The sequence below is a fragment of the Muntiacus reevesi genome, unplaced genomic scaffold (assembly GCF_963930625.1).
Source record: "Muntiacus reevesi unplaced genomic scaffold, mMunRee1.1 SCAFFOLD_49, whole genome shotgun sequence".
NCBI lineage: Eukaryota > Metazoa > Chordata > Mammalia > Artiodactyla > Cervidae > Muntiacus > Muntiacus reevesi.
Window position 1 is genome coordinate 102,786 of NW_027077883.1, and position 71,932 is coordinate 174,717.

The 71,932-nt window shown below is 47.6% G+C and overlaps 1 long non-coding RNA gene and 1 pseudogene across 1 annotated transcript; both read right to left on the minus strand.

Annotated features, from left to right (window-relative positions):
- Nucleotides 1–25,836: 25,836 nt before the first annotated feature.
- On the minus strand, nt 25,837–29,432 carry LOC136155211 (uncharacterized; annotated as a pseudogene).
- A 16,425-nt stretch (nt 29,433–45,857) lies between these two features.
- On the minus strand, nt 45,858–57,142 carry LOC136155209 (uncharacterized). Its single transcript, XR_010660723.1, has 4 exons — nt 56,861–57,142; nt 54,887–55,017; nt 47,902–48,000; nt 45,858–45,953 (listed from the first exon to the last, which is right to left on the minus strand). It is a non-coding gene; the product is annotated as an uncharacterized lncRNA (long non-coding RNA).
- Between the last annotated feature and the right edge of the window lie 14,790 nt (nt 57,143–71,932).

Below are 71,932 nucleotides of genomic sequence, written 5' to 3' on the forward strand. Positions count from 1 at the left end.
CTGGGCTTGCCCAGGAGCTGCCTAACAGACTGTGCCTCACTCGAGCTCTCTGACGGTGCAGAGGGCCGGAAGAGACGTGTGCATGTGGTTCTGCATTGGCCTGGGTGTGTGGATACCCTAGTTGTCTCCCAGGCTCAGGGGCAAACGCCTGAGAGAGGAACACCCCGAACTGCTATTCTCCTTGGCTTGGAAGCAGAGTGCGCGGCTTGCGGGAAACGCGGGCCTCCCTCAGTGAGGGAGAAGAGGCCAGGTGGCGAGAGTGCTTGCAAACCGGCATTTGGAATCTGCGGGTGAGGTTCTCCAACGGCACAATGCTGGTTCTGCTCAGAGCCCCAACAGGCCAGGGGCAGGTCCCAGCAAGGACCCTGCCCCAGGCCAGCCTTGACCAGACCTTCCTGTCCTCCGGGGGTACTGCCCCACGAAGGGGCAGGTGGCAGGGAGTGTGATCAGACATGCCCAGTCCTCTCCCCAGTCTCAATCCATTAGCGCCTTCCCATGATTCCTAGACCTCATTTGAGTCCTACTAGGAGGGGAGGTTTCTGGCAGGGCCTCTCTCCACACTGCAGGGGACTGGAGCCCGGACGGTCTGGTCAGAGGGAAGAGGCCAGCAAGGGGTTTGATCCCCAAGGCCTCTTTGGCCCAGCAGCCTCAGGGCAGCAGGAAGAGCAAGTGGCCACTGTGCCCCAAGGTTGGCCCTGCCCCTTCACACACAGGGGCTGCTGCTGGGTTTTTCCCATGAGCTGCCTGACATACTCTGGATCACCTGAGCTCTCTGACGGTGCAGAGGGCCGGAAGAGACGTGGGCATGTGGTTCTGCCTTGGTCTTGGTGTGTGGAGCCCCTAGCTGTCCCCCAGGCTCAGGGGCAAAGGCCTGAGAGAAGAACACTCAGAAGTGCTTTTCTCCCAGGCTTGGGAGCAGAGTGCGCGGCTTGCGGGATACGCCGGCCTCCCTCAGTGAATGCGAGGTGGCCAGCCGGCGAGAGTGCTTGCAAACAGGCCTTTGGAGACAGCCGGGGAGGTCTTCCAGCTGCAGAGTGTTGGTTCTACTCAGAGGACCCAAAGGCCAGGGGCAGGTCCCAGCCTGGACCCTGACCCAGGCCAGCCTTGACCAGACCTTCCTGGCCTCCGGGGGTACTGCCCCACGAAGGAGAACGCTGCGGGGAGTGTGTCCAGACATGCCCAGGCTCCTCCCCAGGCTCATTCCCTGAGCGCCTTTTCCCAGGTTCCTAGGCCTCGTTTGAGGCCTACTTGGAGGGGAGGTTTCTGGCAGGGGCTCTCTTCACAGTGCAAGGGACTGGATCCCGGACGGCCTGGTCAGAGGGAAGAGGCCTGCACGGGGGTCGTTGTCCATGGCCTCTTCGGCCCAGCAGCCTGAGGGCAGCAGGAAGAGCAAGTGGCCCACTTTGCCCCTAGGCCAGCCCTGCCCCTTCACACACAGGCGCTCCTGCTGGTCTTGCCCAGGAGCTGCCTGACAGACTCTGGCTCACCCGAGCTCTCTGACAGTTCAGGGGGCAGGAAGACTCGTGTGCATGTGGTTGTGCCTTGGCCTGGGTTTGTGTAGCCACTCGCTGTCCCCCAGGCTCAGGGGCAAGGCCCTGAGACGGGACCACCCAAGCGCTTTTCTCCTGGGCTTGTGAGTAGAGTGCGTGGCTTGCGGGAATCGCGGGCCTCCTTCGGTGAGGGAGAGGTGGCCAGCCGGCGAGAGTGCTTGCAAACCGGCCTTTGGAGGCTGCCGGCGAGGTCTTCCATTGGCACAGTGCTGGTTCTGCTCAGAGACCCCACAGGACCGTGGCAGGTCCCAGCTCGGACCCTGCCCCAGGCCAGCCTTGACCTGACCTTCCTGGACTCCGTGGGTACTGCCTCACGAAGGGGCAGGCGGCGGGGTGTGTGTCCAGGCATGCCCAGGCACCTCCCCAGGTTCAATCCCTGAGCGCCTTTCCCATGGTTCCCAGGCCTCATTTGAGGGTACTTGTAGGGGAGGTTTCTGGCAGGACCTCTCTCCACACTGCAAGGGTCTGGAGCACGGACGGCCTGGTCAGAGGGAAAAGGCCAGCAAGGGGGTCGATGCCCAAGAACTATTTTTCCCAGCAGTCTCAGGGCAGCAGGGTGAGCAAGCGGCCTTCAGTGCCCCTTGGTCAGCCCTGCCCCATCACACACAGGCGCTGCTGCTGGGCTTTCCCAGGAGCTGCCTGACATACTCTGGCTCACGCAAGCTCTCTGACGGAGCAGGGGGCAATATAATACGTGTGCATGTGGCTCCGCATTGGCCTGGGTGTGTGGAGCCCCTAGCTGTCTCCCAGGCTCAGGGGCAAAGGACTGAGAGAGGAACACCCCGAAGCACTTTTCTCCCAGGCTTGGGAGCAGAGTGCGCGGCTTGTGGGAAACGCGGGCTTCCCTCGGTGAGGGAGAGGCGGCCAGCCTGGGAGGTGCTTGCAAACCGGCCTTTGGGGGCTGCTGGTGAGGTCTTCCAACGGCACAGTGCTGGTTCTGCTCAGAGGCCCCACATGCCAGGGGCAGGTCCCAGCAAGGACCCTGCCCCAGGCCAGCCTTGAACAGACCTTCCTGGCCTCTTGGGTACTGCCCCACGAAGGGGCAGGTGGCAGGGAGTGTGTCCAGACTTGCCCAGGGGCCTCCCCATTCTCATTCACTTAGCGCCTTTCCCATGATTCCTAGGCCTCATTTGAGGCCTACTTGGAGGGGAGGTTTGGCCCACTGTGCCCCTAGGTCGCCCCTGCCCCTTCACACTCAGGCGCTGCTGCTGGGCTTGCCCAGGTGCTGCCTAACCGACTCTGGCTCACCTGAGCTCTCTGAAAATGCAGGGGGCAGGAAGACTCGTGTGCATGTGGCTCTGCCTTGGCCTGGGAGTTTGGAGCCCCTAGCTGTCCCCCAGGCTCAGGGGCAAGGCCCTTAGAATGGACAACCAAAGCGCTTTTCTCCTGGGCTTGGGAGCAAAGTGTGTGGCTTGCGTAAATCACGGGTGTTCCTAGGTGAGGGAGAGGTGCCTAGCCACCGAGAGTGCTTGCAAACCAGCCTTTGGAGGCTGCCAGTGAGGTCTTCCAGGGGCACACTGCTGGTTCTGCTCAGAAGCCCCACAGGCCAGGGGCAGATCCCAGCACCGACCCTGCCCCAGGCCAGCCTTGACCAGACCTTCCTGGCCTCCGGGGATACTGCTTCACGAAGGGGCAGGTGACGGGTAGTGTGTCCAGACATGCCCAGGGACCTCCCCAGGCTCATTCCCTGAGCGGCTTGCCCATGGTTCCTATGCCTCATTTGAGGCCTACTTGGAGGGGCGGATTCTGGCAGGGCCTCTCTGCACACTGAAAGGGACTGGAGCCGGACGGCCTGGTCAGAGGGAAGAGGCCAGCAAGGGGTTCGATGCCCAAGGCCTCTTTGTCCCAGCAGCTTCAGGGCAGCAGGGTGAGCAAGTGGCCTTCAGTGCCCCTAGGTCGGCCCTGCCACATCACACACAGGCGCTGCTTCTGGGCTTGCCCAGGAGCTGCCTGACAGACTCTGGCTCACCCGAGCTCTCTGACGGTGCAAAGGGCAGGAAAAGACGTGTGCATGTGGTTCTGCCTTGGCCTGGGAGTGTGGAGCCCCTAGCTGGCTCCCAGGCTCAGGGGCAAGGGCCCTGAGAGAGGACCACCCCGAAGCGCTTTTCTCCCGGGCTTGGGAGCAGTGTGCTCAGCTTGCGGGAATCGCGGGCCTCCCTCGGGGAGAGTGCTTGCAAACTGGCCTTTGGAGGCAGCCAGGGAGGTCTTCTAGCGGCAGAGTGCTGGATTTGCTCTGGGGCCCCACAGGACACGCGCAGGTTCCAGCATGGACCCTGCCCCAGGAGAGCCTTGCCCAGACCGTCCTGGCCTCCGAGGGTACTGCCCCACGAAGGAGCAGGCTGCGGAGGTGTGTCCAGTCATGCTCAGGCACCTTCCCAGGCTCATTCCATTAGCGTTTTTTCCCTGGTGCCTAGGCCTCATTTGAGGCCTACTTGGAGGGGAGGTTTCTGGCATGGGCTATCTCCACACTGCAAGGGCCTGGAGCCCGGAGGGCTTGGTCAGAGGAAAGAGGCCAGCAAGGGGGACGATGCCCAAGGCCTCTTTGGCCCAGCAGCGTCATGGCAGCAGGATGAGCAAGTGGCCCAATGTGCCCCTTGGTCGGCCCTGCCCCTTCACACACAGGCACTGCTGCTGGGCTTGCCCAGGAGCTGCCTAACAGACTGTGCCTCACTCGAGCTCTCTGACGGTGCAGAGGGCCGGAAGAGACGTGTGCATGTGGTTCTGCATTGGCCTGGGTGTGTGGATACCCTAGTTGTCTCCCAGGCTCAGGGGCAAACGCCTGAGAGAGGAACACCCCGAACTGCTATTCTCCTTGGCTTGGAAGCAGAGTGCGCGGCTTGCGGGAAACGCGGGCCTCCCTCGGTGAGGGAGAAGAGGCCAGGTGGCGAGAGTGCTTGCAAACCGGCATTTGGAATCTGCGGGTGAGGTTCTCCAACGGCACAATGCTGGTTCTGCTCAGAGCCCCAACAGGCCAGGGGCAGGTCCCAGCAAGGACCCTGCCCCAGGCCAGCCTTGACCAGACCTTCCTGTCCTCCGGGGGTACTGCCCCACGAAGGGGCAGGTGGCAGGGAGTGTGATCAGACATGCCCAGTCCTCTCCCCAGTCTCAATCCATTAGCGCCTTCCCATGATTCCTAGACCTCATTTGAGTCCTACTAGGAGGGGAGGTTTCTGGCAGGGCCTCTCTCCACACTGCAGGGGACTGGAGCCCGGACGGTCTGGTCAGAGGGAAGAGGCCAGCAAGGGGTTTGATCCCCAAGGCCTCTTTGGCCCAGCAGCCTCAGGGCAGCAGGAAGAGCAAGTGGCCACTGTGCCCCAAGGTTGGCCCTGCCCCTTCACACACAGGGGCTGCTGCTGGGTTTTTCCCATGAGCTGCCTGACATACTCTGGATCACCTGAGCTCTCTGACGGTGCAGAGGGCCGGAAGAGACGTGGGCATGTGGTTCTGCCTTGGTCTTGGTGTGTGGAGCCCCTAGCTGTCCCCCAGGCTCAGGGGCAAAGGCCTGAGAGAAGAACACTCAGAAGTGCTTTTCTCCCAGGCTTGGGAGCAGAGTGCACGGCTTGCGGGATACGCCGGCCTCCCTCAGTGAATGCGAGGTGGCCAGCCGGCGAGAGTGCTTGCAAACAGGCCTTTGGAGACAGCCGGGGAGGTCTTCCAGCTGCAGAGTGTTGGTTCTACTCAGAGGACCCAAAGGCCAGGGGCAGGTCCCAGCCTGGACCCTGACCCAGGCCAGCCTTGACCAGACCTTCCTGGCCTCCGGGGGTACTGCCCCACGAAGGAGAACGCTGCGGGGAGTGTGTCCAGACATGCCCAGGCTCCTCCCCAGGCTCATTCCCTGAGCGCCTTTTCCCAGGTTCCTAGGCCTCGTTTGAGGCCTACTTGGAGGGGAGGTTTCTGGCAGGGGCTCTCTTCACAGTGCAAGGGACTGGATCCCAGACGGCCTGGTCAGAGGGAAGAGGCCTGCACGGGGGTCGTTGTCCATGGCCTCTTCGGCCCAGCAGCCTGAGGGCAGCAGGAAGAGCAAGTGGCCCACTTTGCCCCTAGGCCAGCCCTGCCCCTTCACACACAGGCGCTCCTGCTGGTCTTGCCCAGGAGCTGCCTGACAGACTCTGGCTCACCCGAGCTCTCTGACAGTTCAGGGGGCAGGAAGACTCGTGTGCATGTGGTTGTGCCTTGGCCTGGGTTTGTGTAGCCACTCGCTGTCCCCCAGGCTCAGGGGCAAGGCCCTGAGACGGGACCACCCAAGCGCTTTTCTCCTGGAGTTGTGAGTAGAGTGCGTGGCTTGCGGGAATCGCGGGCCTCCCTCGGTGAGGGAGAGGTGGCCAGCCGGCGAGAGTGCTTGCAAACCGGCCTTTGGAGGCTGCCGGCGAGGTCTTCCATTGGCACAGTGCTGGTTCTGCTCAGAGATCCCACAGGAACGTGGCAGGTCCCAGCTCGGACCCTGCCCCAGGCCAGCCTTGACCTGCCCTTCCTGGACTCCGTGGGTACTGCCTCACGAAGGGGCAGGCGGCGGGGTGTGTGTCCAGGCATGCCCAGGCACCTCCCCAGGTTCAATCCCTGAGCGCCTTTCCCATGGTTCCCAGGCCTCATTTGAGGGTACTTGTAGGGGAGGTTTCTGGCAGGACCTCTCTCCACACTGCAAGGGTCTGGAGCACGGACGGCCTGGTCAGAGGGAAAAGGCCAGCAAGGGGGTCGATGCCCAAGAACTATTTTTCCCAGCAGTCTCAGGGCAGCAGGGTGAGCAAGTGGCCTTCAGTGCCCCTAGGTCGGCCCTGCCACATCACACACAGGCGCTGCTTCTGGGCTTGCCCAGGAGCTGCCTGACAGACTCTGGCTCACCCGAGCTCTCTGACGGTGCAAAGGGCAGGAAAAGACGTGTGCATGTCGTTCTGCCTTGGCCTGGGAGTGTGGAGCCCCTAGCTGGCTCCCAGGCTCAGGGGCAAGGGCCCTGAGAGAGGACCACCCCGAAGCGCTTTTCTCCCGGGCTTGGGAGCAGTGTGCTCAGCTTGCGGGAATCGCGGGCCTCCCTCGGGGAGAGTGCTTGCAAACTGGCCTTTGGAGGCAGCCAGGGAGGTCTTCTAGCGGCAGAGTGCTGGATTTGCTCTGGGGCCCCACAGGACACGCGCAGGTTCCAGCATGGACCCTGCCCCAGGAGAGCCTTGCCCAGACCGTCCTGGCCTCCGAGGGTACTGCCCCACGAAGGAGCAGGCTGCGGAGGTGTGTCCAGTCATGCTCAGGCACCTTCCCAGGCTCATTCCATTAGCGTTTTTTCCCTGGTGCCTAGGCCTCATTTGAGGCCTACTTGGAGGGGAGGTTTCTGGCATGGGCTATCTCCACACTGCAAGGGCCTGGAGCCCAGAGGGCTTGGTCAGAGGAAAGAGGCCAGCAAGGGGGACGATGCCCAAGGCCTCTTTGGCCCAGCAGCGTCATGGCAGCAGGATGAGCAAGTGGCCCAATGTGCCCCTTGGTCGGCCCTGCCCCTTCACACACAGGCACTGCTGCTGGGCTTGCCCAGGAGCTGCCTAACAGACTGTGCCTCACTCGAGCTCTCTGACGGTGCAGAGGGCCGGAAGAGACGTGTGCATGTGGTTCTGCATTGGCCTGGGTGTGTGGATACCCTAGTTGTCTCCCAGGCTCAGGGGCAAACGCCTGAGAGAGGAACACCCCGAACTGCTATTCTCCTTGGCTTGGAAGCAGAGTGCGCGGCTTGCGGGAAACGTGGGCCTCCCTCAGTGAGGGAGAAGAGGCCAGGTGGCGAGAGTGCTTGCAAACCGGCATTTGGAATCTGCGGGTGAGGTTCTCCAACGGCACAATGCTGGTTCTGCTCAGAGCCCCAACAGGCCAGGGGCAGGTCCCAGCAAGGACCCTGCCCCAGGCCAGCCTTGACCAGACCTTCCTGTCCTCCGGGGGTACTGCCCCACGAAGGGGCAGGTGGCAGGGAGTGTGATCAGACATGCCCAGTCCTCTCCCCAGTCTCAATCCATTAGCGCCTTCCCATGATTCCTAGACCTCATTTGAGTCCTACTAGGAGGGGAGGTTTCTGGCAGGGCCTCTCTCCACACTGCAGGGGACTGGAGCCCGGACGGTCTGGTCAGAGGGAAGAGGCCAGCAAGGGGTTTGATCCCCAAGGCCTCTTTGGCCCAGCAGCCTCAGGGCAGCAGGAAGAGCAAGTGGCCACTGTGCCCCAAGGTTGGCCCTGCCCCTTCACACACAGGGGCTGCTGCTGGGTTTTTCCCATGAGCTGCCTGACATACTCTGGATCACCTGAGCTCTCTGACGGTGCAGAGGGCCGGAAGAGACGTGGGCATGTGGTTCTGCCTTGGTCTTGGTGTGTGGAGCCCCTAGCTGTCCCCCAGGCTCAGGGGCAAAGGCCTGAGAGAAGAACACTCAGAAGTGCTTTTCTCCCAGGCTTGGGAGCAGAGTGCACGGCTTGCGGGATACGCCGGCCTCCCTCAGTGAATGCGAGGTGGCCAGCCGGCGAGAGTGCTTGCAAACAGGCCTTTGGAGACAGCCGGGGAGGTCTTCCAGCTGCAGAGTGTTGGTTCTACTCAGAGGACCCAAAGGCCAGGGGCAGGTCCCAGCCTGGACCCTGACCCAGGCCAGCCTTGACCAGACCTTCCTGGCCTCCGGGGGTACTGCCCCACGAAGGAGAACGCTGCGGGGAGTGTGTCCAGACATGCCCAGGCTCCTCCCCAGGCTCATTCCCTGAGCGCCTTTTCCCAGGTTCCTAGGCCTCGTTTGAGGCCTACTTGGAGGGGAGGTTTCTGGCAGGGGCTCTCTTCACAGTGCAAGGGACTGGATCCCGGACGGCCTGGTCAGAGGGAAGAGGCCTGCACGGGGGTCGTTGTCCATGGCCTCTTCGGCCCAGCAGCCTGAGGGCAGCAGGAAGAGCAAGTGGCCCACTTTGCCCCTAGGCCAGCCCTGCCCCTTCACACACAGGCGCTCCTGCTGGTCTTGCCCAGGAGCTGCCTGACAGACTCTGGCTCACCCGAGCTCTCTGACAGTTCAGGGGGCAGGAAGACTCGTGTGCATGTGGTTGTGCCTTGGCCTGGGTTTGTGTAGCCACTCGCTGTCCCCCAGGCTCAGGGGCAAGGCCCTGAGACGGGACCACCCAAGCGCTTTTCTCCTGGAGTTGTGAGTAGAGTGCGTGGCTTGCGGGAATCGCGGGCCTCCCTCGGTGAGGGAGAGGTGGCCAGCCGGCGAGAGTGCTTGCAAACCGGCCTTTGGAGGCTGCCGGCGAGGTCTTCCATTGGCACAGTGCTGGTTCTGCTCAGAGACCCCACAGGAACGTGGCAGGTCCCAGCTCGGACCCTGCCCCAGGCCAGCCTTGACCTGACCTTCCTGGACTCCGTGGGTACTGCCTCACGAAGGGGCAGGCGGCGGGGTGTGTGTCCAGGCATGCCCAGGCACCTCCCCAGGTTCAATCCCTGAGCGCCTTTCCCATGGTTCCCAGGCCTCATTTGAGGGTACTTGTAGGGGAGGTTTCTGGCAGGACCTCTCTCCACACTGCAAGGGTCTGGAGCACGGACGGCCTGGTCAGAGGGAAAAGGCCAGCAAGGGGGTCGATGCCCAAGAACTATTTTTCCCAGCAGTCTCAGGGCAGCAGGGTGAGCAAGTGGCCTTCAGTGCCCCTAGGTCGGCCCTGCCACATCACACACAGGCGCTGCTTCTGGGCTTGCCCAGGAGCTGCCTGACAGACTCTGGCTCACCCGAGCTCTCTGACGGTGCAAAGGGCAGGAAAAGACGTGTGCATGTGGTTCTGCCTTGGCCTGGGAGTGTGGAGCCCCTAGCTGGCTCCCAGGCTCAGGGGCAAGGGCCCTGAGAGAGGACCACCCCGAAGCGCTTTTCTCCCGGGCTTGGGAGCAGTGTGCTCAGCTTGCGGGAATCGCGGGCCTCCCTCGGGGAGAGTGCTTGCAAACTGGCCTTTGGAGGCAGCCAGGGAGGTCTTCTAGCGGCAGAGTGCTGGATTTGCTCTGGGGCCCCACAGGACACGCGCAGGTTCCAGCATGGACCCTGCCCCAGGAGAGCCTTGCCCAGACCGTCCTGGCCTCCGAGGGTACTGCCCCACGAAGGAGCAGGCTGCGGAGGTGTGTCCAGTCATGCTCAGGCACCTTCCCAGGCTCATTCCATTAGCGTTTTTTCCCTGGTGCCTAGGCCTCATTTGAGGCCTACTTGGAGGGGAGGTTTCTGGCATGGGCTATCTCCACACTGCAAGGGCCTGGAGCCCAGAGGGCTTGGTCAGAGGAAAGAGGCCAGCAAGGGGGACGATGCCCAAGGCCTCTTTGGCCCAGCAGCGTCATGGCAGCAGGATGAGCAAGTGGCCCAATGTGCCCCTTGGTCGGCCCTGCCCCTTCACACACAGGCACTGCTGCTGGGCTTGCCCAGGAGCTGCCTAACAGACTGTGCCTCACTCGAGCTCTCTGACGGTGCAGAGGGCCGGAAGAGACGTGTGCATGTGGTTCTGCATTGGCCTGGGTGTGTGGATACCCTAGTTGTCTCCCAGGCTCAGGGGCAAACGCCTGAGAGAGGAACACCCCGAACTGCTATTCTCCTTGGCTTGGAAGCAGAGTGCGCGGCTTGCGGGAAACGCGGGCCTCCCTCAGTGAGGGAGAAGAGGCCAGGTGGCGAGAGTGCTTGCAAACCGGCATTTGGAATCTGCGGGTGAGGTTCTCCAACGGCACAATGCTGGTTCTGCTCAGAGCCCCAACAGGCCAGGGGCAGGTCCCAGCAAGGACCCTGCCCCAGGCCAGCCTTGACCAGACCTTCCTGTCCTCCGGGGGTACTGCCCCACGAAGGGGCAGGTGGCAGGGAGTGTGATCAGACATGCCCAGTCCTCTCCCCAGTCTCAATCCATTAGCGCCTTCCCATGATTCCTAGACCTCATTTGAGTCCTACTAGGAGGGGAGGTTTCTGGCAGGGCCTCTCTCCACACTGCAGGGGACTGGAGCCCGGACGGTCTGGTCAGAGGGAAGAGGCCAGCAAGGGGTTTGATCCCCAAGGCCTCTTTGGCCCAGCAGCCTCAGGGCAGCAGGAAGAGCAAGTGGCCACTGTGCCCCAAGGTTGGCCCTGCCCCTTCACACACAGGGGCTGCTGCTGGGTTTTTCCCATGAGCTGCCTGACATACTCTGGATCACCTGAGCTCTCTGACGGTGCAGAGGGCCGGAAGAGACGTGGGCATGTGGTTCTGCCTTGGTCTTGGTGTGTGGAGCCCCTAGCTGTCCCCCAGGCTCAGGGGCAAAGGCCTGAGAGAAGAACACTCAGAAGTGCTTTTCTCCCAGGCTTGGGAGCAGAGTGCACGGCTTGCGGGATACGCCGGCCTCCCTCAGTGAATGCGAGGTGGCCAGCCGGCGAGAGTGCTTGCAAACAGGCCTTTGGAGACAGCCGGGGAGGTCTTCCAGCTGCAGAGTGTTGGTTCTACTCAGAGGACCCAAAGGCCAGGGGCAGGTCCCAGCCTGGACCCTGACCCAGGCCAGCCTTGACCAGACCTTCCTGGCCTCCGGGGGTACTGCCCCACGAAGGAGAACGCTGCGGGGAGTGTGTCCAGACATGCCCAGGCTCCTCCCCAGGCTCATTCCCTGAGCGCCTTTTCCCAGGTTCCTAGGCCTCGTTTGAGGCCTACTTGGAGGGGAGGTTTCTGGCAGGGGCTCTCTTCACAGTGCAAGGGACTGGATCCCGGACGGCCTGGTCAGAGGGAAGAGGCCTGCACGGGGGTCGTTGTCCATGGCCTCTTCGGCCCAGCAGCCTGAGGGCAGCAGGAAGAGCAAGTGGCCCACTTTGCCCCTAGGCCAGCCCTGCCCCTTCACACACAGGCGCTCCTGCTGGTCTTGCCCAGGAGCTGCCTGACAGACTCTGGCTCACCCGAGCTCTCTGACAGTTCAGGGGGCAGGAAGACTCGTGTGCATGTGGTTGTGCCTTGGCCTGGGTTTGTGTAGCCACTCGCTGTCCCCCAGGCTCAGGGGCAAGGCCCTGAGACGGGACCACCCAAGCGCTTTTCTCCTGGGCTTGTGAGTAGAGTGCGTGGCTTGCGGGAATCGCGGGCCTCCTTCGGTGAGGGAGAGGTGGCCAGCCGGCGAGAGTGCTTGCAAACCGGCCTTTGGAGGCTGCCGGCGAGGTCTTCCATTGGCACAGTGCTGGTTCTGCTCAGAGACCCCACAGGACCGTGGCAGGTCCCAGCTCGGACCCTGCCCCAGGCCAGCCTTGACCTGACCTTCCTGGACTCCGTGGGTACTGCCTCACGAAGGGGCAGGCGGCGGGGTGTGTGTCCAGGCATGCCCAGGCACCTCCCCAGGTTCAATCCCTGAGCGCCTTTCCCATGGTTCCCAGGCCTCATTTGAGGGTACTTGTAGGGGAGGTTTCTGGCAGGACCTCTCTCCACACTGCAAGGGTCTGGAGCACGGACGGCCTGGTCAGAGGGAAAAGGCCAGCAAGGGGGTCGATGCCCAAGAACTATTTTTCCCAGCAGTCTCAGGGCAGCAGGGTGAGCAAGCGGCCTTCAGTGCCCCTTGGTCAGCCCTGCCCCATCACACACAGGCGCTGCTGCTGGGCTTTCCCAGGAGCTGCCTGACATACTCTGGCTCACGCAAGCTCTCTGACGGAGCAGGGGGCAATATAATACGTGTGCATGTGGCTCCGCATTGGCCTGGGTGTGTGGAGCCCCTAGCTGTCTCCCAGGCTCAGGGGCAAAGGACTGAGAGAGGAACACCCCGAAGCACTTTTCTCCCAGGCTTGGGAGCAGAGTGCGCGGCTTGTGGGAAACGCGGGCTTCCCTCGGTGAGGGAGAGGCGGCCAGCCTGGGAGGTGCTTGCAAACCGGCCTTTGGGGGCTGCTGGTGAGGTCTTCCAACGGCACAGTGCTGGTTCTGCTCAGAGGCCCCACATGCCAGGGGCAGGTCCCAGCAAGGACCCTGCCCCAGGCCAGCCTTGAACAGACCTTCCTGGCCTCTTGGGTACTGCCCCACGAAGGGGCAGGTGGCAGGGAGTGTGTCCAGACTTGCCCAGGGGCCTCCCCATTCTCATTCACTTAGCGCCTTTCCCATGATTCCTAGGCCTCATTTGAGGCCTACTTGGAGGGGAGGTTTGGCCCACTGTGCCCCTAGGTCGCCCCTGCCCCTTCACACTCAGGCGCTGCTGCTGGGCTTGCCCAGGTGCTGCCTAACCGACTCTGGCTCACCTGAGCTCTCTGAAAATGCAGGGGGCAGGAAGACTCGTGTGCATGTGGCTCTGCCTTGGCCTGGGAGTTTGGAGCCCCTAGCTGTCCCCCAGGCTCAGGGGCAAGGCCCTTAGAATGGACAACCAAAGCGCTTTTCTCCTGGGCTTGGGAGCAAAGTGTGTGGCTTGCGTAAATCACGGGTGTTCCTAGGTGAGGGAGAGGTGCCTAGCCACCGAGAGTGCTTGCAAACCAGCCTTTGGAGGCTGCCAGTGAGGTCTTCCAGGGGCACACTGCTGGTTCTGCTCAGAAGCCCCACAGGCCAGGGGCAGATCCCAGCACCGACCCTGCCCCAGGCCAGCCTTGACCAGACCTTCCTGGCCTCCGGGGATACTGCTTCACGAAGGGGCAGGTGACGGGTAGTGTGTCCAGACATGCCCAGGGACCTCCCCAGGCTCATTCCCTGAGCGGCTTGCCCATGGTTCCTATGCCTCATTTGAGGCCTACTTGGAGGGGCGGATTCTGGCAGGGCCTCTCTGCACACTGAAAGGGACTGGAGCCGGACGGCCTGGTCAGAGGGAAGAGGCCAGCAAGGGGTTCGATGCCCAAGGCCTCTTTGTCCCAGCAGCTTCAGGGCAGCAGGGTGAGCAAGTGGCCTTCAGTGCCCCTAGGTCGGCCCTGCCACATCACACACAGGCGCTGCTTCTGGGCTTGCCCAGGAGCTGCCTGACAGACTCTGGCTCACCCGAGCTCTCTGATGGTGCAAAGGGCAGGAAAAGACGTGTGCATGTGGTTCTGCCTTGGCCTGGGAGTGTGGAGCCCCTAGCTGGCTCCCAGGCTCAGGGGCAAGGGCCCTGAGAGAGGACCACCCCGAAGCGCTTTTCTCCCGGGCTTGGGAGCAGTGTGCTCAGCTTGCGGGAATCGCGGGCCTCCCTCGGGGAGAGTGCTTGCAAACTGGCCTTTGGAGGCAGCCAGGGAGGTCTTCTAGCGGCAGAGTGCTGGATTTGCTCTGGGGCCCCACAGGACACGCGCAGGTTCCAGCATGGACCCTGCCCCAGGAGAGCCTTGCCCAGACCGTCCTGGCCTCCGAGGGTACTGCCCCACGAAGGAGCAGGCTGCGGAGGTGTGTCCAGTCATGCTCAGGCACCTTCCCAGGCTCATTCCATTAGCGTTTTTTCCCTGGTGCCTAGGCCTCATTTGAGGCCTACTTGGAGGGGAGGTTTCTGGCATGGGCTATCTCCACACTGCAAGGGCCTGGAGCCCAGAGGGCTTGGTCAGAGGAAAGAGGCCAGCAAGGGGGACGATGCCCAAGGCCTCTTTGGCCCAGCAGCGTCATGGCAGCAGGATGAGCAAGTGGCCCAATGTGCCCCTTGGTCGGCCCTGCCCCTTCACACACAGGCACTGCTGCTGGGCTTGCCCAGGAGCTGCCTAACAGACTGTGCCTCACTCGAGCTCTCTGACGGTGCAGAGGGCCGGAAGAGACGTGTGCATGTGGTTCTGCATTGGCCTGGGTGTGTGGATACCCTAGTTGTCTCCCAGGCTCAGGGGCAAACGCCTGAGAGAGGAACACCCCGAACTGCTATTCTCCTTGGCTTGGAAGCAGAGTGCGCGGCTTGCGGGAAACGTGGGCCTCCCTCAGTGAGGGAGAAGAGGCCAGGTGGCGAGAGTGCTTGCAAACCGGCATTTGGAATCTGCGGGTGAGGTTCTCCAACGGCACAATGCTGGTTCTGCTCAGAGCCCCAACAGGCCAGGGGCAGGTCCCAGCAAGGACCCTGCCCCAGGCCAGCCTTGACCAGACCTTCCTGTCCTCCGGGGGTACTGCCCCACGAAGGGGCAGGTGGCAGGGAGTGTGATCAGACATGCCCAGTCCTCTCCCCAGTCTCAATCCATTAGCGCCTTCCCATGATTCCTAGACCTCATTTGAGTCCTACTAGGAGGGGAGGTTTCTGGCAGGGCCTCTCTCCACACTGCAGGGGACTGGAGCCCGGACGGTCTGGTCAGAGGGAAGAGGCCAGCAAGGGGTTTGATCCCCAAGGCCTCTTTGGCCCAGCAGCCTCAGGGCAGCAGGAAGAGCAAGTGGCCACTGTGCCCCAAGGTTGGCCCTGCCCCTTCACACACAGGGGCTGCTGCTGGGTTTTTCCCATGAGCTGCCTGACATACTCTGGATCACCTGAGCTCTCTGACGGTGCAGAGGGCCGGAAGAGACGTGGGCATGTGGTTCTGCCTTGGTCTTGGTGTGTGGAGCCCCTAGCTGTCCCCCAGGCTCAGGGGCAAAGGCCTGAGAGAAGAACACTCAGAAGTGCTTTTCTCCCAGGCTTGGGAGCAGAGTGCACGGCTTGCGGGATACGCCGGCCTCCCTCAGTGAATGCGAGGTGGCCAGCCGGCGAGAGTGCTTGCAAACAGGCCTTTGGAGACAGCCGGGGAGGTCTTCCAGCTGCAGAGTGTTGGTTCTACTCAGAGGACCCAAAGGCCAGGGGCAGGTCCCAGCCTGGACCCTGACCCAGGCCAGCCTTGACCAGACCTTCCTGGCCTCCGGGGGTACTGCCCCACGAAGGAGAACGCTGCGGGGAGTGTGTCCAGACATGCCCAGGCTCCTCCCCAGGCTCATTCCCTGAGCGCCTTTTCCCAGGTTCCTAGGCCTCGTTTGAGGCCTACTTGGAGGGGAGGTTTCTGGCAGGGGCTCTCTTCACAGTGCAAGGGACTGGATCCCGGACGGCCTGGTCAGAGGGAAGAGGCCTGCACGGGGGTCGTTGTCCATGGCCTCTTCGGCCCAGCAGCCTGAGGGCAGCAGGAAGAGCAAGTGGCCCACTTTGCCCCTAGGCCAGCCCTGCCCCTTCACACACAGGCGCTCCTGCTGGTCTTGCCCAGGAGCTGCCTGACAGACTCTGGCTCACCCGAGCTCTCTGACAGTTCAGGGGGCAGGAAGACTCGTGTGCATGTGGTTGTGCCTTGGCCTGGGTTTGTGTAGCCACTCGCTGTCCCCCAGGCTCAGGGGCAAGGCCCTGAGACGGGACCACCCAAGCGCTTTTCTCCTGGGCTTGTGAGTAGAGTGCGTGGCTTGCGGGAATCGCGGGCCTCCTTCGGTGAGGGAGAGGTGGCCAGCCGGCGAGAGTGCTTGCAAACCGGCCTTTGGAGGCTGCCGGCGAGGTCTTCCATTGGCACAGTGCTGGTTCTGCTCAGAGACCCCACAGGACCGTGGCAGGTCCCAGCTCGGACCCTGCCCCAGGCCAGCCTTGACCTGACCTTCCTGGACTCCGTGGGTACTGCCTCACGAAGGGGCAGGCGGCGGGGTGTGTGTCCAGGCATGCCCAGGCACCTCCCCAGGTTCAATCCCTGAGCGCCTTTCCCATGGTTCCCAGGCCTCATTTGAGGGTACTTGTAGGGGAGGTTTCTGGCAGGACCTCTCTCCACACTGCAAGGGTCTGGAGCACGGACGGCCTGGTCAGAGGGAAAAGGCCAGCAAGGGGGTCGATGCCCAAGAACTATTTTTCCCAGCAGTCTCAGGGCAGCAGGGTGAGCAAGCGGCCTTCAGTGCCCCTTGGTCAGCCCTGCCCCATCACACACAGGCGCTGCTGCTGGGCTTTCCCAGGAGCTGCCTGACATACTCTGGCTCACGCAAGCTCTCTGACGGAGCAGGGGGCAATATAATACGTGTGCATGTGGCTCCGCATTGGCCTGGGTGTGTGGAGCCCCTAGCTGTCTCCCAGGCTCAGGGGCAAAGGACTGAGAGAGGAACACCCCGAAGCACTTTTCTCCCAGGCTTGGGAGCAGAGTGCGCGGCTTGTGGGAAACGCGGGCTTCCCTCGGTGAGGGAGAGGCGGCCAGCCTGGGAGGTGCTTGCAAACCGGCCTTTGGGGGCTGCTGGTGAGGTCTTCCAACGGCACAGTGCTGGTTCTGCTCAGAGGCCCCACATGCCAGGGGCAGGTCCCAGCAAGGACCCTGCCCCAGGCCAGCCTTGAACAGACCTTCCTGGCCTCTTGGGTACTGCCCCACGAAGGGGCAGGTGGCAGGGAGTGTGTCCAGACTTGCCCAGGGGCCTCCCCATTCTCATTCACTTAGCGCCTTTCCCATGATTCCTAGGCCTCATTTGAGGCCTACTTGGAGGGGAGGTTTGGCCCACTGTGCCCCTAGGTCGCCCCTGCCCCTTCACACTCAGGCGCTGCTGCTGGGCTTGCCCAGGTGCTGCCTAACCGACTCTGGCTCACCTGAGCTCTCTGAAAATGCAGGGGGCAGGAAGACTCGTGTGCATGTGGCTCTGCCTTGGCCTGGGAGTTTGGAGCCCTATCTGTCTCCCAGGCTCAGGGGCAAAGGACTGAGAGAGGAACACCCCGAAGCAGTTTTCTCCCAGGCTTGGGTGCAGAGTGCGCGGCTTGTGGGAAACGCGGGCTTCCCTCGGTGAGGGAGAGGCGGCCAGCCTGGGAGGTGCTTGCAAACCGGCCTTTGGGGGCTGCTGGTGAGGTCTTCCAACGGCACAGTGCTGGTTCTGCTCAGAGACCCCACATGCCAGGGGCAGGTCCCAGCAAGGACCCTGCCCCAGGCCAGCCTTGAACAGACCTTCCTGGCCTCTTGGGTACTGCCCCACGAAGGGGCAGGTGGCAGGGAGTGTGTCCAGACTTGCCCAGGGGCCTCCCCATTCTCATTCACTTAGCGCCTTTCCCATGATTCCTAGGCCTCATTTGAGGCCTACTTGGAGGGGAGGTTTGGCCCACTGTGCCCCTAGGTCGCCCCTGCCCCTTCACACTCAGGCGCTGCTGCTGGGCTTGCCCAGGTGCTGCCTAACCGACTCTGGCTCACCTGAGCTCTCTGAAAATGCAGGGGGCAGGAAGACTCGTGTGCATGTGGCTCTGCCTTGGCCTGGGAGTTTGGAGCCCCTAGCTGTCCCCCAGGCTCAGGGGCAAGGCCCTTAGAATGGACAACCAAAGCGCTTTTCTCCTGGGCTTGGGAGCAAAGTGTGTGGCTTGCGTAAATCACGGGTGTTCCTAGGTGAGGGAGAGGTGCCTAGCCACCGAGAGTGCTTGCAAACCAGCCTTTGGAGGCTGCCAGTGAGGTCTTCCAGGGGCACACTGCTGGTTCTGCTCAGAAGCCCCACAGGCCAGGGGCAGATCCCAGCACCGACCCTGCCCCAGGCCAGCCTTGACCAGACCTTCCTGGCCTCCGGGGATACTGCTTCACGAAGGGGCAGGCGACGGGTAGTGTGTCCAGACATGCCCAGGGACCTCCCCAGGCTCATTCCCTGAGCGGCTTGCCCATGGTTCCTATGCCTCATTTGAGGCCTACTTGGAGGGGCGGATTCTGGCAGGGCCTCTCTGCACACTGAAAGGGACTGGAGCCGGACGGCCTGGTCAGAGGGAAGAGGCCAGCAAGGGGTTCGATGCCCAAGGCCTCTTTGTCCCAGCAGCTTCAGGGCAGCAGGGTGAGCAAGTGGCCTTCAGTGCCCCTAGGTCGGCCCTGCCACATCACACACAGGCGCTGCTTCTGGGCTTGCCCAGGAGCTGCCTGACAGACTCTGGCTCACCCGAGCTCTCTGACGGTGCAAAGGGCAGGAAAAGACGTGTGCATGTGGTTCTGCCTTGGCCTGTGTGTGTGGAGGCCCTAGTTGTCCCCCAGGCTCAGGGGCAAAGGCCTGAGAGAAGAAAACCCCGAACTGCTATTCTCCTTGACTTGGGAGCAGAGTGCGCGGCTTGCAGGATATGCGGGTCTCCCTCAGTGAGGGCGAGGCGGCCAGCCGGTGAGAGTGCTTGCAAACAGGCCTTTGGAGGCAGCCGGGGAGGTTTTCCAGCTGCAGAGTGTTGGTTCTACTCAGAGGACCCAAAGGCCAGGGGCAGGTCCCAGCATGGACCCTGAACCAGGGTAGCCTTTCCCAGACCTTCCTGGCCTCCGGGGGTACTGCCCCACGAAGGGGCAGGTCGCGGGGAGTGTGTCCAGACATGCTCAGGTGCCTCCCCAGGCTCTTTCCATTAGCGTCTTTCCCCTGGTGCCTAGGCATCATTTGAGGCCTACTTGGCGGGGAGGTTTCTGGCAGGGGCTCTCTCCACACTGCAAGGGGCTGGAGCACGGATTGCCTGGTTAGCGGGAAGAGGCCAGCAAGGGGGTCTTTGCCCAGGGCCTTTTTGGCCCAACAACCTCAGTGCAGCAGTGAGAGAAAGTGGCCCACTGAGCCCCTAGGCCGGTCATGCCCCTTCACAGACAGGCGCTGCTGCTGGCCTTGCCCAGGAGCTGCCTGACAAACTCTAGCTCAGCCGACGGTGCAGAGGGCCGGAAAAGATGTGTGCATGTGGTTCTGCCTTGGCCTGTGTGTGTGGATCCCCTAGCTGTCCCCCAGGATCAGGGGCAAAGGCCTAAGGGAGGAACACCCCGAAATGCTTTTCTCCACGGCTTGGGTACAGAGTGCGTGGATTGCGGGAAACGTGGGCCTCCCTCAGTGAGGGAGAGGTGGCCAGCCGGCGAGAGTGCTTGCAACCGGCCTTTGGAGGCAGCCTGGGAGGTCTTCCAGCGGCAGAATGCTGGTTCTTCTCAGAGGCCCCAGAGGCTAGTGGCAGGTCCCAGCAAGGACTCTGCCCCAGGCCAGCCTTGCCCAGACCTTCCTGGCCTCCGGGGCTACTGCCCCATGAAGGAGCACACTGCAGGGAGTGTGTCCAGACATGCACAGGCGCCTCTCCAGGTGCAGCGCTCACTCCCTGAGCGCCTTTCCCCTGGTGCCTAGGCCCCATTTGAGGGCTTCGTGGAGGGGAGGTCTCTGGCAGGGGCTCTCTCCACACTGCAAGGGACTTGAGCCAGGAAGGCCTGGTCAGAGGGAAGAGGCCAGCAATGGGTGCGATGCCCAAGGCCTCTTTGGCCCAGCAGCCTCAGGGCAGCAGGGTGAGCACGTGGCCCACCATGCCGCTAGGTTGGCCCAGCCCAATCACACACAGGCGCTCCTGCTGTGCCTGCCCAGGAGCTGCCTGACAGACTCTGTCTCACCTAAGCTCTCTGACGGTGCAGGGGGCAGGAAGAGATGTGTGCATATGGTTCTGCCTTGACCTGGTGTGTGGAGGCCCTAGCTGTCCCCCAGGGTCTGTGGCAAGGGCCTGAGAGAGGACCACCCCGATGCGCTATTGTCTTGGACTTGGGTACAGAGTGCGTGGCTTGCCAGATATGTGGGTCTCCCTTGGGAAGAGATCTTGCAAACCGGCCTTTGGAGGCACCTGGGGAGGTCTTCCAGCGGCAGAGTGCTAGCTCTGCTCAGAGGTCCCACAGGCCAGGGTCAGGTTCCAGCTTTGACCCTGCCCCAGGCCAGCCTTGCCCAGACCTTCCTGGCCTCCGGGGGTACTGCCCCATGAAGGGGCAGGCTGTGGGGAGTGTGTCCAGGCATACCAAGGCATCTCCCCAGGCTCACTCCCTGAGCACCTTTCCCCTGGTGCCTAGGCCTCATTTGAGGCCTACTTGGAGGTGAGGTTTCTGGCAGGGTCTCTCTCCACACTGCAAGGGCCTGGAGCCCGGACGGCCTGGTCAGAGGGAAGAGGCCACAAAGGGGGTCGATGCCCAAGGCCTCTTTGGCCACAGCCTCAGGGCAGCAGGGAGAGCAAGTGGCCCAATATGCCCCTAGGTCGGCCCTGCCCCTTCACACATAGGTGCTGCTGTTGGGCTTGCCCAGGAGCTGCCTGACAGACTGTGGCTCACCCGAGCTCTCTGACGGTGCAGAGGGTCGCAAGAGACGTGGGCATGTGGTTCTGCCTTGGCCTGGGTGTTGGAGCCCCTAGCTGTTCCTCAGGCTCAGGGGCAAAGGCCTGAGAGAGGCACACTCTGAAGTGCTTTTCTCCCAGCCTTGGGAGCAGAGTGCGCGGCTTGCGGGAAACGCGGGCCTCCCTCAGTGACGGCGAGGCGGCCAGCCGGTGAGAGTGCTTGCAAACAGGCCTTTGGAGGCAGCCGGGGAGGTCTTCTAGCGGCAGAGTTTTGGTTTTGCTCAGATTACCCAAAGGACAGGGGCAGGTCCCAGCATGGACCCTGCCCCAGTCCAGCCTTGCCCAGACCTTCCTGGCCTCTGGGGGTACTGCCCCACGAAGGGGCAGGCTGCGGGGAGTGTTTCCAGACATACCCAAGCACCTCCCCAGGCTCATCCCCTGAGCGCCTTTTCCCTGGTGCCTAGGCCTCATTTGAGGCCTACTTGGAGGGGAGGTTTCTGGCAGGGGCTCTCTCCACAATTCAAGGGTCTGGAGCACGGATTGCCTGGTCAGCGGGACGAGGCCAGCAAGGGGGTCTATGCTCAAGGCATCTTTGGCCCAGCAGCCTCAGGGCAGCAGGGAGAGCAAGTGGCCCACTGTGCCCCTTGGTCAGCCCTGCCCCTTCACACACAGGTGCTGCTGCTGGGCTTGCCCAGGAGCTGTCTGACAGACTGTGGCTCACCAGAGCTCTATGATGGTGCAGAGTGCTGGAAGAGACGTGGGCATGTGGTTTTGCCTTGGCCTGGGTGTGTGGATCCCCTAGCTGTCCCCCAGGCTCAGGGGCAAAGGCCTGAGAGAGCAACACCCTGAAGTGCTTTTCTCCCAGGCTTGTTTGCAGAGTGCGCAGCTTGCTGGAAACACGGGCCTCCCTTGGTGAGGGAGAGGTGGCCAGCCAGCGAGAGTGCTTGCAACTGGCCTTTAGAATCAGCCTGGTAGGTCTTCCAGCGGCAGAATGCTGGTTCTTCTCAGAGTCCCCACAGGCTAGGGCCAGGTCCCAGCATGGACCCTGCCAGAGGCCAGCCTTGACCAGACCTTCCTGGACTCCGGGGGTACTGCCCCACGAAGGAGCATGCTGCAGCGAGTGTGTCCAGACATGCCCAGGCGCCTCCCCAGGCTCACTCCCTGAGTGCCTTTCCCCTGGTGCCTAGGCCTCATTTGAGGCCTACTTGGAAGGGAGGTCTCTGGCAGGGGCTCTCTCCACACTGCAAGGGACTGGAGCCCGGACGGCCTTGTCAGAGGGAAGAGGCCAGCAAGGGGGTCAATTCCCAAGGCCTCTTTGTTCCAGCAGTCTCAGGGCCGCAGGGTGAGCAAGTGGCCCACAGTGCCACTAGGTCGGCCCTGCCCCATCGCACACAGACGCTGATCCTGGGCTTGCCCAGGAGCTGCCTGACAGACTCTGGCTCACCCGAGCTCTCTGACGGTGCAGGGGGCAGGAAGAGATGTGTGCATGTGGTTCTGCCTTGACCTGGGTGTGTGGAGCCCCTAGCTGTCCCCCAGGGTCTGGGGTAAGCACCTGAGAGAGGACCACCCCTATGCGCTATTGTCCTGGGCTTGAGTGCAGAGTGCGTGGCTTGCCGGAAACACGGGTCTCCCTCGGGAAGAGATCTTGCAAACCGGCCTTCGGAGGCACCCGGGGAGGTCTTCCAGCGGCAGAATGCTGGTTCTGCTCGGAGGCCCCACAGGCCACGGGCAGGTCCCAGCATGGACCTTGCCCCAGGCCAGCCTTGCACCGACCTTCCTGGCCTCCGGGGGTACTGCCCCAAGAAGTGGCAGACTGCGGAGATGTGTCCAGACATGCCCAGGCACCTCCCCAGTCTCATTCCCTTAGCGCCTTTCCCATGGTTCCTATGCCTCATTTGAGGTCTACTTTGAGGGGTGTTTTCCGGCAGGGGCTCTCTCCACACTACAATTGTCTGGAGCCCGGACGGCCTGGTCAGATGAAGAGGATAGCAAGGGGGTCTATGCTCAAGGCATCTTTGGCTCAGCAGCCTCATGGCAGCAGGGAGAGCAAGTGGCCCACTGCACCCCTAGGTCGGCCCTGCCCGTTCACACACAGGCGCTGCTGCTGGGCTTGCCCAGTAGATGCCTGACAGACTCTGGCTCACCCGAGTTGTCTGATGGTTCAGAGGGCAGTAAGACTCGTGTGCATGTGGCTCTGACATGGCCTGGGAGTTTGGAGCCACTCGCTGACCCCCAGGCTCAGGAACAAGGCCCTGAGTGAGGACCACCCAAGCGCAGTTCTCCCGGGCTTGGGATCAGAATGCGCGGCTTGCGGAAAACACGGGCCTCCGTCGGGGAGGGAGCGGCGGCCAGCTGGCAAGAGTGCTTGCAAACTGGCCTTTGGATGCAGCCGGGGAGGTCGTCCAGCAGCAGAGTGTTGGTCCTGCTCAGAGGACCCACAGGCCACGGGTAGGTCCCAACATGGACCCTGACGCAGGCCAGCCTTGCCCAGTCCTTCCTGGCCTCCGGAGGTACTGCCCCACGAAGGAGCAGGTCGCAGGGAGTGTGTCCAGACATGCCCATGCACCTCCCCAGGCTCATTCCGTTAGCGCCTTTTCCCTGGTGCCTAGGCCTCATTTGAGGCCTACTTGGTGGGGAGGTTTCTGGCAGGGGCTTTCTCCACACTGCAAGGGTCTGGAGCACAGATCGCCTGGTCAGAGGGAAGAGGCCAGCAAGAGGGTCTATGCTCAAGGCCTCTTTGGCCCAGCAGCCTCAGGGCAGCAGGGGGAACAAGTGGCCCACTGTGCCCCTAGGTCGGCCCTGCCCCTTCACAGGCAGGCGCTGCTGCTGGGCTTGCCCAGGAGCTGCCTGACAGACTCTGGCTCACCCAAGCTCTCTGACGGTGCAGGGGGCAGGAAAAGACGTGTGCATGTGGTTCTGCCTTGGCCTGGGAGTGTGAAGCCCCTAGCTGGCCCCCGGCTCAGGGGCAAGGGCCCTGAGAGAGGACCACCACTAATCATATTTCTCCCGTGCTTGGAAGCAGAGTGCGCGGCTTGCGGGAAACGTGGGCTTTCCTCGGGTATAGTGCTTGCAAACATGCCCTCAGGTGTCGGCCGGGGACGTCTTCTAGCGGCAGAGTGCTGGATTTGCTCTGTGGCCCCACAGGCCAGGGGCAGGTCCCAGCATGGACCCTGCTCCAGGCCTGCCTTGTCCAGACCTTCCTGGCCTCCTGGGGTACTGCCCCACGATGGGTCAGGCTGCGGGGAGTGTGTCCCGACATGCCCAGGCGCCTCCCCAGGCTCATTCCCTTAGTGCCTTTACCCTGGTGCCTAGGCCTCATTTGAGGCCTACTTGCAGGGGAGGTTTCTGGCAGGGGCTCTCTCCACACTGTAAGGGCCTGGAGTCCAGACATCCTGGTTAGAGGGAAGAGGCCAGCAAGGGGGTCGATGTCCAAGGCTTCTTTGGCCCAGCAGCCTCAGGGCAGCAGGGAGAGCAAGAGGCCCACTGTGCCCCTAGGTCGGCCCTGCCCCTTCCCACACAGGTGCTGCTGCTGTGCTTGCCCAGGAGCTGCCTGACAGACTCTTGCTCACCCGAGTTCTCTGACGTTGCAGGGGGCAAGAACAGACGTGTCCATTTGATTCTGCCTTGGCCTGGGATTGTGGAGCCTATACCTCTCCCCCAGGCTCTGGGACAAGGGCCCTGAGAGAGGATCACCCCGAAGCGCTTTTCTCCCAGGCTTGGGAGCAGAGTTCGTGGCTTATGGGAAACGCGGGCCTCCCTCGGGGAGGGAGCGGCGGCCAGCCAGCGAGAGTGCTTGCAAACCGGCCTTTGGAGGCATCCGGGGAGGTCTTCCAGCGGCGAGGGCCGGTTCTGCTCAGAGGCCCCACAGGCCAGGGGCAGGTCCCAGCATGGACCCTGCCCCAGGCCAGCCTTGTCCAGACGTTCCTGGCCTCTGGGGGTACTGCCCCACAAGGAGGCAGGCTGCGGGAAGTGTGTCCAGGCATGCCCAGATGCCTCCCCAGGCTCATTCCCTTAGCGCCTTTCCCCTGTTGCCTAGGCCTCAGTTGAGGCCTAATTGAAGGGGAGGTTTCTGGCAGGGGCTCTCTCCACACTGCAGGGGCCTGGAGCCTGGACGGCCTGGTCAGAGGGAAGAGGCCAGGAAGGGGGTCGATGCCCAAGGCCTCTTTGGCCCAGCAGCCTCAGGGCAGCAGGGAGAGCAAGAGGCCCACTGTGCCCCTAGGTCGGCCCTGCCTCAGAGGCTGCCGGGGTCCAGCCTCGACATGATCCAGGTGGTACCTCAGGATGAACCGCGTTGGCGAGAGAGAAAGAGACGTGAGACTAGCCTTGATAGGCCCAAGTCTGTGTTTTACTTTCTGATAACTGGGTTTATACCCTTTCACAGAACGTTTTTAAGGTACAAGATGTTTACTCATGATTTCACAGGATTAGCATACATCATTTTGATTTTTAGGAAAAGCAGGATTTTTTTGCTTTCTAATTCTATAGTAGTTTTTAGCACATGATCTTCTGGCCTTGAGGCTATTAACATTTTATGCAGGTCAAGTGATTGTAAACCTATTTTCCGATTTTATGGTGACCTTAACTGAAAGGTAACAGGGTCATAGGGAAACAGTACAGAGTAGAATTATATTCTTGTTAATACAAAAATTAATCTTAGTGCAAAAGTTGTCAGTTGCGTTTATCTAAGAAGTTTACCCCATACAGACTCTGCGGCTTCAGTGAGGCAACTTCTGCCCTAGTACTCCTGACTGACAATTAACAACCGTCTCATTGGTACCACACTAGGGCTAAGTTCTTATTTGTCTAGATCTTTAACTATATTAACAATGGTTTTTATAACACAACCTTAGCACATTAAAGGCAAAAATACAGCAAGCAAAACACAGCAAGCAAATCACAACCCAATAACCACCTATAGAATAATTTTCTTATGTTTTCTAATAGGACTCCTTTACCCCTTAAAAGGGCTCTATGTCTATTAGGGCTTTTATATAATCAGGTTCTTCATGCTATTTTATGATTAGGATATTATAAGCAATCATGCATATTAGTACCAAGCGCATAAATGCATTTGGCTAACAAAACTACCAGCAGAGGTGTTTGAATTAAAACACTCCTTTCACCCTGAATAATCTCATAAAAAACTACCACCTGGGAAACTTATTGATTAAAGTTCTAAATTGATTCTTATTTGGGAAGAGATCGGGGAAGGCCTTCCTGTCTGTGTCAGAGAAATTAGGGAGTAGTCCATTGAGGCAGGCATCAGAAAGACAGATATCATCTTTAAGGTTAGAGCCGGGGGCAGCTTTTCAAAATCCCTGAAAACCTGATCTGCCTTGCCTGTCAGGCTTTCTCCTCGTGACCTTGTCATGGGTGGGATCTCGTGAGCTAGCCTTTTCAGAAACCCCTGAAAACCTGATTCGTCTTGCCCGTCAGGTTTTCTCTCTTACGGCCTTGTTAGGGGTAGGGTTTCATGAGCTGACTTTTTCGAAACCCCTGAAAACCTGATTCGCCTTGCCTGTCAGGTTATCTCCCTTACGGCCTTGTTAGGGGTAGGGTTTCGTGAGCTGACTTTTTCGAAACCCCTGAAAACCTGATTCGCCTTGCCCATCAGGTTTTCTCCCCTATGGCCTTTTTAGGGGTAGGGTCTCATGTGTTGGCTCCCGGCATCTCGCCCTTTTTTTACTTTTTAAGACAGCCAGATGGATCTGAGTCGCAAGCTTTTGAGTGCTCTGCCGGAGAGTTCTGATGATGCAAGGAAGGATTATAATGAATAGTAAAACTAGTGCTGCTACAGCTGCATAACTGAAAATAGTTGATAGGATATTTTTTTCAGTAATAAAGTTAGAAAAGTTATGAAAAATATCGTTAGCAGCTCCTGTAGTAATAAAGTCCAGGCGGGAATGTTCTAATGTTTTTATCTGACCGTGAAGCTCTCCAAGATCTAAAGTAATGCTGGAGCTATTCCATATACCCGAAATATGATTTTTAATCTTTTCTCCATTGTAATCCATATCATTTACTTTTGGGGGGCATTACACAGATCTACTGATAATCAGCGTGACAGGATAACGCTAACTTTACCCTTAAAGCCTGTAACTCAGTTCCAATATGCATGACTGCTTCTTCCAGGGCATCTATTTTTACTTCTAATTTCCTATCTATAATCTCTTGCATAGCTAGAGTTAAGGAAACATTTTTTGAAATATCATTGACATATTGAGTGGTATGTACTTGTTGAGTCAAGGATATCGCTGCCACAGTGACAGAGGTAATTGCTGTTATCAAAGCTGAAATCCCTAGAATAAGTAGTCCTACAAACCGTTGGGAACACATTAAATCTTGTAGGTGTTGCAGAACGGCTAAACCACAATTGTCATACCAATAGGCGTTCACTCTGACAGGCACCATAAGATAAGGTGGACGTTGCAGTACCACAAAAGAACAAATATTACATTGAGGGGTTAAACAGGATGAAAGCATGCATTGTTCACAGTAGACTATATTTGGTCCACCTGAATGATTCATTTGTATACGAAGTCTTTTTGAATCATTAGTAAACAAAAAAACCTAAGGGGAGGGTAAACAAGCCAGCACAGAATAGGTGGAATTGTTTTCTGGTCGAGTTAAAGTAACAATGGAGGTGGCAGCAAGGGCTCTCCAAATTTCTGGCTGTCAAAAAGTTTTACCCTTAGTTGTATAGGACAACATGGGGGGAACAAATTGATTATAATGCCATCTGCTGGGCACCAAAGGCCAAGGGAGGGAATCATTATTTTAATTGCTAAGCCTACTGACAGCTCCTAGATTCTGACTTGGATTTGGATTGCTCCAGTCTTGTACCGAATAATTTCCACCTCCCGGTATTCTATAATCTATGTTTGAATTATAAGTACAAGATTTCCATACTGGGTATCCCAGGCGGTTGTCTATAGTTTTCCATATGACATCTGATGGAGCAACATCAATACAATTTGGATATTTTGGTGGAGCATTAAGGAACAAAGATTTATAGGGGTCAAGGACCCCAGGCATATGAGCCTGTAATATCCAAACCAGCCGATCTCCTGTATTGTCTGAAAATTTTGATGCTGGAGAATCTGTCAGAATTGTTTTGGAGGCTCCAACACGTCCCTCCTTAGAGGGAGTGATGAGATCACTTGTATGACTATGGGGGAAGTTAAAGCAAAGGGGAAGGTCATCTGTTAATCCCCTAAAAGTATAGTTAAAATTGATGGGATAATGATCTTTATCATAAGAACTATAGGATCCTCCCAAGAGATGAGGCTGGTCTGTGTTGACCCGTATAGGGTCGCTGTTCCAAGTAACTACTTGGAAGGTCAGGGGACCAGGGAAATATGCCCAGTATTTTTCTGAAGTAGAGGAGGTAGCACTTGCCTGACAAGACAGTAAAGCAAGCATAGCAATAAAAACCCTTTCGGGAGAGGCTGAAGATCCCTGCAGGGAAGCTATTCCCTGTGCTTGATGACAGAGTGACTTAATTTGTCCCCATGTGGGTATGGAGGCTTGTTGAGTTGTCCACGCAGGACGTCCTGGTGGTCTTCTGCGACGTGAAGGAGTAGGAGGTTGGGCGCCATCTTTCATGCAAAGCCATGACATCTGTTTAGTGGGTGGATCCGCCATTGGTTCCTCCGGGATCTCTGTTGCCGGTCATTTCCAAGTCTGCTGGACTTCCCGGGTGAGTGACCGAGGCGAGGGCAGAGGAGTGCTCTTCCTCTTTTGTGGCTGAGGCTGCGAGGGAACCGGAGGTCTGGGGGACTTCGACATGGCAAATCAGTCTGTCTGGGATCTAAATTGGCGAGTCAGCACCCTGTGGGAAAATACAAGCATACCCTCGCCCACTGGTTAGCAAGGGATCAGGTCCCTTCCATAGTCCGGAAAGGAGGTCTTTCCACTTTACTAAAGGTTTCATATCTTTTTGTTCTGGGTTCCAGTGACGGAACATAGCTGTTAAACCGGCTTGATCAGCGTTAAGGTTATTGAGCACAAAGAGGGCGTGCTGCAAAACGTGGTGTGGAGAACTGTATTTGAACTGCCCTTCTTGTAATTTAGAAATTTGTGTTTTAAGTGTCTGATGTGCCCTTTCTACAATTGCTTGTCCCTGGGGATTGTAAGGAATTCCTGTAGAGTGGGATATACCGAATTGGGCACAGAAATTTTTAAGGGACTTAGATGTATAAACTGGAGCATTGTCTGTCTTAATTGATTTTGGCATTCCTAAATAGGAAAAACAGGCAAAAAGATGTTGAACTACATCTTTATAGGCTTCTCCCATTCTGGCAGTAGCCACAATGACATGGGAGAAGGTATCTACAGTAACATACACAAAGGATAGTTTTCCAAAAGAAGGAACATGTGTTACATCCATCTGCCAAAGCACATTAGGTAGTAAGCCACGGGGATTTACCCCAAAAAGCAAAGCGGGAACTGAAGTAGGGCAAAGTTGACATGTTCTAACAATCTCGAGTGCAGATTCCCTAGGAATGTGGAACTGGTATTGAAGGGCAGTTGCATTTTGATGATGCATAGCATGTGAGGCTTTAGCATCTTCAAAATCACTGGCCACTATGGTTCGGGTTAGCAAATCTGCCTCTTGGTTAAACGTATGGAGGGGTCCAGGTAAATTAGAATGAGCTCTTATATGTCCAACATAGAATTGTTTTGACCTTTTCCAAATTTGCTGTTGAAGGGTAGATAACAATATAAAAATTGTGGTTTTATTTTCTGGTAAAACAGCCGTTTCAATTTGAGGGAACAACCTAACTACATACTGTGAGTCAGAAAATAAATTAAAAGCCTGGTCTAAAAACTCTTTGAACGCCTCTATCACGGCTGTTAATTCTGCTTTCTGGGCTGATGTTTCCCCAGTATTTAAAACCCTTTTTGAAGTCTGGGTGACAATAGCAGCCTTTCCATTAGAAGACCCATCTGTAAACACCAACATTGCCCCCTCGATAGGGGAAACTTGACACCTTTCTTGAAATATCACCGGATGTCGTGAGAGGAAATTTAATAAAGGACTAGCAAGTAAATGGTGTAAAATTTGTCCTGGATAATTACCAATGACAATTGGCCAGTCTTCATTTAATGATAGAAGGGCATTTAGTTGCTCTTTATTATAAGGCACTATGATTTCAGATGGTTCTTTTCCAAACATTTCAATGCTTCTATGTCTCCCTTTAATTATTAAAGTAGCCACTAGTCCTGGATAACAGGCCACAACCTTTTTGGCCGTGACAGGTAAATGCAACCATTCTAGGGGACCCTCTTGCCAAAGCACCCCTGTAGGGGCCACAGCTGTGGGCAACACTATAAATTGCCATGCCATACTATAATCAAGTCTCTTAATATAATTTTTATCTAAAGCTTCTTCTACCTTCATTAAGGCTTCCCTGGCTGCAGGTGTCAGCATTCTAGCAGAGGTGGGGTCTGGATCCCCTTGAAGAATGTCAAAGAAAGGCTTAAGATCAGAAGTAGTCAACTTTAAAAAGGGCCGAATCCAATTTATATCCCCTAACAACTTTTGATAATCATCTAAAGTAACCAAATTATCTTTTCTAAGCTGCAAAGGTACATGAGTAACTGTTTCATTATTTAGGATTCTTCTCACATATGTTATAGGCATATTCACTTGGATTTTTTCAGGGGCCACCTTTAGGCCCCAGCGATTCAAAGTCTCTTGCAATTTAATCAAAACTTACTGTAAATAAACCCTATCCGGGTGTGCTAGCAATATATCATCCATATAGTGGACTAGATAGACATCCCGATGTTTCTCCCTGATACCTTGTAGGGCAGCGTCCACAAACTTTTGACACAATGTGGGACTATTTTTCATACCCTGGGGAAGAACCTTCCATTGAAATCTCTGATGAGGTTGTCTAAAATTTTCTGAGGGAAGACTAAAGGCAAATCTCTTTTTATCTTGAGGGTCTAAGGGAATAGTAAAGAAGCAATCTTGAAGATCAATCACTATAACATTGTAGCCTTGGGGAACAGCCACAGGGGAGGGAAGGCCAGGCTGTAAGGCTCCCATATCTTACATAGTGGCATTTATTGCTCTTAGATCTTGCAAGAGTCTCCATTTCCCCGATTTTTTTTTTTATTACAAAAACTGGCATGTTCCATGGACTATTTGAAGACTCTATATGTCCAGCCTTTAATTGTTCTCTCACTAACTGTCGTGCTGCTGAAAGTTTTTCTGAATTTAAAGGCCATTGTTCCACCCACACTGGATCAGGAGATTTCCAGACTATGGGGTCAGCGGCGAGAACAATGGCCTCTCTTATAAATTTGGATATCTTAAGCCTTGTCTCTCTCTTCTTATTTTTGGGACAACTGGCTCAATTTGTCTCTCTTGATCTTTACTCAGACCCATAAAAGGATTATAACTTATCTGCGACATCTGTGCAGCCACCTTTTCATCTGGGCAATACAGCAAAACTCCCATCTGAGCAAAAATATCTCTCCCAATGAAGGAATTACATAAGGTTGAAAATGTCCCTGGCAGTCTTTATCTACATACCAAAGTAAAATTTGTGAGCTCTTTGTCACTGAAGGTGCTCTACCAATGCCAACCAACTCATTAGCTGTGGTTTGAGTTGGCCAAGCACTGGGCCAGTCACTGCCCGCAATACAGGAAATGTCTGCTCCCGTGTCTAGCAGGCCAGTCACCTTTTTACCATTAACTAGAATTGTCTTCATAGGTCTTTTTTGAGTAACTTGTGTAACCCAAAAGGCATGATCACTTGAATCAGACCCCCTGTCCCAACACTTGGCAGCTGAAGCTGCTTTTCTTGTGTCAGCATGACAAGGTAGCATCAGCAACTGAGCTATTTTCTGTCCTTTATAGATTTGAATAGTCTTAGTGGGGGGAGACACCATTATTTGAATTTCACCAGTATAGTCTGAGTCTATGACTTCTGGAATCACTGTGATCCCATGTAAGGATGTGGGGCTCCTGCCTATTAATAGTCCCATCGTTTCTCTAGGCAAAGGGCCATGAACACCAGTGGGAACTTTCACAGCGGTGGAGTCAGGTGTTAGTATTGTTGTGACGGTGGAACAGAGGTCCAGTCCTGCACTGCTTGGGGTTGCTCTGATGAGTTCTGTGACGGGACGAAGGGTATGAATGGGTTTAATGTCGTTGCCCCAATATTCAAGCTTGAAAAGGTTTAGAAGTGTAAGCAGGGGCGTTGTCAGTTTTAAGACATTAAGATAGCACAAGTCTAACAGTGAGGGGTTATTTTTGGTAGAAGCAGAATGAGCTTTTATATGTACCATAATCTTAAATAACACTTATTTATTGAAAGATTCATTCTAAGAAAACTTTTTTCTCTTAACATAGAGAGTAGACTAAATTCCAGTCTGTTACCAATTTACTGGATAGCAAACAAACAAATTTTTTTTAGTTAATCTTAGAAAAGTCTTTTTATAAATCTCGAAGAACTAGCAGTATTTTTTTAAAAGGCATGAGAGTGAAACCATACAAGGCATGTTTAAAATCTAATTAAATTGTAGCCTGGTCATTGCTGTGACTTCTAACACTTTAACGTGATAGCTAAAATGATAACTGACAATATTTTACCAGGACATATCAGATTTTCATGAATTTCACATAATTTCTAGGATATCTATATAAGTAACATCAACCATACAATATAACCTGAAGATTTATCACTCCTCCAACAGTAATTCCCATGCAATTTAACAGGTCAAATGAACTCAGGTAGTTTAATAGCTCTTTGGGATGTCTCAGGGGCCCTCTGAAGCATCCCAAAGTCAGCTAGAAGTCAAGTTATTTAGGCAGTTTTGTCAATAAATATCAAAAGGGTTTATAGTACTCTGTCAGGTAGAATCATATAGATCACTGTGAAATAATATATTTACTTAGCCAAAGTAAAAAAGATTTTAAAGGTAAACATAGAACAGACCACTTTAGAGGTAAAGAAACTTAAAATCCATTATCAAAGGCAGTTCAACGTCTCAAGAAAACTTGTATTTATGCACAAAACTCTTCCCTTGGAGTGTACTTTCCATCAAGCCTTCTTAACACTTTTTGTACCCATTACTTTGTTCTCCCATCCTGAAACAGCCACCTGTAAGTCAGACTTACTTTCTTTTCCCTTCGTAAAATGTAACTTTATTTTTTATACCTTTTTTACTGAACACACACATCCTACTTTCTTTAAGCAACCAAGAATTTACCTTTATATTAGCACTCTATAGATTGGTGAACATAAATACCAGTGATAATTTCTAAAAAATTTCTAATGAACATCTCAGGATGGCATCAAACATTATTTATTAATAGTCTAAAATCTTTAGTTTCTCTGTAAGTTAGTATTCAGTAATGAATGTTTCAGAATCTTATTTTATTTGGAAATGACCAAGCTATTTAATAAACTTCTGCTATTAGTTTAGCACAACTTTAGAAATTTAGGTTACCAAAACCTAGAGAAACTGTTTTAGACAGATATTTTTAATCTTAATAAAGTTTAAAAGCTCATATCTCACTTACCTTCTTTTTTTTTAAGTTTCTTACTTGAGGTAATTTCCTTGCTGACAAACCTGTAACAGATATTACAGTATAACAACATTTAACTTATAATAAACCTAGGCATAATGAAAATATTTTACTAGATGTTAATTACTCTAAGACATGTCTATATTAGATAGGTCAACAAACAAACATTAATATCAGGTATTTAATATTGAATATTTTTTAGTTTACCTGAACCTGGAATTTATTGTTTAATTTAGAATTATTTGATTTGTAAGCACTTACCTTTTTTTTTTAAGCCAATTAAATAGAGCTCTTTTACAAATTAACCTAAAAAATACTACCCAAAGACAAAGATATACCAAGACATATTTAGACAGACACAGTGCGAGATCTAGCTTCATATTTTAAGTTTGGTGATGAATTAGATATTATAATATAAAATTTACTAGTTTATAAAAAAGTTGAAATAAATAAAAAATTTTAAAGGCTTTTCCCCTTTTTCTCTCAGTCTCAGGAGTTAGAGATGGTCTAGATAAGTGTTCCCTGGTCTCAAGGCACAGGGAAAGAAAATCAAGTTCTAACAAAAAGCAAAATAGCCATCAAAAATCACAACACAGAACACAGAGTTAAAACACACACATATAAACCTGGCAGTCCTCATCAGACACTCCCTTAAATACAAGAATACAGTCTCTCAGAAAACCTTCTAGATAGACACAGAACTTCAGATGTCTTCAAAGATTTTAAGGAGGAAAGGAAAAGGAGAAGGAGGAGGAGGCGGGAAAGGGGGGGGCAAAAAGGGTGGCCTTACAGACGTCTCCTGCCACCTGCAGGTACCCAGGCATCCAGAGAAGGGAGGACTGGAACTCGGCCCTACCAGAATTCGAGTTCTCTGCCAAGAGGAGGTGATCAGTCTCCAATCCTCAGCTCAAGCTGAGGCCCTTCGACCAAATTACTGGGGGATTAGAAAAACGGGAGGGATAGGAAGGGCTAAGGAGAGGACAGAGAGAGGGAAGGGGAAAGAGGTCAATAAAGTCTCTTGTTCCTTACTAGTCGGGGCACTCTGGCCAGTTGTCTGTGTCAGGAGGAGACCAGGGACAAAAGGGTCCCAGTTGCGGCCGCTGGGTCTGGTCCATTGGCAGGCAAGCTGGCCTCTGAGTACCCTGAGTGGTCAGGATGTCAGTCTCAGGGAAGAAGAGTTCCCACCAGTTGCAGGAAGGGGGACCCCTTCTAGGGCCCGTAACTGAGCTCTTATAAATGAATTGTCGGAGGAGACACATGTGCTGAGAAAGCAAGAGATCTCATTGGAAAGAGCACCGGGGTGGAGGGCAGGAGGGTAAGGGAACCCAGGAGAACTGCTGTCTTCTGGAAAACAAGGACATTGCTCTTGGACAAAGGGGGAAAAGGACTGAACACTGGTCTTTTTAACTTTAATTCCTCTGTAGTTAAGAAGTTGCATTATGATTCCAATAAAAAGTTGTCTTTCTTTTAACTCACTGTTACCCATTTTTGTTGCTAATTAGAAGAAGAAAAAAAGAGAAAAAAGGAAGAGGCTTAATTTAGAGAAGAAGGAAACTGAAACGTACCCACTTTTCTTACCCTACCTTTCTTATGTAGGGGGACCTGTAGCGCCCTAGTAGGGTTGTAAAGAAGAAACCTAAAGCCTACCCACTTTCCTCACCCTACCTATCTTATGCAGGGGGCCCTGCAGCACCCTAGTGGGGTCCTAGCCGTCCTGAAAACTGAACAATGGGGGGGGGGCTTACCTTCGGGTTCCCTGTTCGTGGTGCCACTTGCCGGGATCCAGCCTCGACATGATCCAGGGGGTACCCTCAGGATGAACGGCGTCGGCGAGAGAGAGAGAGAGAGACGTGAGACTAGCCTTGATAGGCCCAAGTCTGTGTTTTACTTTCTGACAACCAGTTTTATACCCTTTCACAGAATGTTTTTAAGGTACAAGATGTTTACTCATGATTTCACAGGATTAGCATTACATCATTTTGAATTTTAGGAAAAGCAGGATTTTTTTGCTTTCTAATTCTATAGTAATTTTTAGCACATGATCTTCTGGCCTTGAGGCTATTAACATTTTATGCAGGTCAAGTGATTGTAAACCTATTTTCCGATTTTATGGTGACCTTAACTGAAAGGTAACAGGGTCATAGGGAAACAGTACAGAGTAGAATTATATTCTTGTTAATACAAAAATTAATCTTACTGCAAAAGTTGTCAGTTGCATTTATCTAAGAAGTTTACCCCATACAGACTCTGCGGCTTCAGTGAGGCAACTTCTGCCTAGTATTCCTGGCTAACAATTAACAACCGTCTCATTGTTACCACACTAGGGCTAAGTTCTTATTTGTCTAGATCTTTAACTATATTAACAATGGTTTTTATAACACAACCTTAGCACATTAAAGGCAAAAATACAGCAAGCAAAACACAGCAAGCAAATCACAACCCAATAACCACCTATAGAATAATTTTCTTATGTTTTCTAATAGGACTCCTTTACCCCTTAAAAGGGCTCTATGTCTATTAGGGCTTTTATATAATCAGGTTCTTCATGCTATTTTATGATTAGGATATTATAAGCAATCATGCATATTAGTACCAAGCGCATAAATGCATTTGGCTAACAAAACTACCAGCAGAGGTGTTTGAATTAAAACACTCCTTTCACCCTGAATAATCTCATAAAAAACTACCACCTGGGAAACTTATTGATTAAAGTTCTAAATTGATTCTTATTTGGGAAGAGATCGGGGAAGGCCTTCCTGTCTGTGTCAGAGAAATTAGGGAGTAGTCCATTGAGGCAGGCATCAGAAAGACAGATATCATCTTTAAGGTTAGAGCCGGAGGCAGCTTTTCAAAATTCCTGAAAACCTGATCTGCCTTGCCTGTCAGGCTTTCTCCTCGTGACCTTGTCATGGGTGGGATCTTGTGAACTAGCCTTTTCGAAAACCCCTGAAAACCTGATTCGTCTTGCCCATCAGGTTTTCTCCCTCATGGCCTTGTTAGGGGTAGGGTTTCGTGAGCTGACTTTTTCGAAACCCCTGAAAACCTGATTCGCCTTGCCTGTCAGGATTTCTCCCCTATGGCCTTTTTAGGGGTAGGGTCTCATGTGTTGGCTCCCGGCAACAGGCGGTGCTGCTGGGCTTGCCCAGGAGCTGCCTGACAGACTCTGGCTCACCCGAGCTCTCTGACGGTGCAGGGGGCAGGAACAGACGTGTGCATGTGGTTCTGCCTTGGCCTGGGAGTGTGGAGCCCCTCGCTGGCCCCCAGGCTCAGGGGCAAGGACCCTGAGAGAGGACCACCCTGAGGCGTTTTTTCTTAATAGAAAAATACTGCAAAAATTGCTTAAAGTATCTAGAAATATAGGCAGGGCCAGTGTCTGTTTTAACAGAACTAGGAGTTTATGGTGGAGGTTTCTGTATCTAGGAATACAAAAACTCAATATTTAGAATCAGAGACTATATTAATGGGGTAAGGATATAGGCAAATAACTTGAATAAGAGCATATAATTTATTTCATTGAGCAGAATGAAATTTAGTGTAAAAGACTTGTATTTTTCAACAGACCAGAAAGAAGCTTCGGCGTTTTTTAGTCCCATTTATATAAAAAAACCTCAGCTTGTGGTATAGGCTGTGAGTTGATAATGCGAGAAATAATAAATCTAGTGTTTTTGAAGAAATTTCACAGCTTACCAGAAGGATCATGATATGAAATTTTTCTACAGTATTTTAGAAAAGTTATTTGGAAACCAGTATATGTTGGTAATGTGTTCTCAAATCGAGACTTATTCGTAATAAGGTTTTATTAAAGTATAAAGGAGATAGAGAAAGCCTCTGACATAGGCATCAGAAGGGGGCGGAAAGAGTGTCCCCCTGCTAGTCTTTGGCCAGATGTCATATAACTACCAGCAGTCTGTTAATTAGAGAAAGGAAATGTCTCAAAACTGAAGAGAATAGCACCAGGCCCCTCACCTACAACATGTACTCTGCGAAAACCTAAGCACCGGGTGAGTTGTCTCCGGCCACAAAATGATTGACATGAATCTTGAAGAAAGGCAGGTTTTCTAGCAAATACACTTTCATTCACATAACTTAAGAGAACATTTGCATGAGTAAACATACCAGTTTGTCAAGTCTGAATATGAGTCTTAGGCAGAACCAACTTGAAGACAGAGTCTGGGGTAAATGTATAGCACATTAACACAGTATTTTAAGAGAAACCTCTTTGCAAATTCATATAGAGAAGAAGAAAAATTATACATACATACATATATATATATATATATATACACTTACTACAACTGACTTCCAGTTAGCTGTGGTAGAACAGGAAAAAGAATATCCAACTCTGTATTCTTAACATTATGAAAATATTATTTGTTTTATTGTTTACAGTCATCCAATTCTAACTTTCTGAAGTAAGCATTCAGAAAAATAAAAAAACTGTCTAACTACTAGGCGGTCTCCCATCCAAGTACTAACCAGGCCCGAACCTGCTCAGCTTCCCAGATCAGAGGAGACAGGGCACGTTCAGGGTGGTATGTCCTTAGACCGAGGCAGCTGCCAGGCGCCCTAAGAGCTCTGCATTGCACCTCCCTTTTTGTTCTGACCTGCTGGTCGGGCCTTGAACCGCAGCTCTCCACGGGGGGCGCGCGCTGCACTTGAGCCAGCCGCACGACCCGTGACTGGACTCCGGCCGGCCAGGCCCTGCAGCTCGGAGAGCAGCCGACGCCGCCCCAGCCCCGCACACCGCCACCCCCAGCCAGCACCCGCCCGGCTCGGCCCGGGGCGCTTCTGGGAACCTGAGCGGCCTTGCGAGCCTGCGGGAGCTGGGTGGGGCAGCGAGCAGCGCCGCACCGCTCCCCCCCCACCGCCCCCCACCATCCCGTTTGCTACTCAGGGTTCACGTGGCTCCGGAGGTGTGTCGCTTTGGCCCGGGGCCGCGGTCCTCGGAGCCTCCTGCGGGACACCTTTTCGGGATGGGTAGAAGCATTTCCCACTACAGACAAAAGAGCCCACACAGTGGCCCAAATCCTCCTCACAGAAATTATCCCCAGGTTTGGCCTGCCTTCATCCCTACAGTCTGATAATGGCCCAGAATTTACATCCAAGGGCACCCAACAACTTCCTCAATTCTTACAGACACCCTGGAAATTTCACATTCCATACCCTCCCCGGTCCTCAGGAAAGGTAGAAAGGATGAGTAGAACAATCAAAAAAACCCTTACCAAACTAACCCTCGAGGTACATCTGAATTGGAGTAAACTTTTACCAATTGTTTTCCTCAGAATACAGGCTTTGCCCAGAAAGCCCCTGGGGCTGAGCCCCTTTGAGGTGATGTATGGAAGGCCCATGCTCCCTCCTGGACTCCCCCCTGAGCCTCCTCCCATACCAAGCTTCCTACACTCCCCCCTCTGCTGACGCAACTCCGCAATGCCCTCTGGAAATACATCAGTCACAATCTGCCTGCCCCTGACCCCCAAGCCTCCCTGCCCCCTTTACAAATTGGGGACATGGTCTATCTGTCTGATCATCCCCAGGGTGACCTAACCCCACAGTGGCAGGGACCATTCAAAGTCATCCTCCTTGCCCCAACTGCAGCTAAACTCAAAAAGGTCGCCTCCTGGGTACACCTCTCTCGTCTAAAATGGGTCACCTCCAATCCTGCGCTGCCCTCCTTAAATGACACCTATCAGGTCTCCCGCACAGCACCCACCTCCTTAAAATTCACCCAGCGACAACCCCTGCCAACTATCGGAGAGGACACTGAATGACCTGGACTCTCTTCAACCTACAACTGCTCCTGACCCAACTACTACAAGACCTCTGGATCAGCGCCCCAACAGGAACTTCCTTCAAAGACCTGACTGCACTGGTGTCTCAACTGTGGCTCCAGGGAACCTTCTACAACCTGACTCCAGACGAAATTGATTTCTTTACTCTCATTCTCTACATCATTCTACATCCTAATGAGCACTGTTCCTCCTCAGATTCAAATCACCACCAACTTGGGGCCTTCTGCCCCTCACCCTGACTGACCTCTCCCTGTCTCTCTAACTATAGCTGCACTCCTAATCTTAATCCTTGCTGTAGGCCTAGTAACTGTCTCCCCTCAGGACTGGCCACCTATTCTTCATCTTTCCGTGGGTATCGCCTACATTGCTAGCTGGGTTCTACTCCTAGGGTGCTATTTCCTCTGTACTGTCTAACTAACAGCCCCATGACTCCCCTGCTCCTTATCCTTGCTGCACTCCCCAGCCTCCTGGCTACTCCCTGCCCCTGCTCAGACATTTATTCCTACGTACATTCCTCATGTTACAATACAGCTCCAAAACCATGCACCATGACATGAACCTCGGGGGCGGGAAGTCCAAATCCCTACTCACTGTCAAAGTACAAAAGAGAGGGAGTTTCATGAGTACCTGCCATAAGCCAAATGGAAGAAACATATGTTTCTATCCCATTACCCACTGGGGGTACTCAGACGGGGGTAGGGTACTAGATCAAAATCGGGAAAAGAAACAAGAACAAGTTACAAAGAACATAATTTCCCGGTTACAGTTGACCCCTGAGCCTTACAAACACCTAGACCTCCTTTCCCAATTACGGCCTCTCCTAAAACCTACCTCTGGCAACCAACACCTTCCCCGCCTTCTCAACTCTTCCTTTCAATTCTTCCAGTACACACCACACACATCCCAGTGTTGGATATGCATGTCACTCTCTCCCTCACCACACAGAGCCATTCCCTTACCCTCAACCTGGCTGTCACAGGGCAACTGTACTTCCCCTTCCCAACAGAAAACTACACAACTCATTGGGCCAGTCTCTGACAATGTCCTTACTCTCAGCCTCTTCAAACCTAACCTGTATTGACTACTCTAGTCCCAACTGCACTGGTCTTACAAACTCCACTCCCTCCTTCTGTTCCACTTGGGTTCTCTGGAACAGCACAAATAATTGCACCAATCCAGGAATCTTCATTCTCTGTGGGACCTATGCATATTCATGCCTCTCCTTAGACCCCCGTGGACCCTGCATCTTGGTCTTCCTGACCCCAGGCCTAACATTCCTCGAAGAGGGAGAGCTAGAACAAAGAGTTTACCCCCCAAGGGGAACTTTCCCACAGAAAAAAATGAGCTGTCATCGCCCCCCCGCCCTCCTGGTTGGGACTGGCATAGATAGCAGCAGCCCTAAGGCACCGGGATGGGAGGCATCTCGACCTCTGCCCATTTCTATTACAAGCTGTCCCAAGAACTTAATGAAGACATGGAGCAGGTAGTAGAGTCCTTCGTTTCAATCCCAAAACAAATTAACTCATTAGCTTCTGTGGCCCTACAAAATAGGCGAGCCCTGGACCTTCTCACTGCAGAAAAGGGAGGGACCTGCCTTTTCCTAGGAGAGGACTGCTGCTATTTTGCTAATGAAACGGGGATAGTCCAGGGTCGAGTCAGAGAACTTAGAGACAGAATTGAATGCCGCAGAAAGAGTTAGAAAACCTTTACATTCCCCAAAACCTGTTCCCACAGATCCTCCCTTGGCTGCTCCCTTTCTGGGGCCATTAGTATTTATCATTCTATTCCTCTTATCTGGACCCTGTCTCTTTAATCTCTTTCAAAGGTTTCTCCAAGAACGGATTCGGGCCATCTCTTGAGATCAGGTCAAGACTGTTTTCTTCTTCTCGAGAGCCTCACCTCAAGCTCAGAAAAAAGGAGACTGTGGGCCCTAGGACGATCCTCCATTCCAGACCCAAAACCGTCGCACCATCCGGCAGGAAGTAGCCAGAGAGATAAGGCGCCCTTCTCCCCCCCCCCCACCCTTTTTTTTTTTATGATTTCAGGGTCTGGAATGAAGGAGTCTTTTGGGCCTAGAAAAGAGAGCAACAGTCTCAAAGGCCCCTTGCTGAATCATCTAACTTTGGAGAAAACAAAGCATAATTTTAGTTCCATCCTGATGCTCCAGGCCAGTTGCATCTATCTGGGACTTATCACCCCCTGTCCGGAAACCTACCACCCCCTACACCCGCCCAGAAGACTTATCACCCTCTGCCCAACTATAGAGTGTCATTTCAACAAAAGAATACTTAAAATATCCCGCCTGATTGACGTTTCCCTTATTGCTTCCACAAACCTCCCTATAAGTATGAAGCCTCCCTGATCCCTCTCGGTGCTCAGCCTTGTCGTTAGGCCGACTGTCGCCCCTCCTTGCCTGAACAAAGGCAACCTACTTCTGTTGAGGTCGGCTCTCCTTTTCTGCCTGGCCGGAACTATGCCTTACAGATGTCACTGAGGGTGGTGCTTTCTGGAGATCTTTAGCGCAGCCATGGCCTGTATTGGAACGTCTTCCTCTTAGGGCTTTTGTTGTTTCCATTTTGAATGTCGGGGGCCCCCTTGGGTCGAATTTTCCGAGGAAAAAGTTTGTTGGATCCACCTGGGGAAATACAAGCATATCCTTTTCCCTGTAAGATTAGTTTCCCAGATTTCCATTGTTTCATTAACCCGTCTTGGTACCAAATGGGCAGGGGAAGAGACGTGTCCTTCAGTTCCTCGAAATGCCTTTCTGCCCTGGTTAAAATATTTCCCTGTGGCAGGTTTAAAAACTTTAAAATGAATAAAGCTGTATTAACAATAGTGATGGGTTGAGAAAATATCTTATGTTGGAATCTAGTAAAGTCTGCTCTGGATAAGGAAGACAGCAGTGTTCCTGTGTATTCCCCTTTCTTTAAGTTCTTTTTATTTGTAACTTTAGTGTGTGAGGTGCTCGTTCGACTATGTCTCGTGTCTGTGGATTATAAGGAACACTTATAATATGTTTAATAGAAAAAGATTGTAAAAATTGTTTAAAGTATCTAGAAATATAGGCAGGGCCAGTGTCTGTTTTAATAGAACTAGGAGTTTATGGTGGAGGTTTCTGTATCTAGTAAAACAAAAACTGAATATTTAGCACCAGAGACTCTATTAATCGGGTAAGGATATAAGCAAATAACTTGAATAAGAGCATATAATTTATTTTGTTGAGCAGAATGAAATTTAGTGTAAAAGACTTTGTATTTTTTAAGAGGCCAGAAAGAAAGAAGCTTTGGCATTTTTAGTCCCATAAGAATCACCTGGGCCACTTACTGGATTTCATTTTGTTATCTAGTGCCTAGCACAGTTTCTAGGACAGAGTTGGAAATTAATAAATGTGTACATTCCTGGTATTATAGTCTAAAACTTGCAACACTAATAGTTGCAAACTTAAATGACCCTAATGGTTGTAGAATTTTCTTGCATCTACAAAAGACAGTCCTAGCTGACTGGGCTTAGGAATTTTTCTTCATCTACTTGGGACTTCTTTCCTCCTATCCCTCACTGTCAGATCCCTTGTGCTACCTGACTGCATCTATCCACAGTCTACACACCTAGTTTCTTCTTTGGCTCCAACGCAAAGTCAGAGGCTAGGAGTGAGAAGGTAATCCCCTGTGGCTACATCCCCACAGTAACACCCCCGTAGGCCCCATCCTGCTCCTCACCTGAAAGCCCCTGCCATAGCTCCTGGGATGAAATGCCCCGGGTAGCCTTCCTACCTGAAGAAGGAAGAGGAACAAATACTGAGTCTAGATTTCACTTGGAAATTCAGATGATTAATGTGGGTCAGTCCTAGTCTACAGTTCATTGGAACACAGGGACATTTAGAGAAAACATTTGTGGGAGCTTAAAACTGGATTAGTTTTCCTGTTTGTTCATTATTTTTCTCATTATTATGAGTGTTAAAAAAAACCAAAAAAACCACCCAAACTTGAAATTTCACCAATGCTGGATTGTATTGAGGAGGGGAGAACTCACAAGTGCATACTCAATTTCACAGGAACCTGGGGAGTAAGGGAAGAGAATCAAGTGGGCTAGGGCCTGTGGGGAGAAACGTGCAGCTGGGGGCCGGCGGAGACCAAATACACACAGCCTCACAAAATGACGGTCTCAAGGGGACAGCACTCATTCTCAGCTGTTCAGGTTCTCTGCGTCTTAAGAAACTCACAACTTTGTCACTTTTAAGATAAATGATGAATGAAAATGGTAAGGGTGGCAGAGATGCAAAGCGGGGCCTGGAATGAAAGGTAACATAAACAGCACAGAAAGCAAGGGCACAGCTACACCAAGATGGAGACTCAGTGCGTGCTTCTTGCTTGTGGCATGACTACAGCTATCCAGGTTCACATGAGATGGCTCAGCATGATGCAACTTACAAATACCACATGTGCAAAATGAACCTAGAAACCAAAGAGAAACCATCACATGAAAAATGGGGGCCACAGAGGCAGGTTCTGTAAGGTTCAGAGTATGTGAGAATACATACTGAGAGTAATCCTTCCAAAATTAATGGAATGCTTTCTAACATAAATTAGAGAATAATGCTTTTTCCATTATTGACGAGTTTCAGAGATACCAAACACACTGCTTATCATGAAAATCCAGTAAAGTACGGATGACCATGAAGATAAATGAGAATCTTAATAATAATTCATTCCTGTGTCCATCAGAGGTGACTGAGTTCAAAAATAATTACAAAGCTCCACATCATCACATCTCAAAACGATTCAAATTACCCTCCCACCAACTGTCACCCAGAGTCTACCTTGACAATATTGGCAGGAGTGGCCCATTTATTTATTTATTTTCGCCCATCTCTGGCTAAGATTTTAAAAACCCAAGTTAGGCTATAAAAGGGTAGCAGTTTCTGTCACTTAGGACATTGTCTTCTCTTGAAACCAGTCACTTGCTACAAGGAAGAAACAGATGGTAATAGAAGTTAGTGACCTTATATCCTAATTCAACAATGACAAAAAATCTTCAGGATTCTTCTATGGCATTAAGAAACATTTTTATCTTACCGAGTTCATTCATTGCATGTCTATGCTCTTCATCAAATGAAAGTTTCATTAGAACACACACAGCAGGACAGATCTGATGTTCAACAGGAGCTGGCACTGAAAAATAAAGTTGACATAAACCATAATGCTTTGTTTTCTCAAAGTAGTGATGTTTATTATACCTAAAAAATACTGAGTTTGCAGATATACTTCTCATGCATGGTAGCTTAGTGAATCAACAAGTATTTGCTGAAGAGATGAATAACTACTATACACATGGAAAGGAAAATACAGGTAAAGGGCTTTCCTTGGTTCTGTAAAAATGTTTACCCCTCACCAGCCTTTCACCAAGTCTGCTGGACTAACTCCCATGTAGGTTTATGCTATAATTCAACTAATAACTTAAAAATTATACTGGTTATTTGAAATAATAAAAACATTTTGGTATAAAACTATTTATTTATAATTTATATTTTCAAAGCTGAAAGGCACATGGCTGTATAGAAATGTATAGAGAAACCTAGTGCAACTCTAGTAGAGAAAGTTTATTATATAGACACCAGATAGTAAATAAAAATTTAAAGGAAAAGTGTCTAAGAAAATGTACTTACACATTTAGTGCTATACATAAAGTTTCAAAACTGTTACTTGAAATAAAAATTGAAAAACCAAGTCTATTTTTCAGAAGTAATAGTATTTATTCTATTTAACTTGTCTGAGAACAGGTATTAAGAGCACACAATACAAGTCATTACATAATTGTGGACAGCCAAAGAAAACAATCCAGAAAGATAATGTTCTCCCAGTAAAGCAACTTATTAATTCTCCCTAGCCCTAGGACAAACAGAAAGGACATTTCTGCTATATTCTTACTGTTGAAAATTTTTTAATTTTAAATAAATTCACCTTTATACCTAACCCTAAGAGAAATCTACTAAATCTTTATAGATCAAGTTCTCATCATCAGTCTTTCTCCTGCTCCCCCAATCAAGATACTGACTCGATAGTCCTTTGCTGTGTGTATGTCTATGTGTGGGTTCTTACCAGGTGAAAGGAGGTCTTACCTTATATACTTACTGCTTTTGGTTCTTCCCATAGGAATGAAGTAACTTATCTCCTCAAGGGTCCCAACTCCCATGATCCCTGCTCCTGGGGGAGAGGGTTTCTCCCTGAGAAAAGAGCTGGGTGGCTGATCACCCCAGCAGCTGGGGCCCCAAGGCCTGAAGACAGGCAGTGAAGTGGGAAGGACACTGGGCTGAGGGTCAGGGGGTCTGGCCTCTGGCCCTGGATCCCCCACCCACTACCTGTGAAGCCACAGGCAAGTCTTTTGGCCTCTCTGAACCTCAGTCTCTTCATCTGTAAAATGAAGATGATAATATCTTCTCTTCCTACTTCACAAGGCTGTTCTAAGGATCAAATAACAGATATAACACAGCTCTGCATCCACTGAGTAAAGCGATATGCAAATATAAGAGAATGGCTTGGTCACTCACAGCTGAAGGAACTTACGTAAAGTCACTTTCCTGAGCTTAATCTCAAGAGAAGGAGAACATAATCGCTCAAGTTCTTTCTAGATCAACTATGCTATGACTGTTTAAGTCTACTTTGATTTTCTGTTATTTTCTGGTTGTACTGTAGTGCACACAACATTTCCCTTTGCTAACTTTTTTTCCTAGGGAAATAGAGAAATTAAGCTTTAAACTATGTGAGCGGTGCAGGTGGCTAATATGAATTTCCCACTCTGATTCATAAAGACACCGTCCTAATTAAAAAACTTTTCATTTCAAAAACTTTTACATTTGCTTTGTCACATGCACCATATGGAACATACTTGGATTTTTGTCCTGGTCCATGCCTTGTTCATGGGCTTCTTGCCACTCCCAACAGGTTTCACAGTAAGCTCGTATCTGTTCCAAAAGATGAAGGACTCGGATTTCACGCCTGCCTCTCTTGTCATCAGGCTGTGAGTGAATGATGTTGTGGAGTGCTGCACTGGCCCTGGCCAGAGCCTCTTTACCGCCCCAGGAATTGCTCAACAACACAGAGTCTTTGTCATTGCCGTGTAAAAGCTGGATGAGGAGAGGAAGACATCCAGACTGTCGCATGGATATACAGCTGTCTTGGGAGCTAGACATAGCTAGCAAAGTTCACGACATATCATCCTTATCATGAGTACCAAGCATTGACAACAATGAATACACCATTTCCACCTGTGGGCCAAATGAGTTTAGAAACAAAATTATGACTTTAATAGCCAAAAGCCAACACCAATGAAGTGATGAATGGGATATTAGCTGTAACTCAAACAAAAACAGAAACAAAAACAAAAATCTCTTTCCAGGATGAAGTAATGAGCGTTATTTCAAAATCCATATTGCTATAATCATTATCACCATCTTCTTTATGAGTAAATATTAGTAGTGGTAGTATATAGTCATAAGGAGACAGTAGGTTCTTGCATACCTAAACTGCTATTATCTGGATCAGTGGGTGAAAATCTGTTATCATAATGAAAGACAATCAACTGATTTTTCTCTTTCTCACATCTCCCCCACCCACCACACACACACACACCTACCAACACATACAGAGCAAGAAATGTGGTTTATCTAAAATTCTTTACACAATTAAAAATTTTACTTTTTAAAATCTACAACCATAATCAGTAAAATGTTTTTTAGCAATTACTATTTACTAAGTACTGGTTCTAAGCAATTGCTAACCGTCACCAGATTATAATATTGTTAAAATTATGATATCTCCCTTATACATGTAAAAGTATTTTCTCATAAAGGGATCATATAGGGATGATCCCTGATCATATAGAGATACAAAGTCAATATTCTTATTTAATTTTTTTTAAGCAGCTGGTAAGCATCATTACTCCCTTCCTGTAAATTCCAAGAATTTACTCAGAAGCAGATCAGAAACAGGAAATAGCACCCAGTCATCCTGTCCTGTGATCAACCGCATTTTTTAAAAGCAAGAGCTACTGTGTGAAAGTTGAGGCTATTATAGAAATGCATCATATCTATAAATTAGTGGTTCCAAACCAGGGGCAACTTTAGCCACCTTGAGACTCTTCTGGTAATGTCCTACTATTTGCAAGTGAGCTGTGTGACACAAGCAGGTTACCAGAGTTCTCTGAGGTCCAGCTGTCTCAGCTGCCAAACAGAGTAATTTACCTAATAGGGTTTTCTTTGTGAAGATTAACTAAAGTCACACATGTATACAGGACAGTAGCTGGCATTCAAAAATGTAGTAAGGTCTTAATATTATCATGCAAAAATCACTCCAAAAGGAAATGGTATTCAAGCTGCCAGTTTTCAAGCAATAGTACTCTTATATATTAAAGGTTTTCTTTACAGTAAAAACTACTCGTGTTGGACAGACTGGGGTGGAATTCTAATTTAATTACCATCTTTTTGGCTTTAGTATTCTCACTTAAAAGAGGGGCAAGAATAACACATTCAAAGGGTTTTGGAAAAGATCAGAGATAGTTTACATACAAGTCTTAGCAGTTACTGGCATATTAGTGATCCCAAGTAGTAACTATTGTGAGTTACTAAAAGGATTAAGTTTTATATTAATAATATCACTGCTACTCTAAAATTCATTTCTTATATCGACATTAGTTATGTAATGCTTTTCCTCAGAGCCATTATATTACTAAAGTAAAGAAAGAGTATGTAGAATATGCTATGAAAACAAGGAAGTATTTAGATGTAATGGAAAATATACCGTTTAAAAAATAGTCCCCGTGCTCCAAATGTAGTGCTTCAAAGGAGGCAGACACAGACTGCATGGGCAGGCGCGAGGGCCCTGGGTCAGAAAACGCTCTGTAAAGAAGGAAAGCCCAAGAAGAGCTCTGCAGGCTGGCGAGGACCCTGAGGGTCACTGTGCAGCAGGGTGGGAAGTGGAGGGCTGCACCACTGCAGCCAGGGCAGCCAGGCAGAAAGTCACGGGGAGGGGAGAGCTCAGGGGGGCGAGCCAGCTGTGGGCTGCACCTCAGGATGCTTGCAGAGACCTGGCTGTCATTTCTTTAAGAGACTGCGATGATGGAAACAAAAGAATACTTAAGCCAAAATTAAAAGAAGCATGAAGAATGTTTTAGTAGAGCACTCAGAGTTCTAGCGACAAGACTCTATAATCCGTTACCTTGGTTCCCAGATGACTGGTCAGCCTTCAAGGAGCTTAATGTGTGCTACTAGAGCTCAAAACACTGGCTGTTTCATGATCTATTCGTGTACTTGACCCCTAGAAATTAAGCAAATTATAGACAGTATAATTTAGATTATAGATAAATATAGCTAGCTTCATGCTAAGATACTCCAAATGAACTGTCTTTAGGGTAAATAGCTAAATATACCATTAAAGTGTGAACATTTATAACTGCTCAAAATGAGTATTTTTATCTATAAACTTGAGTAGAATTTAGAGAAAGACTGAAGGAGGAAAAAAAAAAACTGTTGTAAAAGACAAAGTACAATGTAGAAGAAACCAAACACTGAAGACATTCTAAGAGTAATATTCTTTCCCAAATCAAAAGGCATGAAACCATATTCAGCTAAATATACACTGGCTGGAAGAAAGCCCCATTGAGTGATGAAATGCTTCCCAAGGCCCACTAGACTTCACACTCCAGGATGTCTGGCTCTAGGTGAGTGACCACACCATCGTGGTCATCTGGGTCATGAAGGTCTTTTTTGTGCACTTCTTCTGTGTATTCTTGCCACCTCTTCTTAGCATCTTCTGCTTGTTATGTCCATACCATTTCTGTCCTTTCTTGGTGCAATGCTAGTCTGTAGGAATGTAAGTGAGTAAGACACCCCCACCCTCGCTGCATATGGAGCCTGGACAGGTTGCTCAACATGTAAACACACAGTGCCGTGACGAGCGCAGGTGTGCAGACAGGAGTGGCGGGCACTCAGCTCAGGATTGTAGAGTAAAGGGCTGTCTGACTGTGAACGACAGAGAGGTGTCTCCTTAAAAAAGAGGAGGGTCAGCCACACAGCAGCCCAGATGAGGCAGAGGCCCTAAGCACAGGTCACAAAGAATGTGTACGTGTGTGTGTGCCTGTGAGAGAGAGAGAGAGAGAGAGAGAGAGAGAGAGAGAGAGAGAGAGAGAGAGAGACAGAGAAACTGACTCACTTGGAGATTAAGAGCTTCTTCTGATTGCAATAAGGAGGATGGAGTTGAGGGACCAAGACTCAAGATAAAGAGAGCAGGTGGGAGACTTTTAAGGAAATTTTGGCAAAGGGCTGCTTTTGATCTACAGGAGGAAATGAATGACTCCTTATGCTGAAGCAAGCATACTGTCTTTAAGGATATCTAAATACTTTGTTTCTGGTGGTGAGGATGTAACACAACCCGTAAGGAGCCTTGTCTTCTAGAATTCACCACCTTGTGAACTACTCCTGTGGTTAAGTGTAGGCCAGATTTTGTGTAAGGCTTTTAGCGAACAGACTGCTATAGATATGATGAGAAGTCACTTTCAAGATAAGTTTACAAAAACTGTGGCTTCCATCCTGGACACCCTCTCTTGTTCTTCTCTGAGGGATTGCCAGATACTACACTATGAACTGCTCTTTGCAGAGGCCTTGGTGGCAAGAAATGATACCACTGGCCGACAGCCTGGACATCTCAGGCCTGCTAACAGTCATATGGTGAGTTTAGAAGCAGATCCTCCCCTCATCAAATCTTGAAATGACTGTGGCCCCAGCCAACATGGCGACTGCAGCCTATGAGAGACCCTGAACCAGAGGCACTCAGCTAAGCTGCACCAGGATTCCTGACCTACAAAGACAATAAATGGTTGCTGATTTAAGCTGCTAAATTTGTCAGGCAGCAATAGATAACTAACATATTGTTTGAAACAGAAGAGAAACAAGAGGTTACATTACAAAGCAAGGAAAAACCCATGTCTACGATGAAACATGTTCTGACATTCATTTCAGTGTAGACATCAATCACCTTTAAGCTTCAGACTTAGTATCTTTCTATATAGATTCTTGATTTTGGGACACTCTCCACTCTGCTCTCCCAAACTCTCTAGCTAGAAACCTAGATGGATTTATTATAAGGAGATTCCAAGAGAACATTCCCATACCCATACTACCTATAAGCCAGAACTTGAGTCTTGAGAATCTTTCCTGGGCCTTTTTATTATGATTAAGTCTGCACCAACATCCTTCAGAGGGACCAGAGAAGCAGTAACCTGTAAGAAATGGTTATCGTTGTTCAGTCGCTAAGCCAAGTCTGACTCTCTATGACCCCATGGACTGCAGCATGCCAAGCTGTCCTTCACTATCTCCTGGAGTTTACTCAAACTCATGTCCTTTGAGTTGGTGATGCCATCCAACAATCTCATCCTCCTTTGCCCCCTTCTCCTCTTGTGCTCAATCTTTCCCAGCATCAGGGTCTTTTTCAATGACTTGCCTCTTTGCATCAGGTGGCCAAAGTATTGGAGCTTCCGGATCAATTCTTCCAATGAATATTCAGGGTTGATTTCATTTACTATTGACTGGTTTGATCTCCCTGTAGTCCATGGGACTCTCAAGAGTCCTCTCCAACACCACAGTTCAAAAGCATCAATTCTTCACTGCTCAGCCTTCTTTACAGTCCAAATCTCTCATCCGTATATGACTACTAGAAAAACCATAGCTTTGACTATATGAACCTTTGTCAGCAAAGTGACGCCTCTGCTTTTTAATATGCTGTCTAGGTTGGTCATAGCTTTTCACCCAAGGAGCAAGTGTCTTTTAATTTCATGGCTGCAGTCACCATTCGCAGTGATTTTGGAACCCAAGAAAATAACATCTGCCACTGTTCCCACTTTTCCCATCGACTTGCCATGAAATGATAAGACAGGATGCCATGATCTTCATTCTTTGAATGTTGAATATTAAGCCAGCCTTTTCACTCTCCTCTTTCACCTTCATCAAGCGGTTCTTTAGTTCCTCTTCACTTTCAGCCATTAGAGTGGTATCATCTGCATATCTGAGGTTGCTGATATTCCTTCCAACAATCCTGATTCCAGCTTGTGAGTCTCCTAGCCTGGCATTTCTCATGATGTACTCTGCATATAAGTTAAATAAGCAGGGTGACAATATACAGCCTTGATGTACTCCTTTCTAGATTTTTAACCAGTCTGTTGTTTCATGTCTGGTTCTAACTGTTGCTTCTGACCTGCATCTCCTTTTCAACACACATTAGAATCAAGCACTTCTCTATCTTCTGGTCCTCCTTTATCCACCTTTCAATATCCACTGCCATCAGAGGCACTCAAATGTGTGCCGAGGGGCCCAAGAAGGACTATGCCTGGCAGTTCAATCAGTACAGCTGGGACACAGTCAATTTCAACTACACTTGCTGGGTACAAATCCCTCTTCTATTATCTACTTGCTCACTTTAGGAAGGGACTCAAAAAACAGTATTTTTCTGAGAAAACAAAACAAAACAAAGTGACTCTAAGAAGTTCACCATAAAGGTAGCAACAGTCTCCAACTCTCTGTGAAACTGTGTAAGAGGGAGAAGAAGCAAAAGAAGCAAGCACCCTCCTCACCTTGCCTTTTTTCATACAGATGGTACACGGAAGTGGCCCAACAGTAGATGAGAAGTTTCTCTTTATTAAAGTACTACAGCTAATTCTACAACCCTTAGTGAATTAATAAAGGTAGACATTAAGTATAAATGCTGTGAATATCACAAAAAGATGTTATGTGCTTTCTGGTGGAAGACCACTATGCTACCTATGAAAGTCTCAGGCATAGAATGAGGGCCTGAGACCAAATCTGATCACATTGCTAGACCCAATACCAATTTACAGGGAATACAGAAGACAGAGAGATAGGTCAAACTTCACCATGCAGATGTTCCTAGCAAAATTCAGACTATGGAAAACTTGAGAAGACAAATAACTTTGGTTATTCAATAAATATACAGCAAAAATCTAAGAGACAAAGAAGAAATCTATAGATTAAAAGAAATTTCAAAGACACACTAACCAATCTCTGTGCATGAACTTTATCTGGCCCTTGTGTCAAATAAATTTAAAAATTATGACATTTACGAAGCAACTGCAAATTTGAAATCTGATGCTACCGAGGAACTACTGTTAGTTTCTTTGGGAGTGTAATAATGGCATAATAGTTATGTATTCTAGGTGTCCTCTGGCTGCAGGACTGCTTTAGCAATTCTGGGCCTTTTGTAGTTCCATAGAAATTTTAGTATTATTTGTTCTAGTTCTGTGAAAAATGTCATAGGCATCTTGACAGGAATTGCATTAAATCTGCAGAGTGCTTTGGGACTTCGGACAATACTACCAAGCTACAGTAATCAAAACAGCATGGCATTTGTACAGAAACATGACAGATAGACACACAGACCAAAAGAACAGGATAGAGAACCCAGAAGTAAACCCACATACCTACAGTCAGTTAATCCTTGACAAAGGAGATAAGAACACACAACGGAGAAGAGACGGTCTTTTCAGCCAGTGACACTAGGAAAGCTGGACAGCTACATGTAAATCAGTGAAGTCAGCACACACCCTCACACCATAAACAAACAAGCCCCCCAAATCCCTCAAATTGTTTTAAAGACATAAGTATAAGACATGATACCATAAAACTTCTGGAAGAAAACATAGGCAAAATAGTCTCATAGTCTCAAATTATAGCAATATTTTCTTAGATCAGTCTCCCAAGGGAAAACAAATAAAAGCAAAAATAAATAAACGGGACCTAGTCAAACTTAAAAGATTTTTTTCCAGTAAAGAAAACTATCAACAAAACAGAAACACAGCCTACAGACTGGGAGAAAATATTTGATTGACAGTCAATATCCAAAATGTACAAACAGCTCATACAACTCAGTATCAAAAAAATAAAAATAAAAAATAAAAGCAACAAAAATCAAAGGATGGACAGAAGACCTAAACAGACATTCCTTCAAAAGGCATACAGATAGCCAACAAATCATGAAAAGATGCTCAACATCACTGATTACTGAGAAATTCAAATTAAAAATGGCCACCATCAAAGCAAAAAGTCTGGAGAGCATGTGGAGAAAAGGAAATCCTTCTACACTGTTAGTGGGAATATAAATTGGTACAGCCACAATGAAAACCGGTATGGAGGTTTCTTAAAAAACTAAAAATAGAGTTACCACATGATCCAGCAATCTCACTCCTGGGCATAAATCCAAAAAAGATGAAAACTCTAATCTGAAAAGATAAATGCACCCAAATGTTCACAGCAACACTATTTATATTAACCAAGACCTGGAAAGAACCCAAGTACCCATCAACAGATGATGGTTTTAAGAAGATACAATGGTTTAAGAAGTCACAAAAAAGAATGAAATACTGCCACTTGCAGCACCATGGATGGAGCTAGAGAATGCCATACTAAGTGAGGGAGTCAGACAAAGACAGACATTATATGAGATCACTTATATGTACAGTCTAAAAAATAATACAAATATATCTACACACAAAACAGAAATAGACTCACAGACACAGAAAACAAACTTACGGTTACCACAGATGACAGAGAAGGACAAATTAAAGGTATGGGATCAACAGATATAAATAATCCAAAAAATATGTATATGTTACTGAATCACTTTGCTGTAGAGCTAAAACTAACACAATAATGTAAATCAACTGTATTTTCAATTTAAAAGAAAGTATTCTTAGACACAGAAAACAAACTTATAGTTATTAAAGGGGAAATGGGAGGAGGGATAAATTAGGAGTATGGGATTAACAGATACATACACTTTGATATATATAAAATAAACAAGGATTTACTTTATAGTATGTGCATGTGTGCATGCTAAGTCGCTTCAGTCACATCCAACTCTTTGTGACCCTATGGACCATAGCCCGCCAGGCTCCTCTGTCCGTGGGATTCTCTAGGCAACAACACTGAAGTGGGTTGCCATGCCCTCGAGATCTACCCAACCCAGGGATCAAACCCGCAGCTCTTTTGTCTCCTGCACTGGCAGGCAAGTTCTTTACCACTAGCACCACCTGGGAAGCCCTAGCGAATTTTATTCAATATCTTGTAATAACCTAAAATGGAAAAGAATTGGAAAAATACAATATAACTGAATCACTTTGCTGTATACCTGAAACTAACAATGTTAGGAATCAACTACATTTCAATTAAAAAAATGTTATATTCTGTAAATACACAGTGAAGTATTTAATATTTAAGCAAAAAATGATGATGTCTGGGATCTTTTCCAAAAATAAAATCAGAGGACAAAGTATATAGGGTACCTGCAGATTACTCTATTACTCTGTTTGCCTCTGTATATATTTGAAATTTTCCATAATAACAGGCTTAAAAACATATTATTGGCAGTGGAAAAGGTTCTCCTACCATTTCATCTCTTTCCCAGTCTTGTTTGAACTTCATCACTACTTACTGGTTGTCTCACTAGAGATCTGGTTCTAAACATTAAATGGAAAAGCTGAGATCGATTCATAAATGAATTACACATAAAGTTATATACTAAGCAAGTAGGGATCTAGCCCATATAATTTATTTCTAGCTTTCTCTTTTCATTTAACATTCAAGGGAGATTAATCACAGATCAAAAATCCCTCTTTCTAGAAGGGATGTTAGTTATCCCTTCCAACCTACATATATTCATTGCTATTATCTACTATTTATTTATCAGGGACTGTGGGGATATAAAAATGAATAAAACTGGAAAGAATCTTTGTCTTTCTGGAGCTTACAATTTAGTAGGGAGAACAGAAATAACCACATAAATAAATATAAAACTGCAAATGTGGTCTTCAAGGTGAGAAGAACAAGCGAGGACAGCCTGTAATGGGATGTGAACAGTTCAAGCCTCTTGAGAGAAATCACGCTAAAGTTCAGACACACACAGACTGCTGTTAACTGAGTGAAGTGGGATGAGAAGGCACAAGAGGGAATGGGCAGATGGTGTGCAGGCTGCAGCAGAGGAAGCCGTCAAGGGGAAGTCCTGAAGGGCCAGCGTGGCAGGCGTGCTGAGAGCAAAGGGTGACAGACAGCTGGCAAGTTTAGGCAGGAGCCAGGTTATACAGGTCGTAGTAAGGCTTGTCTTTTTCTGAGAATCAATGGATGCCAACAAAGGATTTTACCAAGAGGGTGATTTACTCGTGAAAGATCATTCTGGCAGAGTGGCTGTGGGCAGGAAACCAGGTGAGGTACAATGAACTTCCTTCCCCAAGGGCACTAGGGCAGGAGCTTGATGGATCATATTACTGTGATTCTGAGAAAGTCAAAGAGATTATTTTCAGTTTTGTTAGTGTCAACTGTTTTGTCTCTGGAGCAAATAACAAAAGAAATGAACAAACCCCAAGAGTCTGACAGGTAAAGGGATTTTGGCATAACTGGATCACAGTCTCACAGACACACCTCTTATCTACATTAAGATCTGGAAGTAGCTGTAGCGTCATTAATGTGATTTTGGTTTTTGTCTTGTAAGTTTGTTATGATTTTATCGCACACTAAAGTCTTACATTTTTAAATGAAGCCTATGGTTCTTTTATGGTTTCCTACTCACTTCATGATTATAAAAACTCTATGCTCATTTCCTTAACTTTTAATATTTCTAACAGTTTTCATTTGGGGGACTTCCCTGGTGATTCAGTGATTAAGAATCTGCCTTCTAATGCAGGGGATGCGAGTTTGACCCCTGGTCTGGGAACTAAGATCCCACATACTGCAAGGCAACTAAGTCCGAGGGCCACGACTTCTGGGCCTGCACGGCGTAACAGAAGATCCCGCATGCCGCAGGGAAGAAGATCTCACATGCCACGACTAAGACACAACATAGGTAAATAAGTAAACTGCTTTTTAAAGTTTTCATCTTTGACATTAAATCTAATATATTCAGAGTTAAATTCTGATATAAGAAATGAGATAAGAATTCAATTAAAAAAATAAATATTGAGCTTATTGGCTAGGTGAGGCTTTAAAGGATATAATAATTGAAATATGACCCCAAAGTATTAATAGTGGGTCTTAATCCTAAAGCAAAAAAAAAAGATTTTTGTCAAGAAGACAGAACTTCTTTCTACATATGTGTAGGAACACATGATAATCCCAGAGAACTCCCTAAGTAGTAGACAAAGAACCCAAATGTACTATTGGAATATAATTTTTTTTGCCCTAATTTACCATCTGTAGAGTATTATCCAGTACAATGTGGACCAGTAATATTAAAATGAAGTATATTTTTGTTTAAATGTGGTAAATTTAAATATTTAAATTAAGTATGAGACATTTTAAGCTTTAAATTTTAATGAACTAATAGAACAAATAAATAGTATCATTAAAAGTAATCTATAGGCACTAAAGGAATATTTTATATCAACAGTAAGAAAATTTCCTTAAAATCAACTTAGTTGAAACTGTATTTTAAAAAATCATTCATTTAAAACATAAAATATTGCTTGAAAAAATGTGGAGAATACAGAACACTCCAAAGAAAAATACTCATTAGGATACATTCCAATCAAACTCTAATAGAAAACTGATGGCAGCACAACAAGATAATGTTCTACATTTTAAAAAATTGTCTTCCATAATTTTGCTAAAGATGATAATAGTAAATATGACTAGGGTATTTATTTACTTTTATTTTAATGGGCATTAGAATTGTTTATTTAAATGCTAGGTTTCTATAATCCTGGAATACAACTGAAGATGAAAATATTAACTCTTTATGATTTTTTTAAAAAACACAAAAATATCTTAGAATGCCACAGAGAAAGAGCAAATCTATTCAATGCAAGCAATAATAACTAGGTCAAATCACATATGACCAAAATGCAGCTTAGTATTTATTTTTCAAAGAAACTCCACTCACATTAATCATTTTAGGCTAAAACAGAGACACATACTTTAGAGCTATAAAATATACTTGGAAATTTGAAAGCTTCATAGTTAAATATAATAAAGAAAAATGACATAGCATTTTAGTACTGAATTCTTCTGGAGATATCCATTTAGGAAGGAAACAGGTCATGTGAGAATCATCTCACTCAGTATTTCTTTTAAAATATTTAAATAGTTAACTAGAAAAGAAATTAATAAAATAATCTATTTACCTGACCGCTACCCACAGTTGCCATGTTGATTTCTGCCACTCCTTGACCTTCATTCTGCCGTTCGGCTTCATGTGAGCCAGCTTCATGCTTGCTCTGAGATGACCTCTGTTAATATGGAGTTAACATCAATACATACAAAAACGGTGCATGCTTTCTCAGCCCACAGCTTTCCTTCTTTCTTGCTCTAAAGCTCTGAAGGCCTCAATGACACAGGTTCACAAAAGCACGGAGCTACACTCCATAGCCTCCAGCGGGCTGTCAGCTGCCTGTCTCGGTCACAGCAAAGTGAAGTGTGTCCCTCGAACACTAGGGCTGCACAAGGCAAAGGGTTTTCTGAGACCCACAGAAACACCATCCTCCACCAGCTGTGCTCACATCACTATCGGGGACATAACCCAACTAGAGCAAATAACTGTCTTTTCCGCAAGGTCACATGGTTCTGGTATTTAATAGAGCTGCAAATATAGCAGTTACTATAGCTTATAAATACCTTCTATGTAAGTATATTTATACTTACACACACATATATTTTTATATACATCTGCTAATAAAAGTAATATGAAACCAACAGATAAGCTCTTAGATTCTAATATGAATAAAACCAAAACCTTTTCTAATGTAACCACCATCTGTTAGGTAAAGTGAAAGGGCAAGATTATATCCAGTAAAAGCAGTAATTTCAAGACAGATTATATCTAGTACAAAGCAGTCACTTTGAAAACTATCACCACAGAATCAAAGAAAGAAAATAATCAAGTATCTTTTATAGAAACAATTACCAGTGTGCCTCCTCTAGGAACATTATAGGCAAAATTAAAAATTACACATTAAAAATTGTGACATAATAATGGAAAACTATGTTACAAAATGGCTTCCACTGGAATTTATTTAAACATAAAGCTTTCCTAGACCATTTAAAATGTGACTTTAAAATAATTTACATATACTATTTCCATCAATAAACAAGTGTAAGTTATACATAGGCAAAAGAGAAGTAGTCCCAATAATTCAGAAACAAGAAAAAACAGTACCTTGGGAAAGTGATACCACAAAATTCAACAAAATCATCTAAAGCAGAGAATACAAAGTCAGTGAAGAGAAAAAATGAATCAACGAGCACTAAATCTACAAAGATTTGACACTGACATCACTGAAGATGTCAATATAAAAGTAATTATTGAGTATGTGCTATGTCAGTTACTTGCAATAGGGCTGGAGAACACAGTACTGACAAACCCAGGCATCGTTCAACGCACTCTTCCAGATTTAGTCTAGTCAGGGATGCTATCAAATAATGAAAGAAACAACAGTAAAGTTAAACACTTCGACAAGCACTCTGAAAAAAGAGCACAAGTTGCTTATAAGGATATATAACAGAGGGACATCAGACATTGTGGGAGTCAGGGGAAGTGCTCTCTTAGGAAGTATTGTTTGGACTGAGATCTAAAATATAAACAGGAGTTCTAGGAAACGGGATATGGCAGAGGATGAAGGAAACAGAGACCACATGCAAAAATTTAGGGAAATAGAGACCATATGCAAAGGAGCTGTGATGGGAGAAACGTGGTTTGCTCTAGGATATCAAAGAATTACAGTGTGAAGAGTAGAACAGAGAGATGGTTAAAAAAAGGAACTTAATGATTTTGTTGAATTTTAGTGTGATTCTCAGATGGCACTCATGCCCCCACATAACCAATACTCTAAAGGAAAAAGGTGCATGTATTCTGATCATTTAAACTCAAATTTTGAATGGTCTAAGAAGATGGGAAACACAAGAGATCAACTTGCAGACTAAATATTAAAGTAAGTGGGAGATGACAGTCCTTTACACCCAGGGAAGCACTGATGCTTGGAGACAGAGGTCAACCTGAAGGACTGCACGACAGACTGGATACAGTGAGTGGAAGAAGAGATCTGGGGTCACAAACTACTCTTCTGTTTCTTAGCTCACACAGCTGAATAATGGTGGTACCATTCATGGAGACAGATAATACTAAAGGAGAAGGAGGATTTGGAGGATGTGGGGGTCACAAGGAGGACTTAGGAGGAGACCATCATTAGTTGTGCTTTGGTTACGTTGGATTTAAAATGCCTTTAAGACAATTCACCCACTTTAAGTGTACAACTCAATGACATTGAATAAACTTACCAAGAATCACTATATTTCAGTTTTAGACCATTTTCATCATTCTAAAAAGATCCTTCATGCTCATTTATAGGTAATCCCCATTCCCACTCACAGCTCCAAGTAACTATGACTCTGCTCTGTAAACTCGTCTTTTCTGTACGTTTATTGTAAATGGAATATACGGACTTACATGTCTAGCTACTTTTACTCAGTATAATGTTTTTGAGGTTCACCTCAGTTATAGTGTGTGTCAACAATTTGTTCCTTTTAATTGCCGAGTAGTATTACATTGTAACGGTATACATTTTATTTATTGATTTACCAGTTGATACACTTTTGCATTTTTCTACTTTTGGGCTACTGTGAATAATACTTCCATGAATATTCAAATTAAAGTCTCTGTGTGGACATATGTGCTCATTTCTCTTAGATAGCTAGAAGTGGAATTGCTGGGTCATATGGTAACTATACCTTTAATACTTTAGATAACTGCCAAACTTTTCCAAGTGGCTGAACCATTTTACATTCCCATCAGCAACATATGACAGCTTCTATTTATCCACATCCGTGCCAATGCTTATTGTTTTCCTCATGATTACAGCCATCCTAGTGAGTATAGAGTGATATAGCATTGTGGTTTTAACTTGACTTCCTTAACATCCAATGATGTCGAGCCTATTTTCATGTGCTTATTAGCCATTCCTATGAATTTTTCTGGTGAAATGTGTATTCAAATCTTTAGCCCATTTGTAAGTTGGGTTGTCTCTTTATTAATGAGTTATAAGAGTACTCTGCATGGGATTTTAAAAACTATTTCTCATTGGCTATTTTCTAGAGACTATTAAATCATGCCACAATTTTCCTTATAGCTCCCATCTTTTGGGGCCCCTCCCCCCCAAATGGTATACATTTGTCAGTAAATAACCTATAGAATACAAAAGAAAGTGGTAGGACTGGTTGCCTCATGTACCCTCTTGGAACTTCTGAGATTTGAATCAAGTGCAATAGTTATATCATCTGAGTTATATCCTGCATCTAGATCTTAAACCAGAATTGTTAGCAGGTAGGGCAAAGATAGTGTTATAAGATGCTTCATGGTGGAGAAATTATTTGGCAGACATCTTTTCTTCTCAGTACTGTATGTGAACTAATTTATGAGTATCTGATCCCGTTTTCTCCATTTTCTAGCTTCTCCTTCTGATAGTAATAAAGAAACAGCAAACAGTAAAATTAAAAACCTTTCTTTCTTAAATAAGACATGATACCTTCTTTTAGTTTATATTCACTGAATAAATGTAACGACTTAAGGCTATGAAAAATATGGCCATTTTTATAACAAAAAGAAACAAGAATAGACTAGGTTATGGTGGTAGACAGTTGGTCCCAAATCCAATGATATAAATGAAATCTTGAACAGATAAAAAAACACAAACAAGCCCCCAACCTGCAATAAACTTATAATTGTACTGATAATGAGAACTATTATTAACAAATGACAATTTTTCTTAGGAATTTCTAGAGGCCAGAATGTTGGTAACGTTTGGAAATGTACTGACAGTGAGTATATTATACCAGGCAAATGATGACCAAAAGAAGCCCCGTGCAGCAATACTAACAGCAAAGAAGGCTATTTAACACACATGAAAGAGTCAATCAAGTAGAAAAAATAAGTGTAAATATTGATTTAGAAATTTAAAAAAAAACAACCCTGTTGATGCAGCCAAACAGTAAAAATCATAATACAAGAAAGATGGTGAATAAAAGCTAACTATAACTAAAGAAGCTAGAAAAACAACAGCAAACACTCAAAGCAGAAAAAATATATATAAAAAGAAAATATAAATGCAGTGCTGCTCAATAAAAAACAAAAGTTGCCTCTCTAAAAACAGTTTTAAAAATAGAGTATAGTAATTTTGATCAAGGGGAAAAAAAAACAAAACACCACAGATAAACTACCCTGGAAACCCAAAGGGGCCATAATAACCAGAATGCCACATACAGCAATGCCAATGACATTGAAAAAGGAGTAAAGAGATAGTTTTGTTTTATTTTGGAAAGAAAAAAACAGTACTGAAGAGTTAATATTGCAAAAAGGACACAGTCTGTATATTACAAATATTTGGTTCATACTGACTTAAAACATCCAGATTAAACTACTTTTAGCAATATGACTATTACACTGAACTTGACTACTTAGCAAGTACATGTTTCTACATATTTCAAATTCAAATGTACTGAAGCCAAAGCTTCTAAGAGATTTAAAAAGCAAGGCATGCATGACCAGAGTCTTAAAAGACACTGTTTTCAAAATTATACTTTTTGACATTAGAATTAGTTGTCTTCTCTGTGTGTAAATGGGCTTGCACTAAGTTTCTGCCTCCAAACAGAACTGTTCATTATCCGGTCAGATTCTCAGGGCTGGCAGTAAGTGCTGTTGCTGTGGTTTACTTGCCAAGTCATGTCCGACTCTTTTGCAACCCCATGGACGGTAGTCCACCAGGTGTCTCTTTCTACTGGATTTACTAGGGAAGACTACTGGGGTGGGTTGCCATTTCGTTCTCCAGGGAATCTTCCCGACCCAGTGATAGAACCTGCGTCTCCTGGGCTGGCAGGCGGATTCTTTACCATCGAGCTACTTGGGAAGCATGCTGGTGATGAAAGGACACGTCAGATTTGTTTCGCATACAAAAGTTTTCTCTCACTCTAAAAGCTGTGCAGCTACTATAAAAACATTACAAAACTGGCCAAACTAAGAAAACAAGGAGGTATTAGCAGTGGTTACCTGCCTTTTCATATTATTTCTGAAAGACTGTTTGTGCATATTAAAAAATGGGATCAAAGTGTACATACTATTTTGTATCTCATAAACATTTTAAAATATCAACAAGCACTTCATCATGTTTTTAGTAATTATAGTTAGAAAAAAGCACTAGGTTGATATTTCATTCTTTGCATTCTCTTCTTTTTTCCTGTATGATCTGGAATGTGAGTCTCAATCTGGCTGCATATTAGAAACTTTGCATTGGTATATCCCCAAATACTGAGCCAATTTTTCCTAGCAACAATTCTGTATTGTTCAATGAGGACTTTTATTCAACACTTTTTGCTCTTATTGCAGAGAGACAGGTCATCCTGTAGTTGACTTAAGAAGAAATACTTTATTTTCTCTGAGCCTCCCACATGCTATTTTTCCTTATTCAGCAATAGTTCATTTAAGTTCCATGTAGGTTTTCTTTTTATTTACCCATAAACAAAGTGACAAGTGCCCAAATTCAGTGGCTATAAACAGATAGCTGAAGGGATGGTTTTTTATACCCCATCCTTCTGTGTAGTGATCAAAACCAAATTTCAGCTGAAGAGCTGACAAATATGGTTTCAACCCCCTTTTTAATCCTCATTTCCAGAAGTACCTAGTGTAACCAACTCTGGAAACTTTCAGGACTCCACAGTGTAAAATGAGTTGCTTTGTGACCTCCTACTGCTCACTCTGGGGTCAGCTCTCTACCATAATCTAGAAGAATTATTTGTTTATCTGCTTTGCAGTTCTCCAAATTTTATTGTCACCTTCCCTGGTATTTGTGCTTTTTCATTTTACCCTTTTACTGTCATTTTAATGAAGTTTGTAAAGTAAGCACAGATAAATGTATATGATCAACTTTTACTATGGATTACACAAGGAGATAGCTTATTTACAAACTGTTAGTAGCCAAATTATATGTAAACAGATAACTGAAGTAAGGTATCTATTTATGGCTCTATAAGCTTTAATTGCATAAAAGTTATGAAGAAATCATACTAGTATAGATTTTTGAAATCTATACTTAATTTAATGAAAAAGCTTATCAAGTGTCTCAATTCTCTAGAGCATCTATTTCAATGATGCCATGCTAATTATACATATTTTCTTTTCTTAGAACAACCACCTATCATTATAACTACAAACAAAAGAGACAATTCACTAACCTTCGGTTGCTTGGGACTGTAAAAGCTGTCGTATACGAAGTATGTCCTTTTCTATTTGTTGAATTCTGGTTATTCTTCGCTAAAATAAAATAAGTAACCAAGTTAGATCTATTTTTATTAAAAAAAAACATTAGTTTTTAATATTAATTTAACATTAACCATTCTATGGTTACCATTTAAAAGTAGGATTATATCAAATCATTCTTTTTTCTATGCCAAGTCATTCTTATGTGAGAATTAGATACATATACATATACATATTCATATACTGAGGACATCAGTGCATCAGTTCAACTTTTTAACATATCTAACTTTATAAAACAGATCCCTAAATTTAGGAAAACTGTACAAATGCAAGTTATGTATCTACTTGGACCATAAAGAAAGGTGAGGGCTGAAGAACTGATGCTTCTGAACTGTGGTGTTGGAGAAGACTCTTGAGAGTCCAGTGGACCGCAAGGAGATCCAACCAGCCCATCCTAAAGTCCTGAATATTCACTGGAAGGACTAATGCTGAAACTGAAGCTCCAATACTGTGGCCACCTGATGCGAAGAGCCAACTCACTGGAAAAGATCTTGATGCTGAGAAACATTGAAGGCAGAAGGAGAAGGGGACAACAGAGGATAAGATGGTTAGATGGTATCATGGATTTCAATGGACATGAGTTTGAGCAAACTCAGGGAGACAGTGAAGGACAGGAAAGCCTGGCAATGCTGCAGTTCACAGAGTAGCAAAGACCTGGACATGACTGAGCAACTGAACAACACATGATACATAACAGTGTGAAACTGGTATATAAAAGCTGTTCTCAAAAACTTTCAAAAAGAAAATTACATCTGAATTTAAACTTTTATATTAATTCAGATGTCAGTACAGTATAATGAGTTTATGTAAAGTATGGCATCCTGTAAAGAGAAAGAGCATCTGCTTTTTTTAAGAAGCACCAGTACGTAAACAATAAGAACAATCTTCCCTAAAGTTATTCCTATTACAGGTCAGCAGTACCTTTCAGAGTTAGCTTTCCCAAATACTTCAGCTAAACATTACTCCAAACACTAAAGATCACAATGATGGTAGGAGTTATTGCTTCCCCCATATACTGAGATCTTCAAGTGAACACAAAGCAGTAACTACAGATCAAACAATGTGGAAGTGAAAAATGTGGGAAATGTTTTAAAAATAAGTACTGCCAATATTTTATCATCAACTGCCAGAATTCCATAGTTGACACTGTAACATTGGTATAAGAAACTGTATTGTAAGAGTAATTGTTTCAATGAGGAAAAAGTGTCAGAAAATAGACGGAGTGATTTGCAAACTTTTTATGATTATGCACCCATCAATGAAAGATTTTTGAGCATGTATACTTCAATAGATAATTAAAGTATTATAACGAATAGCTTTAAGTATATACAGCTAAAAAGCTTACATACAAAACTTACCCTTGAATCATACATAGTTTTGTTTAAATACAATGTCCTTATGATTTTATTGCCATAGTAGGAATCATTATTGTTGCTGTTTTTTGGAAAAGTTCAAAACAGATGTGCTCACCAAAAAAGAAACCTTCCTCTCTCAGTCCCTCAGTTGTATCACTACAACTATGCTAATTCTCTATCACAATTCTGAAAATAGTGAACTTAAGGTAAATAATCACACTCCTCTCTCACGCTAGTAAAGTAATGCTCAAAATTCTCCAAGCCAGGCTTCAGTAATACATAAACTGTGAACTTCCAGATGTTCCAGCTGGTTTTAGAAAAGGCAGAGGAACCAGAGATCAACCTGCCAACATCTGCTGGAACATCGAGAAAGCAAGAGAGTTCCAGAAAAACATCTATTTCTGCTTTATTGACTATGCCAAAGCCTCTGACCGTGTGGATCACAAAAAACTGTGGAAAATTCTGAAACAGATGGTCACACCAGGCCACCTGACCCACCTCTTGAGAAACCTATATGTAGGTCAGGAAACAACAGTTAGAACTGAACATGGAACAACAGACTGGCTCCAAATAGGAAAAGGAGTACATCAAGGCTGTATATTGTCACTGTGCTTATTTAACTTATATGAAGAGTACATCATGAGAAATGCTGGGCTTGAAGAATCACAAGCGGGAATCCAGACTGCTGGGAGAAATATCAATAACCTCAGACACGGAGATGACACCACCCTTACGGCAGAAAGTGAAGAACTAAAGAGCCTCTTGATGAAAGTGGAAGAGGAGAGTGAAAAAGTTGGCTTAAAGCTCAACATTCAGAAAACTAAGATCATGGCATCTGGTCCCATTACTTCATGGCAAATAGATGGGGAAACAGTGAAAACAGTGGCTGACTTTATTTTCCTGGGCTCCAAAATCACTGCAGATGGTGACTGCAGCCATGAAATTAAAAGACGCTCACTCCTTGGAAGGAAAGTTATGACCAACCTAGATAGCATATTAAAAAGCAGAGACATTACTTTGTCAACAAAGGTCCGTCTAGTCAAGCTTATGGTTTTTCCAGTGGTCGTGTATGGATGTGAGAGTTGAACTGTGAAGAAAGCTGAGCACCGAAGAATTGATGCTTTTGAACTGTGGTACTGGAGCAGACTCGAGAGTCCCTTGGACTGCAAGGAGATCCAACCAGTCCATCCTAAAGGAGATCAGTCCTGAATATTCATTGAAGGACTGATGCTGAAGCTGAAACTCCAATACTTTTGCCACCTCATGCGAAGAGTTGACTCACTGGAAAAGACCCTGATGTTGGGAGGAATTGGGGGCAGGAGGAGAAGGGGATGACAGAGGATGAGATGGCTGGATGGCATCACCGACTCGCTGGACATGAATGTGGGTAAACTCCGGGAGCTGGTGATGGACAGGAAGGCCTGGTGATCTGTGATTCATGGGGTCACAAAGAGTTGGACATGACTGAGCGACTGAACTGAACTGAAGGTAAATAATATTTTCTATTTAAGACATTTTACCATGTCCAATTTTCACCATGAAAACATGCTGAAGAAGAAATACTTTTAGTAGCTCTCTAAAGATTCTGCAGAGATGAGTGATTACTTCTACATCAGACACCAAATACATCCTGGCATTACAGAAACAACAAAACTATCTACACTTATTAGTTTCATAATATTTCATTGTTTTCCTCTCTCTATATAACCAGCTCCCCGTCACCAATAAAGTCCCAAGTCAAAATTTTTAATATTTAGAGGGTGAAAACAGGAAAATATACCTAACATTCCTCTTCACAGAACTGTATTTCTGTATTGCTATTAGGTCACTAGACCCTGTAATCAAGTCTGCACCTTGATGACTGCTTCCACAATAACATTTGTGCTTTCGTTACTCAACATAAAATGGAAGAAGTCAGTAGCACTTCTTTCCATTCTCTGTATGACAATCTTGAATATTTATGAAATTAAATAAAATGCAACATGCTTAATTGTTCAGGCATATAGACATGGTATGACTTTTGAAAAACTGATATAAAAATTATTTAGTAATATAGTTTGATATATATATTGAAATACCATGTAGAATCAAACCCCATACTCGCCAGAGACACTCAGAGGGCTCAAACAAACTTTATGTGCACCAGGACCCAGAGACTCCACAGAGACGGAGACAGAACTGTGTTTGGGTGTCTCCTGTGAACATGTGGGTCAGCAGTGGACTGCTGCAGAGGCAGGGGCTCTGAGTACAGTAGACCTGAGTATGGCATAAGCTGTCTCAGAGGAGGTCACCATTAACCCAACATAGAGCTGCCAGAACTCACACAGGACTGGGGAAACAGACTCTGGGAGGGCACAAATAGAACCTCGTGTGCACTAGGACCCAGGAGAAAGGAGCAGTGACCCCACAAGAGACTGACCCAGACTTGCCCATGAGTGTCCAGGAGTCTCTGGCAGAGGCAGGGGTCGGCGGTGGCCTGCTGCAGGGTCAGGGGCACTGGATGTAGCAGTGCAGGCATGTGACCTTTTGAGCGAGGTCGCCATTATCTTCACTACCTCCACCATACTTTGGCCTCAGATAAATAACAGGGAGGGAACATAGCCCTGCCCTTCAACAGAGGATTGGATTAAAGGTTCACAGAGCATGGCCAAACAGAACAAGACCCAGTTTCCCCCTCAGTCAGTCTCTCCCATCAGGAAGCTTCATAAGCCTCTTATCCTGATCCATCAGAGGGCAAACAGACTCAAAACCACAATCACAGAAAACTAACCAAACTGATCACATGGACCACAGCCTTGTCTAACTCAGTCTAACTATGAGCATGCCTTGTATGGTCAACCAAGATGGATGGGTCATGGTGGAGAGTTCTGACAAAACATGGCCCATTGGAGAAGGGAAAGGCAAACCACTTCACTATTCTTGCCTTGAGAACCCCAACAACAACATGAAAATGCAAAAAGACAGGGCACTGAAAGATGCACTCCCTGGGTTGGTAGGTGCCCACTATGCTCCTAGAAATAACTCCACAAAGACTGACGAGATGGAGCCAAGCAAAAACAACATTCAGTTGTGGATGTGATGGTGACGGAAGCAAAGTCCAATGCTGATAGAGCAATACTGCATAGGAATGCTAGGTCCATGAATCAAGGCAAACTGGAAGTGGTCAAACAGGAGATGGCAAGAGTGAACGTCAATATTTTAGGAATCAGCAAACTAAAATGGATTGGAATGGGTGAATTTAATTCAGATGACCATTATTACTACTGTGGGAAAGAATCCCTTAGAAGAAATGTCATAAGTCAACAAAAGCACTCGAAATGCTTGGGTGCAGTCTCAAAAATGACAGAATGATCTCTGTTCATTTCCAAGGCAAACCATTCAGTATCATGGTAATCCAAGCTTGTGCCCCGACCGGTAATGCTGAGGAAGCTGAAGTTGAACGGTTCTGTGAAGACCTACAAGACCTTCTAGAACTAACACCCAAAAAAAGATGTCCTTTTCATTACATGGGACTAGAATGCAAAGTAGGAAGTCAAGAAACACCTGGAGTAACAGGCAAACTTGGCCTTGGAGTACAGAATGAAGCAGGGCAAAGGCTAATAGAGTTTTGCCAAGAGAACACACTGGTCATAGCAAACACCCTCTTCCAGTAACACAAGAGAAGACTCTACACATGGTTTTCACCAGACGGTCCACACTGAAATCAGACTAATTATATTCTTTGCATCCAAAGATGGAGAAGCTCTATAGAGTCAGCAAAAACAAGACCGGAAGCTGACTGTGGCTTAGATCATGAACTCCTTATTGCCAAATTCAGACTTAAACTGAAGAAAGTAGGGAAAAACTACCAGACCAATCAGATATGACCTAAATCAAATCCCTTATGACGATGCAGTGGAAGTGAGAAATAGATTCAAGAGATTAGATCTGATAGACAAGACTGCCTGAGGAACTATGGACGGAGGTTCGTGACATTATACAGGAGACAGGGAGCAAGACCATCCCCAAGAAAAAGAAATGCAAAAAGGCAAAATGGTTGTCTGAGAAGGCCTTACAAATAGCTGTGAAGAGAGGTGAAAGGCAAAGGAGAAAAGGAAAGATACACTCATTTGAATGCAGAGTTCCAATGAATAGCAAGGAGAGATAAGAAAGCCTTCCTTAGTGACCAATGCAAAGAAATAGAGGAAAACAACAGAAAGGGAAAGATGAGATTTCGTCAAGAAAATTAGAGATACCAAGGGAATATTTCATGCAAAGATGGGCACAATAAAGGACAGAAATGGTATGGACCAACAGAGGCAGAATGTATTAAGAAGAGGTGGCAAGAATACACAGAAGAACTGTACAAAAAGATCTTCACAAACCAGATGATCAAAATGATATGATCACTCACCTAGAGCAGACATCCTGGAATGCGAAGTCAAGTGGGCCCTAGGAAGCATCATTACGAACAAAGCTAGTGGAGGTGATGGAATTCCAGTTAAGCTATTTCAAATCCTCAAAGACGATGCTATGCAAGTGTTGCACTCAATATGGTAGCAAATTTGGAAAACTCAGCAATGACTGCAGGACTGGAAAGGGTCAGTTTTCATTCCAATCCCAAAGAAAGGCAATGCTGAAGAATGCTCAAACTACCACACAATTGCACTCATCTCACATGCTAGCAAGGTAATGCTCAAAATTCTCCAAACCAGACTTCAACAGTATGTGAACCATGAACTTCCAGATGTTCAAACTGGATTTAGAAAAGGCAGAGGAACCAGAGATCAAATTGCCAACGCCTGCTGACTCATCGAAAAAGCAAGAGAGTTCCAGAAAAAACATTTATTTCTGCTTTATCGACTATGCCAAAGCCTTTGACTGTGTGGATCACAACAAACTGTGGAAAATTCTGAAAGAGACGGGAATACCAGACCACCTGATCTGCCTCTTGAGAAATCTGTATACAGGTCAGGAAGCAACAGTTAGAACTGGACATGGAACAACAGACTGGTTCCAAATAGGAAAAGGAGTACGTCAAGGCTGTATATTGTCACCCTGCTTATTTAACTAATGTGCAGTGTACATCATGAGAAATGCTGGGCTGGATGAAGCACAAGCTGGAATCAAGACTGCTGGGAGAAATATCAATAACCTCAGATATGCAGATGACACCACCCTTATGGCACAAAGTGAAGAAGAACTAAAAAGCCTGTTAATAAAAGTGAAAGAGGAGAGCGAGACAGTTGGCTCTAAACTCAACATCAAAATTAAGATCATGGCATCTGGTCCCATCACTTCATGGCAAATAGATGGGGGAAACAATGGAAACAGTGACAGACTTTATTTTTTGGGACTCCAAAATCACTGCAGATGGTGACTGCAGCCGTGAAAGGAAAGACGCTTGCTCCTTGGAAGAAAATTTATGACCCACCTAGACAGCACATTAAAAAGCAGAAACATCACTTTTCCAACAAAGGCCCGTCTAGTCAAAGCTATGGCTTTTCCAGTAGTCATGCATGGATATGAGAGTAGGACTTAAAGAAAGCTGAGTGCCGAAGCATAGATGCTTTTGAACTGTGGTGTTGGAGAAGACTCTTGAGAGTCCCTTGGACTGCAAGGAGATCCAACCAGTCCATCCTAAAGGAAATCAGTCCTGAATATTCATTGGAAGGACTGACGCTGAAGATTCAACTCCAAGACTTTGGCCACCTGATGCGAAGAACTGACTCATTTAAAGACCCTGATGCTGGAAAGACTGAAGGCGGGAGGAGAAGGGGACGGCAGAGGATGAGATGGTTGGATGGCAACACTGACTTAATGGACATGAGCTTGAGTAAACTCCGGGAGCTGGTGATGGACAGGGAGGCCTGGTGTGCTGCAGTCCATGGGGTTGCAGAGTCCGACATAACTGAGCCACTGAACAGAAGTGAACTGAATAGTTCAGTATGAATTCAGGACAGCTCTCAAGAAATTAGGAATAGAAGGTAAATTCCTTAACGTGATAAATGGTATCAAAAACCTTAAGTAAACAGCATACTTAATCGTGAAATTTCAGAATTCTCTTTAAAGCCAAGGTGAGATGAAGAAGACCAATTATCATTGCTTTATTCAAAGATGTATTACATTTCTTATATAATACAAAGAGGGAAAAAAGGACTGGAAAAGACAAAACTGTCATTACTTGGAGACAATTTAACATCTAAATGAAAAAATCCAAGAAAATCTTAAACTACTGAGACAATCTAACAAAAGAGTTCAGGAAGACTCCTGGATACATCAAATTTAGTAATGTAAACTAGAGAAAATTCCATTCACAATAGCAACAAAAACTAAGATATCTAGGAATAAATGAAAAAAAAAAAGATGTGTAAGAGGATCATGAAGAATATGGACTACAGAGAATGAGATGTTTGGATAGCATCACAGACTCACTGGACATGAATTTGAGCAAACTGTGGGAGAAAGTGAAGGACAGGGAAGTCTGGTATGCTGTAGACCATGAGGCTGTAAAGAGTTGGACATGACTTAACAATTGAACAACAAGGGTTTTATGAAGAATGTTATAAAGCTTTTCTGAAGGGCATAAAATAAGACCCAAATGAATGAGATACAAAACGAGTAACAGTACCTAATATTTACTTGGAATTTGCTAAACTCCAAGGGTTTTATGCATATTAACTCATTTAATCCTTACATTTTTTACAGGGAATCATTTTCTACATTTTACCAATGAGAAAACTGAGGCAGAGTTTAAACAAGATCACTGTGCTGATAAGTGACACGGAATTAGAATCCAGAGACCAATCTTTCAACCAAGATCCAATCTTCATACTGTAAAGATATAAATTCTCCTGAAATTAATTTATAAATTCAATGTATAACTAATCAAAAGTCAATAAGGTTTTTCCTTGAAGAAAATAAGCTGATACTAAATTTCAAATAAAAGAGTAATGAAACAGAATATAAACACATTTTTACAGACGTAAATAAGTAGGACTCATACTACAAGACTTAAGATTAATAAAATTATAGCAAATAAAACAAGTGTGGTATCCAGAGAAGCTAAAACAGACTAATGGAACAGAGTTCACAAATATTCAGCAAATACAACTTCTCAAATGCCAAAAACAGCATTACTAATCCATGGGGAAACAGAGATGCATCCAATAAATGTTAATGGAAAATTCTGTTAACAACATAAATATATATCTATCTGTGTGTATCTGTATGTCTGTATATATCACTAATTATATAATTATTGAATAGAAATTATACTGCATATAACATATACTATATACACACATTTAAAAATCATATGCATGAGTGTTTATATATATATATACATAAAATTAGATTCCTACCTCTAAAACTAAAAGATGATGCTATGAAAGTGCTGCACTCAATATGTCAGCAAATCTGGAAAACTCAGCAGTGGCCATCGGACTGGAAAAGGTCAGTTTTCATTCCAATCCCAAAGAAAGGCAATGCCAAAGAATGCTCAAACTACCTCACAATTGCACTCATCTCAAACGTTGGTAAAGTAATGCTCAAAATTCTCC